Source organism: Oryza glaberrima, chromosome 1 (assembly GCF_000147395.1).
Source record: "Oryza glaberrima chromosome 1, OglaRS2, whole genome shotgun sequence".
Taxonomy (NCBI): Eukaryota; Viridiplantae; Streptophyta; class Magnoliopsida; order Poales; family Poaceae; genus Oryza; species Oryza glaberrima.
Window position 1 is genome coordinate 28,286,499 of NC_068326.1, and position 69,494 is coordinate 28,355,992.

Here is a 69,494-nt window from a genome sequence, read left to right on the forward strand (position 1 = left end):
ATTCTACACGCTCGCTAGTTCTCCAACCAGCACGTAGCAATCTCTCGCACCGCCAACTTTCATTGGTGTTCGAGAGATAATTCTACACGCTCGCTGGTTCTCGAACCAGTACGTAGCAATCTCTCGCACCGCAAACTTCCATTGGTGTCCGAGAGATAACTCTACTCGCTCGCTGGTTCTCGAACCAGTACGTAGCAATCTCTCGCACCGCAAACTTCCATTGGTGTCCGAGAGATAACTCTACTCGCTTGCTGGTTCTCGAACCAGTACGTAGTAATCTCTCGCACCGCAACTTCCATTGGTGTTCGAGAGATAATTCTACTCGCTCGCTGGTTCCCAAACCAGTACGTAGCAATCTCTCGCACCGCAAACTCCCATTGGTGTTCGAGAGATAATTCTACTCGCTCGCTGGTTCCCGAACCAGTACGTAGTAATCTCTCGCACCGCAACTTCCATTGGTGTTCGAGAGATAATTCTACTCGCTCGCTGGTTCCCGAACCGGTACGTAGTAATCTCTCGCACTGCAACTTCCATTGGTGTTCGAGAGATAATTCTACTCGCTCGTTGGTTCTCGAACCAGTACGTAGTATTCTCTCGCACCGCAACTTCCATTGGTGTTCGAGAGATAATTCTACTCGCTCGCTGGTTCTCGAATTAGTAGAACGTAGCAATCTCTCACACCTTAACTTCAAATGATCGAGGTATGACTACATCAATAACGCAGCGGTCTTCGTACCATGACTTCAGATGGTTGAGGAACAGCTAGGACTGGTCTTCGACCGGCAGCGTAGCGGTCCTCGTACCACGACTCCAAATGATCGGGAGACACCTACTCACTGGTTCTCAACCAGTTAATCGTAGTGATCTCTTGTACATTTACTTCTAGTGTTCGAGTTACGACTACTACCTGGTTCTCGACCAGCGGTGTAGCGATTCTTCCACTATTTCCACTTCAAGTGGTCGAGTTTAGACTACACCTGGTTCTCGACTAGCGGTGTAGCGATCCTCCTACTACCTTTACTTCTAGTGGTCGAGTTTAGACTACTACCTGGTTCTCGACCAGCGGTGTAGCGATTCTCCCACTATTTCTACTTCAAGTGGTCGAGTTGCGACTACCACCTGGTCCTCGACCAGAAGTGTAGCGATTCTCCCATTACCTCTACTCCAACAAAGTTGGTATCAGGTACACACTATCGCCAAGTGTTTTACCCGGAGATCCCTTACCACGACGACACCTAGCGTTGAAACCTATCCTACTATCCCTTTACGCCGTCTTGACAAGGCCTCCGAGGAACCTAAGGGAACTTTGGCTGAGGACGCCCAGAGCCGATAAGGCCTTGTCGGATCCTGTAGAGACGAAAGACCATATAAGACCTGGTCGTGTAAGAGTTCTCGCCATGCGTATTAACCAAGCCGTGTAATCGGAAATGGACTTTCCAACTTCATGGCTGAGGGCTAGGATCAGTGCTTGTTCAACCGAGGCAGGTCAAAGGTCTAAGAGCCTTATCTCCCGAGAACGATTCTCCGAAGACAAGGCTAAAGGCTAGGGAGAGTGTATAATTCAACAAACTGACTGATCGAAGTTGGTAAAAGAGTAGACGCTCATATAGAAAACATTGGTCTGTAAATTTAATTCATTTTCAATTTTCCATACATATTATAACATGTTACCCTTTGAGCGTTCGCTCGGGGGCTATTTCTATTTGATATTCTTTTCTGAGTATTGATTTCAGGAAAATTCTATTCGACATTGTGGAAGACTCCACGTCTCTATGGTTCTACACCAAGATCGACTAAGGCGAGTACGGCAAATGTTGACAAGGCTCCGTCGCAGACTCTACGCCTTCTCGATCGCTCGAGAACGGTTGCTGGATTTCGACAAGGAATACAGAATGAAGAGATGGTGTACCCGCGGAGATAAAATTTCTTGACTTCAATCTAAATTCTCGATTACAGCAAGACGGGAGACTTAGTCGTATGCTCTGTACTTTCTTGGTTGACGTCGGAGATTGACTCAGACAAACCCTTTAGGTGCCCGCACGAGGCTGATAAAGGAAGTCTAACGTTATCTCTGAACTCACCGAGAACGGTCACTTGAGCTCGATAATAGTTACTCCATGGTCAGCGGTCGAGAATATGAATTCGTTCATTTGCATTGAAGTCGGGGGCTACTGTCAGGGTTATGGATACCACGTACCTAATTGTAGTCGACTACATCTCGGCAGGACCCACCACATACCATGTCTTATACGGAAACTGACTTCAGATATGGAGGGAGTTTCGGATAAGGAAAGATAACCAGAGTTCTACATGGAAACGACAAGGACTGCTCGGATTGTATCCATATTGGTTTCTCTAGTTCTACTTGGACAAGGGGACACCTATGGATATAAATACAAGGCCCCCTAGGAGGAGAGGGGAGAGAACATAGACACGGACAATCAACACACGACCACCTCAATCAACACCCAACACAATCGACATAGAAGCCATAACATAGAAGCCTACATACGCCAAGACACGTCGCCGGATATCGACTTCAGGGATAAGCACGGCTAGTACCCTACGGTGTCTCCGGATCCTGTCAGGAGAGACGAAAGCGCTATCTCTGATCTCGCCGGGCACGGATTCGAGGTGGAAGGCTACCCTGTTGTCGACTACGAGTCAGATCGTCAGACCGCCATGTCGACAACAGTTAGATAGGCTATCCCAAATATTGTACTGGTGTGATTATCATGAATAAGATGTAGGGTTATTACTTGACCATTCAGGGGCCCGAACCTGTATAAAAATCCCTGTCTCCGTCTCTTTTACCTCAGTCTCGCGTATACCCTAGCACCGATGATCCCCATACCATGTAAATACCAGAACCGCGACATCAGACGTCGACATAAGCCACTATAAGCTTATGTAAGAAGAGAAAAAACAAAAAAGAAACGTGTTGACTCTCATGCAAGAGCTAGCTCTACACATACGTACTCCAAAACAAATATATTAAATGCACAAGTGATAATTTTTAGTAAGATTATTTAACTATGAAGGCTTCCCCTACGGTGCTTTTCCTTAAAAAAAGAAAAACTAAAACCAATCTTATAATTAATTATTATATATGTTGGCTTTAATATGGACTAATAGTTAGGAGTGAGCTCTACTATCAAACTTACTCTTAAAAGCAAGTACAATAGCAAATCTATAAGTCCGCTATAAGTACATGTGGAGAAGAGAAAAGAGAAGAGAAGTGTGCTACAAATTTATAGCCATATGTAGTATGTATGGACTTCAAGACGCTGTGTGTCTAAGAGGTAAGACCATATATTAATAGTGTAGTATATATATATTTATAGATAACTATTATACGAATTGACTATTAAATTAGTTATATATGATTTGTAATTAGTAGTTGACTATATTAAACTTGCTCTAACTATACACACACACTTCTAAACCACTCCTCATAATTTAATAAGTGGCATCCTAGTGTTTTTCTTGGTTCTTAATCTTTGAGAGAAAACACTACTACTTTCATATTAAAATATAGCAATCTAATATTAAATAAGGCATATATATAAATTTATATTATTAAAATATATCATATCCGATTAGATTACTACTTCAGTGTAGTAAATCTCGGCCGAATCGATCGCTAAATTGGCTGTCTAGTACACTTAATTAGTTATTTACTATCATGCAATCATCCACTTATTGTCCAATTTAACCGATTATTACTTGTTGTAATTAAGCCTAATTGGGCATTGATTCAAATGGTAAGTTCTCCTCTGTTTCATATTGTAAAACTTTCTAGCATTGCTCATATTAATATTAATATAGAAGTTAATGAATCTAGACACATATATATGTTTAGATTCATTAACATTTATATAAATGTGGGCAATACTAGAAAGTTTTACATTATAAAACGGGGAAAGTAGCCTGCAATATGACAATCAACCCTTCTATAGCATATAAGTTACTAACAAAATTATAGTTCTACGAGTATAATCACAAGGGTAATCACAAGAGTATATTTTATTATTTTGATAATAGTGTGTTAAATATCTCTAGAATCACAACAAGTTACTCCCTCTATTCCATAATATAAGACGTGGTTAAAGTTGACACGGTCTCCAAAACTAATCTTTAGCTTATTTTTTTCATATACTATAAGGTCTATAGCAACAAAATTATAGCTATATGAAAGTAAATTTAAATCTCAATCTAATGATATAATTTTTAACAAAGAAAATTCATTTTATATTATACTAAGTGTTGGTCAAATGTTTTAAATGTTGAATTTTGAAATAATGAGCGTTTTACGTTATGGAATGAAGAGAGTATTATTAAGATATTAATACTAACGTGAATGTCAAATATCCGTATAATTCCGACTACCTTCCGTAATCCGATTAATTGTTAGACTGTACTCCATCCGTTCGAACTCCGTTTTCTATCTTTTACTACAACATTGACTGACTAGTAGTATCGTGTGCCATGTCGAAAGCGAAAGATTTACTGTGCAAGTGACGAACAAAAGCACCACAAAAATCCAAGCTCACCATTAAAACCACCCAAAATCCGAAAACATTTTTAGCATTTTTAACTTCTATATGAATTAATCCACCTACGTAGCCACGACCATCAGTCCAATAGTTCACCCTCTCCCAAAGTGCAAACCCCGATGTTTACCCTCGTCATCGTACGCAGTAAATTACTCCCTCTTCCGGCGCGCTACAGGATGGCATCGGCAGCTCCCGGGCGCAAACAAACCCCAACTTGCCTTTCCGTTCCGCCGCTCGGTCTGCTCCAGCCAGCGAACCGCGAATACAATAGCCGGCGCCCCGCGCGTACACGGCCCCGAGGCCGAGGCGCGGTGGCTCGGCGACCGCGCGCTGCACACTCAGCGCTCGCGCAGCAGCATTTCCACTCACTTTTCCGGTTTCCATCGCCCGCACCGCGGGGCGAGACGGGGCGGCGAGCCCAGTGGTGGTGACCTGGTGGGCGTGGAGCCACTAGCGACAACCCATGCAACGAGAAATACGAGTAGTTTTTTTTTTTTGTGTTCCTTTGAAGTTTTTCTCCCTCCTCTCCTCAACTCAACTCAACTCCCGATACTGTACGCTGCCTGCTGTACTGCTCGCTCTCCTCAGTCCAGCTATCTCCCATAGACTTCGCACCAACCCCTCGCACGCACCACCAAAGAAAACAACGTTTTTTTTTTCTTCTCAGGAAAAGAGAGAGAGAGAGAGGAAAATTATACTACTACTCCTGCTCTACTGTCCAGCCACGGACACCAAGGCAGGAGAGGGGAAGGGGGATGAGCAGCTCGGCGTGGTGAGGTGAGCCGAGAGGTGGGGCGGTGGCTGCTGCATTGCATTGGGCGGGAGAGATCGATCGATCGCTCGCCGGCGCTGGGGCTGGGATCTCGCGGCGCTCGAGGGCGCTGAGGAGGAGCTCTGTGGCTGCTGCGGCTTCTTGGTCAGGCGCCGGCGTTGTGCCCATTGGGCTGGGGTCAAGCTCGCCGTGATCTGGGGATTTGGATCTCCGAGGCGCGTTGCCCGTTCGCTGTCGGGAGCCGCCGGGGCGGGTGGTGGGTGGAAGGCTCCATTGCGGCAGTTCGGTGGGCGGCTGCTGATTGGGGGCAGCCGGGCGGGAGATCTGGCCGTCGGCGGGGAGCTGCAGATCCCCTGCCTACTGCGCGTCCACGCTTCGCTGCCGTGGAGATTCTTGAGGAGGTTGGTGGTGGGGATGGGGATGGTCGGAGCCTACGCGGATCCCTTCCTGCCTCCGAAGATGGCCTTGTCGGCGTACGCCGCGCCGATGGGGGAGTATGGCCAGCCGCAGCCGCAGCCGCAGCCGGCGCCGCGCCCGCCGGCCTGCCCGTACTCGTCTTCCTCCTCCTCGCCGCCGCCGGTCTCCGCGTCGTACCATTCTTGGCCTCCGGCGACGTCAGCTTCGCCGGTGAGTAGCCCACCTCCGGTCTCCTCTCCGCCAGAGTCGTTTCCGTCATCGCCGCCGCCGGCATTGTCGCCGCCGCCGCCGGACGCTCCTCCCCCATCGCTCCCGCCGTCTCCGCCGCCGTCCCCACCCCCGTCGCCGCCCCAAGTGGAGGTGCAAGCGCCGCCGCCGCCGATGACAACTGACCAGCCGCGCGTCCAGCCCCGCGTGTACCCATCACCCCCGCCGCCGTCTCTCCCCCCACCTCCGCCTCAGACCTTCTCGCCGCCATCGCCACCTCCATTTCACCCACCGTCGTCGTCGCCCGCTCCAGCTCCAGTGCCTGCTGCTGTAGTCTATCCGCCTCCTCCCCCACCAAGAATCGCCTCTCCACCGCCGCCGCGTAATCACATCAAGCCACATTACGTGCCGCGGTCATCTGCGAGGTCGCATTCGAATTCGACCCGCGCATCAAGTGGCGCCGGCAAGAACATCGAGATATCGAGGGAGGCAGCCACCACAATTGTAGCACTTGCCGGGCTTGCCATGCTCAGCTTTGTCGGCGCTACAATTTGGTTCGTCAAGAAGAAGCGCCGGCGGATAGAGCCTCCTGCATCACTGCCGACACAGCAGCCAGCTCCGCCGCCACCGCCAAACTACTTTCCCTCTTCCGGTGGATCCTCGCTAACGTCAGGTACAAAACTTGAGCATCGAAGTGTTTTAGTGTACAACTATATGTGTGGATCCTAATTTTATCCATCGAACTTGATGCCAATTGTTTGTACTGTCAGATGCATTTTTCATATCACCTGGATATCATCCGGTCAGGTTGTTCAGTGCGGGGAGCCATGGGTATCCATATTCACCAGCTGATTCTGCCATTGGGTACTCTAGGATGCTATTCACCCCAGAAAATTTGGCAGAATTCACAAATGGCTTTGCAGAGCAAAACCTTTTGGGAGAAGGTGGATTTGGGTGTGTTTACAAGGGCATCTTGCCAGACAATCGCCTTGTGGCTGTCAAGAAGCTCAAAATTGGGAATGGGCAAGGAGAACGTGAGTTCAAGGCCGAAGTTGATACTATCAGCAGAGTACATCATAGACATTTGGTTTCACTAGTAGGCTACTGCATAGCAGATGGCCAGCGGATGCTTGTTTATGATTTTGTTCCAAACAATACGCTTTATTACCATCTCCATGGTAAGAATCTTTTATCAGTTCTAGTAACCTTGATTTTTTTAAAATTTATTTCTAGCTTCACTGAGGCTGAGTTTTCTTAACTGATCACTAAACATGCCCATGAAATTGCAGTAAGTGAAGCGGCAGTTCTTGATTGGCGAACAAGGGTTAAGATTGCGGCCGGAGCAGCCCGTGGAATTGCTTATCTGCATGAAGACTGTAATACTACTTTCCTTTGTTAAACTAATCCATTTCCCTCAAATAGGATTGTTTTCTTAGTATTGCCCTGCTTTGTTCATCAGGTCATCCTCGGATTATACATAGAGATATTAAATCATCCAATATTTTATTGGATGACAACTTCGAAGCTCAGGTATGCTATTACTTGGTGTATGACCTCCATCGCCAGACACTTTAATGTGATTCTATATTCTTTTTTTTTCTTCTAATTTCCCCTCTCCAACAATGCCAGGTTTCTGATTTTGGACTTGCAAGGCTAGCAGCTGACTCCAATACGCATGTCACGACACGTGTCATGGGTACATTTGGGTATGTGAACTTGCGAGTATAGCGAAAGTCTCGCAGTTCTCCGGAATTTTATGGCTAATATCTGATCTAAAAATATAATTTTGATTAACAAATGTAGTATGCCCTCTGCAGGTATTTGGCTCCAGAGTATGCGTTGTCTGGCAAGTTGACTGCAAAATCTGATGTATATTCTTTTGGAGTCGTTCTTTTGGAGCTTATTACAGGAAGAAAACCTGTTGATGCTTCCCAGCCACTGGGAGATGAGAGCCTTGTTGAGTGGGTGAGTTTAAAAAAATATTCTGAACATTCTATTTGACTCAGTTTAGGTCCTAGTTATGCATATATTCAGATTTTTAGCATGTGTTTGTTTGATTGAGATTTTCTAAAAATGTCAGGATTGAGTGTTCCACCTGCATTAATTTTAATGAGATTAAAATGTAAATATATAAACAAGACATTCCCTATAGGTCTATATAATCTGCTTAATGATTTGGTTGCTGATTTTCTGTTCCACAGTGCTGATCACTATACCTGTTGAGGTGAAATACCCAGATTTGTAGGTTCTGGTATATGCAACTTCGTAAGCCCTGGTGGCATGTAATTAGTTTGCCTTTTCTCTTAAAAGCCAATCAACCTTTCAATTCTTTTATTTACAATGTTGCCAATATACTTCTAGCAGCTGTAATCTGTTAGTCCTTTCGTTGGCCCCACTTTCGTAATATGTTGTCTGAGGAAATGATATGGAGAGAGCCAAGTTAGCTAAAAGTTCCAGGGGTTGGAGCTTTTACAAAAGTAGGCAGCCTGATTATTCTTCCAGAGTGGCACACAAAAAGCAGAGACTTATTTAATGCAGTGTTACAACCATAAGCTGTGATGAGTCATGAAAGAAGCTAGAGAACTTCGGCAAGGACTTGAGCGATTTGAAGGACAGAGAGAAAGACACCAATTATCATGTACCTATTTAGATAGTTGCATAGCAATCATAAAGGAATTGATGCAGTGCACAAGTGACACCTAAGTATAGGACATTCCTTCTGGTTATTATCTGGTCTGAAGGGTTTCATGATAGCTTTTTGCGTTGTATAATGCGAACATAAAATATGCTGGTCCATCTAATATGAACAATAACACAAATAGTAATGTCATTACCGTACCCGTGTGAACCTATATGGACTTCTAATTTTCATCATGAGTTTGAAGCATTTGGACTGGGATTAATTTACCAGTGTTGTGATCTTAAAGCAAACCTAATTCATGTTGAAAATTTTCAGGCTCGGCCCCTTCTCCTCAAGGCAATTGAACATCGAGAATTTGGTGACCTCCCTGATCCAAGGATGGAAAACAGGTTTGATGAAAATGAGATGTATCATATGATAGGAGCTGCAGCTGCATGCATTCGTCATTCTGCAGCAATGAGACCGCGGATGGGGCAGGTAATGAACACACCCAAATTCATTTATGAACTAGTGACACCCAAAGACCAAAATGTGATGTTTCCTTTGCATCTCTCAGGTGGTTAGAGCACTAGATAGTTTAGCAGACTCTAACTTGAACAATGGCCTTCAACCTGGCCGCAGTGAAGTATTCTTAGAACCACAGTCCGAAGAAATTAGATTGTTCCAGCTGAGAGAATTCGGCAGCCGAGATTGTAGTGACGAGATGAGCCAAGCTAGCTGGAGAAGCCGAAGAGATTTGTAAACATGTTCAGCACAAGATCATTAACAATTTTTTGGCCATTCTTTACATGTAATTATCTCTTTTACATGATTTTTTCCCCTCTGAGGCAATTCATGTTTCTCCATGGAATAAAATTTTGCATTCTTTGAGGAGATAAGTAAATCATTCCTTCCTTTTCCCTTTTCAGTGAAGAGTATACAGATGTTTGATTCTTGGCATTCGCCGATAAACAACTGTATTGTTTTCGCTTCTTTTTGAGCAGGCCAGATTGCTGTCCGTGCACTGCAAGTCTCTGCGGGGATAAGGCTGTAAAGCTTATCAGTGGTTGCTTACATTCTATCCTCATGCCTTGTTTTGAGCACAAGTACAATCATTAGCGCCACATTTCCGCAATGTTCGAATTGCTCTGCATCTTATTACAGTGTTCGCTTGCCGTAAGAGCAGGTACAATAACAGGCTATTAGCTAGCTATAAATATATTTTAATGAGATAAAAGATGAGAGAGAAGAGCAGCAGGCTACAGATCTGTAGCTAGCTGTAGCACGGACTTCAAGACGCAATATGTGTATGACAGGTGGGATCATATATTAGTAGTATAGTAAGCAACTATTGTATAAATTAGCTATTAGATCGGCTATAAATGAATTGGAGCTAGTAGTGGGCTATACTGTTAAACTTCCTCTAACGGTGGTTGCCGCGTCACTGGCGACGCAAACACCTGCTGCTTAATACGTAGATCATTGAGATTCGCGTGGATCTCGCCTCTGTGTCGACCGATCGGCCGTTGATATGATATATAGCGGCGACCACATGATGGGGGAGAAAACCCAGTGGGCGGATGGCAATGTCGCACCAAGAAATACGCGCACGAGCTGGTTGGCCTGGATTGATGGCGAGGCGAGCGCGGATGGACGTCGTCACGTCGATCTGTCGGTTGCCGTCGCCGTCTCCCTTTAATTTGCCTCCCCTTCTTTGCTTCGCCATGCCTGTTGCTGGCCGTGTTTGCTGGGCCAAATCGAGATCGAAAGTTGGAAACCAGGGCCGCAGTATATTGTTGGCCCAAGCCCAGCAAACCAGAGAAATACGGATCATACGGTTGCGTGTCCTGTACATGCGTCGGCAATATGTGAAATCCTTGGGGGATAATAGTATTATTATTATCTCTCGGCAGACCTACGATCTTACGTAGCTTACCTTAAATAATTGTTCGTGCTTCTGGCGTAAAGTATTGGTGTGCAATAATAATCCGACTGCAGCTTGATCTGCTCGTATCTTTTAATAGCCGGCCGTCGCCGTGGCGACCATCGTCATCGCTAGGTCCCTAAAATTAACAGCTTGGCAGCATGATAAATTGATAATAGTTTACTCGTTGATTAATCCAATTCGTAATACATGGAGGAGTAAAGCAGTTCGCTTCCGCGGCCCGCTGCGCTGCCAGGAACACCATCGAGATCGCGAGACAGCTCCCGAACGCAAAGCACCCACCCGCGGGCGATCGGGACGTGTCGCGCAGCATGCAAGCCGCCGCACCCGAGCCCTTCCACGTGCCCCAAGCTTCCGTCCCGGTACGTCCGTGTCCGCCCGGGACAACCGACACAGGACCGGACCCAACTCGAATACGGACTCGTGTCACTTCTTGCTTATAAAAGGCAACGCATCGCCGCGCGCTCGCTCATCAAACAACATATAGCCGCGTCTCCTCATCTAATCCAACGCCGCCGTGATCATCGATGGCATACGAGACGTCGTCTGACCACCAGCTTGCGGCGGCGGCGGAGTTTCTAGCCGCGCTGCAGGTGCACCTCGCCGGCGCCGAGGCGTCGTCGCCGACGTGGGGGGGCCGGTGCGCGTACGACGAGGACTTCATGATGTACGAGTTCAAGGTCCGGCGGTGCCCTCGCTCGCGGGCGCACGAGTGGACGTCGTGCCCGTACGCCCACCCGGGCGAGGCCGCGCGGCGCCGCGACCCGAGCCACGTCACCTACACCGGCGAGCCGTGCCCGGACTTCCGCGTCGCCGCCCGCGCCGCATGCCCGCGCGGCTCCGGGTGCCCGTTCGCGCACGGGACCTTCGAGACGTGGCTGCACCCGTCGCGCTACCGCACGCGGCCGTGCCGCTCCGGCATGCTGTGCGCTCGCCCGGTATGCTTCTTCGCCCACAACGACAAGGAGCTGCGGATCGTGGGCGACGACGCTGCCGCCGCCACGCCCTCGCCGAGGTCCCCGTTCACGACGTCGGAGGACTCACCTCCGCCGTCTCCGATGGACATGAAGCAGATTGTCCTTGCAATGCAACAGATGGATGCGAGGAAGGCGACGCGATCGGTCGCTCCAAAAACGGACATGCTACAGCAGGAGCTGGAAGAGGACGCTCCGGAACTGGGATGGGTGTCTGACCTGTTGATGTGAAACTTGCATTTTGAGATGTACAAATTATTTATATAATTTATTTTTCAACAGAAATGTATTCTGTATTCTATATTCTGTAACGTAATTTCAAGTATATATATAGGCTTGGTCCTCGTGTAAGAGAACTACATGATGTAGACTTTTTATTCGAAATCTGTGTATCTTTGTGCCTATATATTTTCGCTCAAGTAAGAGCTTCGTATGTATCTCCAATTGAATTTTCTGAAATAATAATGAGCTTTTCGTTGTATGGTGTGGGTTGCAGGGGCAAATACCATTACCAGTAAAATTAAATGAGCACACGCATTTTGAGTACTACTATTTCAATCATTTTGAGTACTATAATACTCCCGTCGTAAATCTTCCGTCGTAAAGGAAGTCGTTTAGAATTGTGACACGGTCTTTAAAATACAACTTTAACAATTGTGACACGGTCTTTAAAATACAACTTTAACTTCTTGTTTCTATAAAAATATTTATTTAAAAGTGATATATGTATATTTTTATAAAAAATATTAATATTTTTTAAGATAAATCTATTCATATAAGTTTTACATTTTCAAACTCATCAACTTGAGAGTTATTCATGATTTACATTTTCAAGGTTTGACTTAAACATTATCCTAAACGATTTTCTTTACGAGTATGGAGTAAACGACTTACTTTACGAATACGGTTTCTTTACGAGTATGGAGTAAACGATTTACTTTACGAATACGGAGGGAGTATTTCAATAACAAAATTACATTCGATGAGAATAGTATCATTTAATGGTATTAGAATTTACTTTTCTATTTATGATTTTGTTGGCTTTGTTGCTACTGATATTATACATCCTTTGTCCCATAATTTAAGGATATTATACTTCCTTTTGTCCCATAATTAAGGGATTTTGATGTCTATAATATAAGACGTCTCATAATATAAGAAATTTTGATAATATCATAGTGCTATGAATATGAATTTGGACAGGCTTCCTACTTAGGTTGATGTGGAGCCTGTCCACATTCGTATTCAGATTGATGTGGAGTTAGATTTATAGTACTGTAATATATTATTACGAGACGGATGGAGTAATAACTAATAAATAAAAAATTAAAAGTCAAAAACTGTTTTAAAAACTATGCCAGTTTGCCCGCGCTTCATCATATCGTAGGATGTAGACCATTTTATATAAATGGAAAAAATACCCGTGCGTTACAAAAGGTTATTTTTAATCTTTTTATTATTATACGGTTTAACTAAGGTAAAATTCACCGTGGGAATTCGCTTGGACTTATTTCTTTTACAAAATCATGAGCTGCAATTAGGAGTCTAATCGTTTTAAGTTAGCATGGGAGTTTATTTTTTAAAAAAAGAGATTTCTTATATAACTCCTCCTGTATTTCCAAAAGCGAACGAACTTAAAAACCAACTTAAACATGGATATGTATCTTCAAAAGCGGGTGAATTTAAAAACCGACTCAAACACGGATGACGAAAAGTACCGACAAAAACATTTTTAATTTTTATAATAATAGAGATTTGGTGAAGATTGCAAATATGTGGCACATAAAAGTCACGCCAACCTTTCATCCTTCGATTTTCTGTCTTTGATTGGGTTCCATATTTAGATGGTGTGATTTTGTTCAGCTTATATGCTCACTGCCGGTTGGACCGCTCGTCAGATGTTGATCTGATCGTTAAGATATAGTTCTCTCCTAAATAATATCTTCTAGCCTCAACCCCTCTTCTATGTATACCCACAATGTTGCCCCTAGCCATGAATCCAACTAGAAGTATGACTTCTAAATCCTAATCATAAAAGAAACCTACCAAATCAGGGAAACAACATCCCATATAACTCTACACTCCAATCTTTCTATACTTGGATTTCGACACCACATTTAACTCATCTTTTCATATGGACACAACACCACATTTAACTCATCTTTTCATATGGACACAACACCACATGTATGCCATAAGGAAACCTTTATCTCCACGTGCATTGTTATTTAGCTTGAGTATCCTTGACCGTCTTAACCTTAACTTCTCTTAAACCTAATCCCGACCCATCACCGGCTATACTCCTATGTCCTCAAGAAACACCTGACATGAACAACAAAGAAATTCCATATCTAAGTACAAGCTCGTACCAATTTAACTCATATCAGCACAAATAATATCACATACGAATAGAAACCATCTAGAGCCATAAACATGAAACAATTTAGAAATTCCACGAAAACAATCCGAAATCGACTCCTTCTCGGAGTTTGCCAATCTGACCATCGGGCTACCCCGGTTAGACCGCATGAATACCTACGGTCTGACCAGTACCCACTACCCGGTCTAACCGGCTCCCATTGCCAACAAACTGTTCACCAACATTAAATACTATACACCGTGTTTTCAATAAACATTTACCTTTGACAATCATGCCAATAAACTTCTACTATTGCCAACAATTCAATAAAGTTCATATTCATGAATGTTCATCATCAAGATTAATCATCACATGATTATACAGGAACATTCATGAATAACTATGGGCCATTTTTTCCGTCTCCCTCGTGCCACTATTGTACTGATAGCTGCCACTTGTATATGTCTCTTCCACCGTGGCTAATATTTCACTCAAACAGATACGACTTCTGCTATTTTTGGTCTTTTGATAGAGGACCGGCTAGTGCACCTCATTGCAAAGCTCCAAAACTCTCCGAGCAGAAGTTTGATCATAATCGCATCGAAACCTCTTGTCGACTATAGCATCAATATTACCTCGATCGAAGTTTGGCCTCACGCCCTCATAACTTCAGTCATGTGAGTTTTGTCCAATCTTCGTAAAAAAAAACACAACGAAGCTCTACACATCGCTCTTCTTATCCAGTTAGCCATTTGTAATCCTAGGCACCGTAAGGTACATATGAGCTAAAAGCCTAAAAAGGAATTTTGAGTGCTGCCATAATATTCACACATTTCACTAAGAATCGACAGCTCAACTTCAATGAATACAAAAGAAGTGTTTTGACTACAAGTACTGCATGCAAATATTATCACCGGTCTACCATTATCTATAAAAAAAAATTATCACCGGTCTACCTTCGGCCTAGAGATGCTGTGCTGTGAAATTCCCGGCGCCTGAACCGGAGCAAAAAGTGTTGGGCCTCAATGCGGCTGTAGCGCGCATTGTATGGGCCTCTGGGGTTATGGCTATATGGGCCGTCGTTGCGCTGACAGGAGGAGTGCCAGTGGTATCGAGCCGGAAGCAGGAAGCTGCTATCGATACATCAAAAGCACAAAGTCTATCCCGCATGGGTTACGCCTAGGGTTACGGCTTACGCCTCGCCGCCTCCTCCCCGGGAAAGCAGATTCTAGGGCTCACTCTTCCCCTCCCAGAAAGCGAAGATCTATAGCTTGTCTCCCCGTCGGCCGCCGCCGGCCCGCCGGATTTCCGTGGCCGTGGGGCGGAGGGGCGAGCCGCGGGCGTAGCAAGCCGGCGAGCCAGACTGGCGGGAGGGGGGGCAGGGGGGACGGAGCCGTGGGCGCGCTGCCGGCGAACCCAAATTTTGCTAGAGCTAGACGCGTAGTCCTCAAGGGCGCGTCTCGGCACGGGTGCAGGTACCGTCCTCTAATGTCATCTTCCCGTAGATTCTCACTCTCAAGTCTCTGTTCATTGGCTGTCACTGGAAAATCGTAGTTTAAAAATGGAAGCCACTGTGTGTTTTGGTTTGTGACATGGGTATGTAGATCATTAGATGTTTAGATCAATATAGCAAGTTCATCGATGTAGGTTCGTCTGGAACGCTCGAATTGAAATGATTGTTGTCAAATTGATGTGAATTTTCTCTTTTCCAAGCGAGTCATAAAGAGGAATAGCCATGTTTTCTTTTTTTTCCCCTTTTCTCTTTTTTTTGGCGATCAGGTTAGTGGAGAGACCCCTCTGCATTTCTTAAAACTTCGGACCTGCTACTAAAATGATCACACACATTGCATACTTCAGGGCTTAAGCCTTGTCTAACTTCTCAACACATGTTTATGTTTTTTTTACTGTCAACGTCTGTGCTGTTTCCTCTGACTGGTCTTATGAATTTTTCAAAACAGGAACAGTACAAGACCATGTCTTCAAGGAGAGGAGGTGGTGGCCGCCGTGGTCGTGGCCGTGGCCGTGGGAGAAGTGCTTTGGCAGAAAATGATATGGACTTTCATGAAACCTCTGCACCTTCTTCCCCGAGCACTACTTCTGATAAAGAGGACAATATTGAGTTCACTTCGCAGCAACCTTGTCTTGTAAGCCCAGCAGCAGAGCATGTATCCAACACGTTACTCAACCGTAAGATCAACCACCGATCGGATGCAATCTTCGGTGATCAGGTTAATCCAAGAGCAATTAAGTTTTGTCATAGTTGCATAAGTAAACAAGTTATTGTAGGCAGAATAAACTTCGCAGTGCCACTGAGGTCATGTTTTTTGCAGGCTGTGGAGCAGTTGAAGTTGCGACATCACAAACCTTTAAAATTTCATGAGAGATACCGTCCTTATTTGAGGGATGCTGGCCTTCTTGGGCTCTCACAAATTTGCCAGAAGATGCCTCAATTGGACAAGGCATTGATCACTGCCCTTGTTGAGCGTTGGAGACCAGAAACTCATAGTTTTCACTTGGCTTCTGGGGAGATGGCAGTTACACTACAAGATGTAGCAATGTTGTTAGCTCTTCCTATTGATGGCCGTCCAGTTTGTTCTACCACTGATCATGATTATGCGCAGATGGTCATTGATTGTCTAGGTCATGATCCAAGAGGACCATCAATGCCTGGAAAATCTTTTCTGCACTACAAATGGCTGAAGAAGCATTTCTATGAATTACCAGAAGGAGCAGATGATCAGACTGTGGAGAGGCACGTTCGAGCATATATCCTGAGCCTTTTATGTGGGGTGCTATTTCCAGATGGAACAGGACGGATGAGTCTGATATATCTTCCGCTGATTGCTGATCTTTCTCGTGTTGGGACATACAGCTGGGGATCTGCAGTGCTGGCCTTCCTATACCGTTCTCTTTGTTCTGTTGCTTCCTCCCACAATATCAAGAACATTGGTGGTTCATTGCTTCTCTTGCAGCTTTGGAGCTGGGAGCGCTCCCATGTTGGCAGACCATTGGTCCGGTCTCCCCTGTGCCCAGAGACAGACATTCCACAGGATTTGCCCCCTGTTGGCTTTCGTTGGGTAGGTGCGCGCACACAAAGTGAGAATGCTACACGCTGTCTTAAGCAGTACAGGGATGAACTGAACCTGCAGCGAGCTGATCAGGTGAAGTGGGAGCCCTACTTGCACATTGAGTCTTCAAGCTTGCCATTGCTTTGTACAAAAGATGCAGATTTGTGGCTTACACAAGCTCCACTAATAAATTTTCCTATAGTCGAGATGTATTTGCCTGAGCGAGTGATGCGGCAATTTGGGCTTCGCCAATCCATTCCACCACCTTTTCGACCTACCCTACAGGCGCTGCATCGTATTAGTCGACGTGGCAGAGAACGTGAGAACTGGGAAGAGACACATCATGAGTACATTCAGGAATGGGAAGCCCGCCGGCAGCGCATATTTCCAGAGTCAGAGCAGTATGACCCATCGTCTTATGAGGAGTACCTGCATTGGTACTCAGGAGTTACACGGCGGTATCTTGTACCATCAATCAGTGATGATGTGGAAGCAGGACCTTCATTACAGCCTGATGATTCCATTGATCTGCAGTATCAAGCCAAGGCTCCTATGATCCGCAAAGCAGTAAGCCTATATTATCTATTCAGTTCCTATGCAGTTTCTGTAGTTGATTGGGCCTAAATTTGTGTCAGATATAAGTTGTCTTTGCGAGACTTCAAATAGTTTTTACAATCACTCCATGCATAATTTAACTAATATATTTAACTCGAAGGGTCTGCTGATTGTTGTAGGTTGATAAACTGCACGGTATGGTAAAGAAGGCCAAGATGGCCATGACATCCACAGCTGATACAACCACACAAGCCTTGGTCTTTGAGTTTCTGCATGGCTTTCAGGATGTTCTCCATGACCTTGGCGAGATCAAGGAAAATGGTGGTTCCGCTACTAGTCCACATGTTGAATCAGCTGCCGCTCAAGACATGCCTCTACTTTTGCTAGAAGCTGAACAGAACATTGTTCATGCCGATCAAGAAGCTCAGCATCAGGAAGAGGAAGAGCTTCACATGGTGGATGATGCAACAATGACCCTCGAGCCTATGGATAAGGAGGATAATGGTTTCAACAATGTCATCTGCCCATGTCCTTCACTGGAGTTGGAGGAACACAGTCACTCAGCTACACCAGCCATCGATGAGTGTGATACAGCCACTCCTGCTCCAGGCTCTGCAATCCCACAGCAAAGCACTAGTGTTGATCAAGATGGACATCTGGAAAATCCTAACGAAATGGGCCAGATTGAACTAATGGTGGAACCTATGTATGTGGATCACAATGATTCCAACAATGTGCTCTCATCCAGCACGTCAGCTCAGGCGCTGTTGGAGAATTGTGAAGTAGCAGAGGCAGTCAATGAAAATGTCGATCCAGCCACCCAAGTTACTGGCTCATCTACCCCAGAACAGGGCACGGATGTCATAGTAGATGCTGAACAAGAAAACCCAGCCACAACAGAGGGCAACTAACTTCAATGCCGTCCCCTCGTCTGCAAAGGTGACAGGCGATTCTGATTTCTCCCCTTATGGACCAATTCGTGCCACCTATGTATAGTGCTTAGATGCCGTTGTCCGAAGGTTCAGCATATTGCTGACATATTGCCCTGGTTGTTTGACCATGATGGGCTCCACTGGAAATTTTAGCCGTAATTACTGATGTAGCTTACATATCTCTTGCTTTCCAAAGTCATTACACTTATCATTATCAACATTTTTGGTTTTTTTTTTGTTTTTGAACATGCATTCGATTTCCAATGGGAACTTAACGCTGCCAATGCATATACTATGTTCTTATACAAAGAACAAGAAAAAGAAAAGGTTGGAGGTAGGTAATGGCGTAACTAGTTGGGCCACGCACGGCGAAACTACTATATGATGCCAATGCCATGATGGTCAATATTGCTTTCATATTAAAGTTTTTTTTACATTTTGAGTTGATTTTTTAAAAGTCAAGATGAAAGGGGAGACCACAGTTGAAAGTTTCATATGATTTGAGTTGGAAGTTTTATGATTTAAGTTGAAAATTTCATATTAAATAAGTGCTATGAAAGGGAAAAGAAGTGTGGCTGTGTGCTAGGCGAGGCGCTAGCAATCTCGTGGGGGAAGCGAAGAGAGGCCCAAACCGCTGGTTGCCTGCTTGGCCCATGGGTTTGAGAAGACCATGGGCTCGAGCGGCCCAAGACCATGGACTTGAGGAAGGAGTCGTAGTCGTCGTATCTTGATGACACGTGCGACCGGCCCGCGCGCTCGTCGTTATTCCGCGGCGCCATCTTCCTCTCTCCTCCGCCCTACGCGTCGCCCCGCCTCGCCTGGCCTTCCCCGCGCATCCTGCACGGAGCCCTAGGAGGCTAGGAGAGGAAGAAGAACACGCGCGCGGGGGGATAGTGGATAGCCGAAGCAACTCGATCGATCTGTGGCCGCGATCGTAGCTCTCTTCTTGGTCCGATCTCGTCTCTCCCGGCATGGATTTCAGGAAGGTGCTCGACCAGACCGTCCGGGAGATGTAAGAATCAGAATTTTTATTTCTCCTTCTCCGCCCCTTTTCTCCTCCTGGTGTATTCCTATCTTGTAAAGATATTTTTCTTCTTGTACTTTCAGAAGGAGGGAGGTAAATCTTAAGGTGCTCAAGGTGCCGGAAATCGAGCAGAAGGTCAAAATTTCTGTCGATTTTGCCGTCAAGAGTCAAAATTTGGAATTTTGGGTGGTCAGATGGTTTGCTATTTACCTGGATTTTGTGATTGGCGATTGAAGTTTTTTCCCCGATCTCGTATGCAGGTTCTTGATGCCACCAGCGACGAGCCGTGGGGGCCGCATGGTTCCGATTTGGCAGATATCGCCAGGGCCACCAAGAGCTAGTGAGTAGCTCAAAGCTAAAAAAAAAATTCAGAACTTATTTCCATTTGTTTATGAGAATCTAGCGTGTTTCAGTTTACGACTTGGGGGCGTTGCACATTTTGATTGTTCGCATAATCCCATTGCTTTCTTGTTTCTTTTCCAGCGGTGATAGCGAAATTATAATGAATGTGTTATGGCAACGCCTGGGGAACACTCTTGCGAATTGGCGTCACGTGTATAAGGTAATAAGATAGGATTGATTGTGCAGTGATGTGCTGTTTGGATTGATTCCTTAATAACAGGATGTTTCTATCATTACAGGCGTTGGCTGTGATCGAGTACCTTCTAGCTAATGGCACCGAACGTGCAGCTGATGGCATTGTTGACAATAGCTCACGAATTGCAGTATGGGTTCTTCGCTAGTTTTTCTAGACATTGATATTTCATTGTTTATAGTACTTGTCGTCTGATGCTGATTTCTTTTGGGAAGAAACTCACAAGATTTGAGTATTTGGAGCCTAATGGAAAAGATGTTGGGCTCAATGTGCGTAAGAAGGCTGAAGCTGTTCTAGCAATTTTGGATGACAGGGAGAAGCTTCAAGAGGTCAGAGAGAAGGCTGCCGTTACTAGAGACAAGTAAGACATTCTGTAGCCCATTAGCGACATTATTGCATTTCTTGTACATTTGATGCTTACTTCTTTTCATGAACCATTGGTCTAGGTATTTTGGCTTATCATCAACTGGAATAACGCACAAATCGAGCGCAGCATCATTTGGCAGTGGCAGCTACTCATCTGGTAGCCACTATGGGAGCACAGGAGGTTCAAGGGAGGTGGGATCATTCAAGGATATACACACAGGCACAGAATGGAAAAGGAACAAGAAGGAAACAGTGTCAAACTACAGCAGCAATAGAGAAGGGTCTAAAGAAATTACTAACAGTGCAACCAGTTATAAGTCAAAAAAGAGTGAAAGGCATGGTAGAAGGTACCTCCCAGTTCTACTCCGTCTTTTTCAGGTTTTACCATTAACAATAGATAGTAGTGGTGCCTTGAAATTATCAAGTTATTGAGCAATGACTTTGGAATCCAATCTTAAGTTACTAAATCTGATACTTTTACTGTGTGCATGAAAGAAATCAAAATTCCTTAACATTACACTCGAAGTTATCTGCAAATATTAGCACCACATCTGAAGCCCCAAGCTCAAAGAAAGGGGAAAATGAGGATGATGATGATTTCAACCCACGAGGATTTTCTACATCTAGTAAGTATTTATCTGCAGTATCTTAAATATTCATTTGCATTTATGATTACAATGGTTTACCTTTTTGTTGCACACGTAAAGTTCTAAGGATTTATTCTTGTTTGACCATAGTCATCATGTTGCCATCTGGAAATTCACTTGGCTGTATGTTTGGAACTCAGCTGGAACAGGTACCACAAGATCTAATCACCTGGATCTCTTTGGTCCAAGCTTGATGGATGACCTTGTTGATTCTACTACATCCACTTCAACAGCAACGCCAAATGTTAGCACACCTGCTGTGCCAGAGGTTGATTTATTTGCAGATGCAGCTTTCCAATCAGCCAATGCTCCATTGGAGGCAGCAACGGTTTCTCACACTCAGGTTTATACTTTACTAATAGCCTTTTTTTTACCATGATTCATTTTTCATATCCCTAAATGTCTGTGAGAACTACTTACTCAAATATGTTACCAAGAAAGTGGAAAAATACCCCCCTTAAGATTCATAATTTACATGAACTATATTGTTGAAACTTGAAACTTCATTCATTATATGTTTCCGTCCATGTATTTTCAAATAAAATACTTGGGGAATTCGAAATACATGAGTTCATTATTCTACAACTCATTATTTATTTTCAAATTTCAATGTAGGACAAAATTGATTTGTTTGCTGGCAGACTGTCTTCTGCTGATTCATTTACTTCAGACACAGAGTTCTCAGTACGCGGTAGTCCTAACAAGTCATCGGAGAAAAAAATGTCTTCCGTTGTGCATCCTTCTACTTCTGCTTTTGATCCCTTCAAACAATCTTTTGCCACCTCATTTCCTTCAGATTCAGAGTTCTCAGTTCATGATCCGACAAGCAAATCTTCTCAAGGAAAAACTCCCACACCAGAACATTCAAGTACAGCAGCTTTTGATCCTTTTGCTGCAATTCCACTGAAGAGTTTTGATGGATCCGAATCTTTTGGAACATTTTCTTCGAACACAGCCTCAAACATTACTGAACTGCCACGGGATTCTTCTGGGGGTCCCAAAAGTTCTGACCATCCTTTGGAGGATGCCAATTTTGATGCCTTCACTTCACACTTGGGATCTTCCACAACAAGTGCAACTGAGTCCATGAACAAGCCCATCAAAAAGCTTGGGCAGGACTCGATGTCAGCATCAAAATCAGTTGCAAAGAAAGAAACTTTTCAGGTCAAATCTGGCATATGGGCTGACTCTTTGAGCCGAGGATTGATTGATTTGAATATAACTTCGTGTAAGTATTTTTGCACTTTTTCCTGTCATGCATGTAGTTCAAGTTCGGTAGATGCAAAGTAGCAAACATAAATTGTAATATGTATGTCCGAATTTGCAAGGTTCAATTCATTTTAGATAATGGATAGAAATTCGGCCTCTATAAAAGTAAAAGATTCCTAGTGAACTGTATATTAGATTATTAGTATCCTTACAATAAAACACAAGCATAAGAATAGGAAGGGTCATCAAGCACAACTCAAAAGGCTAATTATCCTAGGTGCTAAAAAGGAAGACGCATCATAGCTCATACCGTATTGTTGTAATATGCAGCACAAAAGAAGGTCGATCTCTCCGATGTTGGGATTGTCGGACCGCTGAGCGGCGGATCTGAGGATAAAGGCCCGTGGTACATGGGGGCGACGATGGGCACAGCACCAGGCCTTGTCAGTTCTAGTTTTCCATCTAAAACAGAAACATCCAGTGGAAGCGGTCATTTTCAGCACCAACAGTTTGGAAGCTTTAAGTGATTTTTATCCAGGATATGTCTTTTGTTCTATGGTTCTTGCAGAGTACTTCTTGGAGCATTCGTACAGCTCCATGCCTATAAGAGTAAACGTGTATATAGCTACCAAACTCTGTGCGATGATCAGGAGACGTGTTGCCAACTAACCAGCATCTTCTCTGCCCTTGAGGCATTAATATTTTTTTACTTATGGCGAAATGGATATGTTTTGTGTACATGAGTAAAGAACCAATGCCATGGTAGCAACTGTAAAAAGGGTTGTTCATCAATTATGTGTGATACACGCTCATATGAATTTTGAAAAATGAATAACGCAAAGCATTCTGGATGCTGGCAGTGGCAAATGTTTTTTTTAGCGAAACAGTACTTGGTGTGCCCTTTTCATTGATACAGCGGGAAAAAAAAACTGTACCAAAGCCAAAACTTTACAGAAAGAAAAATACTAGGGATGATCTGTGTTTGGCTACTGCCAAGACCCAAGATTTGCCCGCCTTCCTAATTTTCGCCGCTAGGGACCGTGCTAAGAGTTCTTTACGTTGAAACACTCTGTGAAAGAGCATGTAGCCTAGTGGTTGCAGTGACTTGAGTAGCATCCGAAGGTTCTAAGTTCAAATCGTTCTTAACTTAAAAAAAAAAAAAAGGCACCCCAAGGTCCTGAGTTCAAATCTACATAACTAAGTTCCTATTTTTTAAAAAAAAACTGAATATATCCGGTTGGATATAGAAGTCGGGTAAAAAAAAACTTCTAAAAAAAATGTTGAAACACTCTGATTCCTTTCTTTCCATATCTCCTAAGCAACACCATATCTCCTAAACAACACGGACGGTGGAGACTCTTTTCTTAGTCATCTCTAAGGTACTGGCCAACGTTGTCATATCTTTCTTTCCATATCTCTTAAGCAACATAGTGGAGACTCTTTTCCTAGTCATCTCTGAGGTACTAGCCAACATTGTCCACCAAGTATGGATCAAATATTTCCATATCTCCTAAGCAACACGGAGGAGACTTTTTTCCTAGGCATCTCTGAGGTACTGGCTAACGTTGTCCACCAAGTATGGATCAAAGTAACGGAGTTCCAACTTATTGGCTTGATAAGTGTTGGTTTCTCGCCCTTCATGGCATGGCCTTGGCTCTCTCTCTCTCTCTTCTTTTTTTTGGGGGAGGGGGGAGGGGGGCTAGCCTTCGCCTGCTGGAGAAGGGTTTTATATGTTTTAGCTGTTTAATGTAAGATATATTTGAACAATATGCCACTGTAATTGATCAGGCTATACTTGGTCGGTTGGTCCTAACACAAATTTTATTGCGATTAGTCTCAAATGAATTGTCAAATCAAACCAACCATCCTTAACATAATAGGATTGCATCAAAGCAGAGAAAATCATTGTGCACAATGCATGTCACAACCTAGTCGAAGTTTGATTCCCCAATCCCAACCATCTTAACATGAAAGAATTGCATCAAATTAGAGTAAATCAAATCAAATCAATCATGCCCTATTCTCATAACATAGTGGGGGTCGAAGTTTCCCCCAACACCCAACCATCCTTAACATGTACTCGTAGTAAATCAATCTTGTGGGGTCGGAGTTCAATTCCCTGAACCCCCAACCCATCGTCAAATACCATAGGCAATTGCAAATTTACCACGAATCGTTATTACAAAACTGCCACTAGAAAATTACAAAAATATCACTAGAATTATCATTCGAGTGGTATCCTTGCAATATTAAAAAAACAGGTGACAAATTTGCAAATGCCCATACCGTATTTGTGCCGCGACACCCACCACATCATGGCAGCACGCTTCCGCTTCGATCCGCCACGCTCCCGGTGAGCGAGCGCGCGTGCCGTGCCGGCGGACGGGTTCTCCTCGCGCTGTCGCGCAGCCGCTTCGCCGGAGTAGGAGGAGGTGGTGGGGACGGGAAGGTAGTCATCACGGCGTGGGGTGGGGTGCCAGTGTGACTCTGAGGCTTGATTGATTTTCAGACTTTCAGTTAGCCGCGCTCTTGGCTGGCGAGGTTCGGAGATTAATTCTACTACCCCCTGCACCATCATGAAAAGTAGAAATTCTATACTGTCATCTTGTCCAGCGACGAGTGACCTTCATATCCTGCAGCCTTGATCAGGCTGGTCGCTGGCGACCTGATCGAGCACTACACATGTATGCTGGGGAGGGGAAAGGAAAAGTGAAAGCGAAGGACGACACACGCTGGTCGTTGGCGCTGTTACGCGGGATAGCGCTTCCACGAATCGATCGTTCTACTCGGTACTCACCTCTAGCGAGAAGGCAAGAGCAATTCTCCGAGTTTCACTGCGATATATTCGTCTAGAATGCCGTGTTCATGATTCGTTCTGGTATTCCGCCAGACATGTGTTCAAAGAGTAACATAGCTGCAACCAAACCAGTGGAAAAAGGCTTAGGATTACAAAACACGGATTGCATCAAAGAATGATTATATATTAGTACTCTGTAATATCACAATTACACTATCACAGCCCTCACTTATTTCATGGAGTGCAAACAAATCAATCAAAGAAAATCAACTGTGCATGCATCAATGCCACCTTCACTTCCAAAACCGTTTCCGCCTCTCCTTGCCCTTCTCCTTGTGCTCATCGCCCTCATCCCGCGCCTTGCCGTGCGCCGGCGGCCGCGCGTCCACGGTTGCCTTCGCCTTCTTGTCCCGCGAGAACGACCGGAACGCGAGCAGCCTCGACGACCAGGAGGGAGCCACGTCCCGCTTCACGCCCCCGGCCGTCGATGTCGTCCTTGGCTTCTCCCTCTGTGGGCTGCCGTGATCGTCCGCGCTCTGCGTGTCGGACCCCTCCGAGTCGTGCACCGGCGGCGGCGGCGGCGTCGTGCACCCGTCGACGTCATCGGGCGCCTCCCCCGCCGTCTCGGCGACGGCGTCCGCGGTTGGGTGCGGCCGCGTCCCACTCCCCGCCGGCGTTTCTGCGGGAGAGTACAGCTTATTATGCTTCTCCACGGCCGTCGGTGCTCCGTTCGCCACAGCGGCCTCTACCACCTCCTCCGGGGCTTCGTCCTCTCGGCTCGGCTGCTCGCCAGCGTTCACGTCGTAGAAGGACATGGACACTGCTGCTGGTGTTAGCGCCGGATTCGACACGACGCCGGCGGCGAGGGCAGCCGGCGAAGTAGGCGCGGTGGCGAACGGCTCTTGGACGACGGCGTCGCTGGAGCCTTCTCCTGGTCGCACGCATGCATGGAAAAGAGTAACAGCGTGAGCGATCGAGGAAATGAGAAAGATAGAGCATGTGAGGGCCAAACTACTGCATATCAACTGCGCAGAAGTAAGAATCGTGACGCTTCTTCGGCTGAAGAAGCAACGGCGCGAGGAGAAGCATGGACGGCGGCTGGAAAAAAGAGAGATCGCGCGCGCGGTGGCCGGCGACGGTGACCACAAGGCCCTCGTGTAGTCGTGAACTCGTGATCTCGCGCCGCGCGCGAGGAGGCATCCGTGGTTTCTATGGGAGGCGGGAGCAGATTTCCGTCAACGGCCAAAGTTTGACGTGCCAGGCTCATGGTTGGATCATCAACAATTTTCCGATGAACAAATGCAACAGCTGGGAAGTAGTTGCCGAGTTGGCCACGAGCCCACGACCATCTTCAATTAAACGGCCATTTGAAAAAAAACATGGCAAGCTTCTCTTCTATTCTTATCTTTGTTTACTTTCCTTTTTTAAGGAAAACAAACTTAGCTTCAGAGAAAAAGTAATGGTTGCAGAACACAAAATCAAGAAGTTCTCTTACCGAAATAATAGGCAGAACTCTTGCAAAGTGCGCAGTGCTGCACACATGTTCTCTGATACAAAAATATGAGGTGGTGTTTTTTATTACGTAGACGATCAAGATCCTTTTCGCGTGTACCCATTCCAACGCATCGGAGATGAACCGCGAAAACAAAAATTGAGTAGGATCGGTTCATGGCCTCAGCCGAATAGCGTAGCTACTGTACAGGTAAAGAATCTCAAAGGCATGCTATTTCTCACCATTTGCCGGCTTCTTTGCATTCTCTCCGTGCTCCTTGGTGTTAACTGGCACAGGCGATTTGCTGGCTAGCTTATCAGCCTCTCTTGCGGCATCGATGTCCTTCTGGCTCAGGAAGCTGGGCTGGTTGGTCGAGGACAATAGCCTTGCCCACATCCTGTCGGTTATCTTAACCTTGTTTCTTGTTGATGTTACCCTCTGTTTGTCAGAACACAAAAATTGATGTCATGCGAACTGTTAAAGGGTAATATTTAATTCATGATAATTGTTGAGGGTAATATGTTTGAATCTGGGAACCGGAGAAAATTAAGGTAATACAAAAATTTGTACTCACGTGAAATGGAATGTATGCATGCCTGCCATTGACCATTCCAACTGTGAAGCTATATCCAGCCATTGCCCCATGAATGGCACTGTGCGCCAGCAGTGTGCAGTAGACATTGTCTGATGCATTGCTTGGAATTGCACGGATCATGTAGGTTGGATCTGCCATTAGAAATAACAGGCTGTTATTGCAACATTCCATAGGGAGATACTCAGATACATATAAAAAGTAGTACTTCAAACTAGCACTCCGCATGTGCATCGAGAATTGAACATAAAAACAAGATCTTTACCTATATACTTAATAGTCATCTCCATCTTTTTGTTCTTGCAGTAATCCTAGAAGGAATTCATGCAAAAAAAAAATCTCAGAGAAATCTTCAAGGAAACTTGTAATTAATTAATTGGTTATGATATCCTCGAAATCCATAAGATACTAAAAATAGCAACTACAAACATAATGGGTCACTGAGATACTAACACTGTACAAAATCAATGTATGGCTCAACACCGAGGCAGCTGACCCACTGAGCACAGAGCCATGTAAGCTTTACATACGCATGCACCTAATCTATCATGAATTACAGAACATACATACAAGAGATGAATGCAATCCGTGAACAGGACCACACTCACATAAAGATACAGCTGGCTAAATATGTTAACTGTGATTGAACATCGAACTGACAAAACGTAAACCTCAACCTACACTTACTTCTATTGATTAACAGGTGAGCATATAAAAAGCATCGTTTTTAACAGGCGAGCATATAAAAAGTATGGCTTTTATAGTTAAAATTGTTTAATGTAATGCTGCTCTTAGGTATGAATTTCTACCTTTCCTATGGTATATTTCCAAACCCAAAAGCAAATACCACATGCATTGGTGTTCAGCAAGCATTCTTGCAGTTTTAGTGGAAATTTAAAAGATGAATGCATAAAGCGCATGTGAAGCAAAACTATCAACAAAATGCAAAATCGAACTGGACCAGTCCCATGCAAACTCAAGTAAATAGACAGTGCATACCTTAATCTTGTGAGTCAGCCAAAGACCAACATCAAGAAGTAGCTTATTTCCAGATGCATCTATTTGATCTGCTGCAGCTATACTTTTGGCAATAAGATCCTGTCCTGCTCCCTCAGCTACAACAATAACCATGTGGTTGTTCTCTTTCAACCTCTTCTCTATGTACTCAAACAGTCCACCCTCCCCTTCCAAATAAAATGGTGACTCAGGAATTAAGCAGCAGTCCTACAGAAGACACAGAAACCCAATGAATAGGAGGTACCATTCGTGGAGAAGAAGAATGCTAGGTGGTCCAATGCATTACTGCACCCAGAACATGAATACACAGAATATTTGACTCGAAGAAACTAAAGAACGACATAGATATAAAGCATTAACTTACCACGTCTCTGCTTGCAAGAGTAGCATACATTGCAATAAACCCTGCAAGGTACCATAGAAAAGGAATAAGGACAGTATAATGAAATAACTAAAACAAAAAAGTTAGAAATTCATCATGGATTCACATGAGGAATATGTGAATTCCATTCTGTAGGCAGAAAATAAACATTTCATGAACAGTTCTCTTGAATTAGAGTATATAAGCAAAATATAGTTCTCTTAGTTTTACGTGCATATTTATCCAATTAAAGCATTAAAGAAACAAGGGAGCAGAGAAATGTAAGAATGCAGCTGCAGCAAAGACGTATATGGGGCTGATATAGAAAACTAACCACTATAGCGACCCATCAGTTTAACTAAGCCTATTCCATTCTCAGCACTTGAAGCCTCAACATGAGCTGCATCAATGGCACGCTGGGCCAGCACTATCAAAACCAAAGGACTTGTCTATAACCTGAGTTTTAATGTACAGAAAAAATCAGTACTTCTTTAATAGAAAAATTGTGCAGTATCAAAAGAGTTGTAATGCTTTTTTGCAGGCAAAAATAAACGCTTGTAATCATAAATTACCGCTATATCATTATCAATTGTCTTGGGAACACCAGCAACAGCAACTTTTAGACCACGTCTACGAATTTCCTGCCAATTGAAAAAGGGAAAAATCAAATTAAAAATCAGTTCTGAAAAACAAAACTCCAACAATATTTTCCCTCAGTTTCTAATGATATGCACACTGCACATACAACAATTTTTAAGCCAAATGCACACCACTCAACAAATTCCTGCTGCCAGAGTGCACATGAACAGATGAAGAAGTTTGACAATGTCTGGAGGTCTCTACAAGATATGGAAGTTACTCATGATAGTGATTACCTTATATATTTCATATGCTCCCTTCTGAGTTCCATCCCCTCCAATGATGTATACCTAGACAAAGTACACAGGCATATTTTACCCAAAATTCAAAATAAGGATTATTATACTAAGAAAAATAGTTACAACACCTACCTGATTAATACCACGATCTTGAATGTTGTCAACAATTTTTTTGGTGTCATGACCACCCCGTGATGTTCCTAGAACTGTGCCACCTCTTTTGTGGATATCATTGACACTTTTAGGTGTCATGGGAAGATAATTACTCGAATAGAATCCCTTGTATCCATTCTACAGAATTACTTATAGCATGTTAGAAATAAGAGGAAAGGTGCAGTTAAAAAATTGGCATCACCAATGTGCATGCTACAGTCTTTTACTCTCATGGCAAAACTACTAGCTGGCACAAATTTCACATTAGTCGTTTGCACAAAAATATAATACAATTCACAGATCGCACTTGCAACTATTTGAGTATAATACAATTGAAATCATTTCCTCATTATAGGTCAGCAGAACACGCCATTCAAAATTCCTACTAAGTGATATTCCACATAATACATTTTGGTATTTAGGTCAGCTGGAAATATTTCAAACCTGTATGCCGAAGATATCATTGACATTGTACATGTGGGACAAGCCGCACACCAACTCTCTAATGACCGTATTTAGCCCAGGGCAAAGGCCTCCGCAGGTTACAATGCATGCTTTGACATCTTCTGACTCGAAGTACACCTGATAAGATTTGAGAATTTGTGTCAGCCTAAATGTGGGTAATGCATGCCCCTAAATGATAATAGGCATATATCCAAGGCATCCTACCCTCTGACGAGGCCCAGCACGACGGAAGTGAACTCCTCTGGGACTGTCCTTCTGAACAACCACCTGTGATGGCAAAACATCAGGGTGAGTATCATTCAGAATTACGTCTACATATCAAAACATCAGTGGAGACTTTTTTTTTCACCTTTTCAGGTACAGTATCATCTGCATTGACAAAATACTGCCTGGTAAATGTACAAAGAGAACATTTAGCTTAAAACATTTCACAATAAATATGACGAGGTTGACCAAAGGGGATAGCAAAGTCAAACCGAAAGAGAAGCCTTACTTGACGGTCGAATAGGCTGGATGATCTTGCAGTGGATTTGGAAAAGTCTGCCAGGGACAGTAAACGAGAAAATTATTAGCTTAACCCCCATGACATCACCTTGAAAACAACATTTCAGAATATAATTGAAGGCAAACAAATGAGTTGTTGCGTATTCCACGTTCAAAGGATGCACATGTAGCTGATTTATAGGAGCCAGGGAAGGCAGCCAGCCAGCCAATTAACAGAAGTTACTTCCAAAGTGAAGCTATGCTCTATTCTATTTCTACCAGATCAAACCTCCATCCAGATACCTACAAGCACAAGTAATTAAGAGATCCACGCCACAACCTCAATTGCAGGTACGAATCGCCAAAGCTGTACTTGTCCTACACTAATGCGACTTTTTCTGTTTGATAAATATCCAGCTAATGAACTGAGAACAACCGAAATGGATCTCATTCCAGAACCCATCCCCGGCATGACACGCCAAAAACACCAAAAATAAAGGAACCATCCAAATAAAGCTCCACCTCACACAAATGGCAGAACTAAATCTAAAGCTTTCACGAGATCCGCGTCTCCAAAAGAACCATCAAAATCACAAGCAGCACTGCATACTGCAATTTTTTCACCGCAGGCGTCGAATCTGGCAGCGGAACAACCAAAGCGAGACAAGGATGAGTGGGAAGAGGAGGGGTGTCGGCGCTCACGGGGAGATCGGAGAGGTAGTCCGTGAAGTGCGGGACGTCATCGAGGAGGTAGCCGTAGTCGCCCTCCTCGAGCTTGGCGTAGGCGGCGTCGTCGTCGGGGAGGCTCATGGCGGAGGCGTTCCGGAGGGCGCGGAGGTTTGGGTACGAGTCGCGGGAGATCCGCACGCACGTGGCCGAGAATGGCAGCGCCTTCGCCACCGGCGGCCCCTGCTGATGCTGGTACCCTGGCGCCGCCGGCGAGTCGTGGTCCTCCTCCACCGCCACGCCCAGCGCCGCCTCCTCCTCCTTCGGCAGAATGATGTGAGACGCCATCAGTAGCTTTCCGAGCTCGCGTTGGTGTTTGGTAGTGCGCGAATGCGATTCGCCAAAAAAAAGAAATGGTTTTCTCTTACCGGACGAAACCGACGAGGTGGCCGGTGGGGAGCGGTTTAAATATTTCTCGGCGAAGAGAGGAGAGAAGCGAAGCGAAGCGTGGAGAAGGGGAAAGAAGAGCGGTTTCTGGTATGGTGGTTTCTGCTGCCAGCCGGCCGCCGAGAGATTAACGATGAGATGGCTGGGTTATGACTTATGAGGCGCTTATTCGTGTCAGGTTTAGGACACAGAGTAGCAACCTGTGAATAGTGGGTGGCTAATTTGAGCTCAGGAGGATATTCTCACATCGAAATTGACAGGTGTTCGTCATGGTTAATTGTGGGATTTTGAGTTTTGACCATATAATATGACCAAAATGAGTCATTTGATCTCTATCACGTTCTCTAGATTCAACACTTAAAATAAAAGGAGCCCAAATTTGTACACATTGTTGTTCCTCCAATAAAAAAAAATTGTCTACGCTGTTCGAAAGCAAACAATCGCGTATGCATTGTCGTGTGGTTAAAAGGGTCATGGTGGATCAGCTCATCCAAATATATTTGTCTACATAGAAGGCAATGAGATGAGACGGTCAGCAAATCAGCGCTCATCTGTCCAAGGGAACAACGTGACGGTCGCCCACGCCACGGTTCTTCATTCGCATTGGTGATTCGCACGCGCGTGTCATGGCAACACTGTTCTCGGATGCAAAGCGTGTGCGCGTCCTCGCGGAATCGCTGCTCCTCGGGCCACCGGGCGTTTTCCCAACTCGAACTCCCAACCTAGTGTCGACAGGTGTGAGATGCCGCGCCCATCGCGAGCACTTGGCGGCGCTGGAGTGGAGCTCACGAGCGGGGCGCGTGGATTGGTCATTGGTGGCTGCGCCCCTCTCGCCTCGGCGCATCTCGCCATATGAGCGCCCACCGACTGGCTGGTTACCGCAGCACCTCACTGTCTTTCAGAAAAGCTCAAAACTTGCGTTTTACTATTAGCCCATAGTACGTGTGATTTCACACGTTTGGACCTATGAATCGCAGTAGGTTTTGAGGTGCATCCTTGGGCCTCGACGGTTTGGCGCATCATGGATGGGGTAAACGGGGCAACACAGGCTCGTGTAGAGTTCAGAGTTCAGACCAGCCAAGTCCATTTCACGCGCTCCGTTCAGGAAAAGCAAAGGACCGTCGAGAAGCAGAGGAATAGGGTGCCAAGCCCAGCATCTGGAATCAAGACTTCAGGTGTAGTAGAAGATGAGTCGCAAGAATAGAACGCGGAAGCATATCCTTCTAGACATCGGTAAAGAGAGCGAATATAATAGATCCTAGATACTAACAGAGTATTATACTAACAGTCCGTCCGTCTTATTCAAATCCAGGTAGCGTTGCCCACAGATAACAAGAAAGGCTAAAAGGGTCTGCTCCCGTAAGGGCAATTTTTATAGTAGAGATAACTACCACATCTAATTTCATGCATGACATATATAATTAATTTAAGAGGTGATATGTATAATAGGGGCCTATTTGGAAGATTAGCCCAGGGCTAATTTTGAGAGCTAATGTTTAGTCATGAATTGCTAGGCTAAGCATTAGCCTAGGGTGACATGTTTGGATCCATGGGCTAATTCAAGACTAAAAGGTGGAGAGAGAAGAAAGAGAGGAGAGAGAAGGAGAGAGAGAGCTGCTTTTTATGGTCCCTACACAAAATTACCCTATTAGCACCTCTTGGAGGGGCTAATGTTTTGAGGGGGCCTAATTCACTTTAGCCAAAAATTCGCCCACCTGTTTGTATCCTTGAAGGCTAATTCAGGGCTAAAAGATGAGGGCTAATGTTTAGCCCATGGAACCAAACAGGGCCTAGGTTGCCTCTACCACACAATCTCCAATATTTCTAACACTCTCACATGTTTATTAAAGTTTGTATAGGGGCTGCCCCTTGCATGAGAGGTGACTATTTCTGTCTCATCCTTTTTCTCTCCTCCACCTCACTATTTAGTCGTATATGGCATCTTAAGGCTTGTGCTTAAATACCTATAGTACTTGCCCTAAGCAAGCGACGGCTTGCTGCCCAATGCGCCGTCGTCACGTCGCAAACTCAAGGCAAGGAGAGGACCATATATTGGACGTTTCAAAAAAACTTGGGGGAACCAGAATAAAGGCTCATTTCGGTGATTCATTGATTAAGTACTCCTACTTCTGATTCAACGAATGGACATATTGACAAATTCAATACTGCTAAGAAAAGAAGGGAATCACTGCAGCGGAAATATACAATTTGTGCGGCATAGCGCATACTCTCTCCATTCCATAAAAACAAAGTATTATGTTATATAACACATCTTAGTATTATAAAAGAAAAAGTACGAATTACACCCCTGAACTTTTACGACAGTATGAATTGCACCCCCGAACCATAAAACCAGACATATTAAATCTCAAAATATTGAAACCGGACGAATTACCCCTGACTCAGTCCGGAACGGTTTTGGTCCTACGTGGCATACACGTTGCGTCGACGTGGAAATCTAATCAGCAAAAAAAATAAAATAAAATAATATAGGGCTTACATGTCATATTAACCTCTTGTTCTCTGTCACTTCTCTGACGTTGGTGTTAGGCGTCAATGGGCGAGCAGCTGCGGGCACAGCTTGGTGGCTCTGGCCGACGGTGGGCGCGGATGGGAGGGGGAATCGTGGGGACGCCCCCGATCTGTCGCTGCGGCCGCCGCCGCCGCTCCCCGCACCCGCCCGGGGAATGTGGTGGCCTCGTCGAGCTCCACGATGAGGTTCTTGATGTCGGCGATGCGGTGGCGCTCGAGCTCTAGCGTAGTCGTGTCGTGGTGTTGCCATGTTCGCCTCAACAAATTCGCGGTGAGGAGCTACAAATTTCGATGAAAATTTGTAGAACACGCTAAAAATCAGATGACTTAATGAATTTTCATAAAAAATGCACATGCGCACATACAAAAATGAGATTACCAGTGGTAGCTCTGGTGTCACTTTCCGGAGGATGCGCTGAGCCATGGCAGCGGCCATGGGGTGCACGATCGCCGACCGGTCAAACACCGGCGCCGGGGCAGATGGCCGGCCGAGGGCCGGCGCAGACCACGCGTCCATGAACCGCCAGAAGCTCTGGCCGTCCGGCACGGCGTGTTGCACGGCAACGCCGCCCCCGTCCCCGCCGCCGACGAACCGCGTCACCTGCACGGCGAGCAATGGCGCGGGGAGCTCGGGGGCCTCCAGGCTGGGCACGAGCCGCAAGAACGCCGGGACATCGTGCCTCTCGGCGGCTGACAGCGCCCGCGCGTCGCTGTCGCCCCGTCCCCAACGGCAGATGGCGAGCAGTCAACGACGACGTCGCCGGTAGAGGGGACGTACGTGAGCTTCCCGACGAGGGGGAAGAAGACCCCGACGGCGTCAGCGACCGCCGCCGTTGCCCCTGCCGCTTTGCCCACCTGTCCTAGAGGGCTCCGTCGCCGCTGCCGCTTCCCCCGCCCGCCCTGCAGGGCGCCGCCGCCGCCACCGCCGCTGCCCCCGCCCGACCTGGAGGGCGCCGTCACCGCCACCGCTTCCCCCGCCCGCCCTGGAAGCCGTCGCTTCCCCCATCCGCCCTGGAGGGCGCGGTCGCCGCCCTGGACGCCGCCGCTTCCCCCGCCCGCCCTGGAGAGCGCCACTGCCGCCGTCGCTTTCTGTCTGCGCTGCACGAGACGAAGAGAGGGGAAAGTGGAAGACGGGAAGAGCATGACGTGTGGGACCACCTAATTTTAGAATATTCATTTTATTGAGATGTTGCTGACTGGATTTATTTCATTGCCACATGGACGTCATATACGACTAAAACCACCTTGTACAGCACCGAGGGGGGTTATTTATCCGGTTTAGAAAATTAAGGGTGTTAAATGACTGGTTTTATTATTGAGGGGGGTAATCCAGTCGACCGTCATAGTTTAGGGGGGTAATTCGTATTTTTTTCCTATTATAAATCTAAACAAGAATATGTTTAAATTCATAATACAGCCTCTATACATATATTCGTAGTACTAAATGTGTTACATTCTATATTAAATTTATTTTTTTTAGACAGATGGAGTACCCCGTACCAATGCAGCCATCGAATGGAACCGTAGAAGCGTACACACTGTCAGCTATTGAAACCCGCGCAGCCAACATATACCAGCAAACACACCAAAGTATAAAGTCACATCTTAATACAAACTACTCTAGATCACAGAGAAAATTACACGAGGATACGGAAGAATGGCTCATGTATGCTCTAGAAGACTAGAAGGTCAGATGCGAAACGAGGGAAGAGATTTCAAGTAAAAAGGAAAAGAACTGTATTTCAGGCTTCAGCCTTGGAGAAAATGCGACAATAATACGTAATGGCATTGGGGAACTCAGTTAAAATATTGAAGAACGGCTCACCATGAATGGAAAAATCATCAAGACGATTTCAGCATGCATAGACTTAAAGTCACGACACATACGCAACAGCTCAGCTGTGCTAAGCTCAGCACGACAAAAAAAAAAAAAACAAAACAAAAAACAACAACACCACCGCGGAACTAAAAAAAGTTCCAGCCTGACGCAAAATTATGGATCAATATAATAAAGGAAAAGAATAAAAAGGACAGTCCGCATCATCGCCGTTTGAGTAACTATTATTTGCTTAAAATTAAAATATCTAAGAAAAATAAGTCTAGACAATTTATTATTGTGAATTCCAGCGGTTAGGGCCAAGGACCAGTAGAGTTACACGTCTGCAACTTTAGAAGTCGGGGGCAAGCCATGCGATAGGCTTGCTTACATTGAGAAAAACTTCTGGCTAACAGATTCATAGCTCGGGACATGAATAACTGCAAGAAAGCATTCTAGTGAATCACAAGTCCAAAATTATTAGTTTATAAAAGGTAGTACTGCCTCCATCTTTATATGTATAACGCTGACTAGTTCAAATTTGAACTAGCCAACGTCATATAAAAAAAACTGGAGGGAGTATTACATAATCCTCACAAGGAAATACTTTGATGAAGATTAAGTTAGAACATACCGTCACCCCATGATGCCAGTGTAAGGGGTGATGAAATGATCTTCTTGGCAGTAGAAGAAATGTCATTCAAGGTGATTGCTTCAAGATCTTTCAAGAAATGCTCAATGGGTTTCCTGCGATCCCAACAAAGCTGAATAGTTAGAGATTCACAACTAAGGGTAAAAAGCTGAACGATGGTCTATTGCCATAATAGTGATGACCACTGACTAGCTAACAGAAAATTGTTGGCAATCCTCATTCCGCAATAGTTGATGCAACTACGGTTATATAGACATCCAGCGGTCTATTTGTATTGCCCAGCCCCATGCCATTCAATGGGATATAAAACATACATTACTATTGTAGTAATTATAGAAGATCGACATTGAGAGGGGCTAAGGAGAGGAATCATCTTGTTCAATTGCTCGGAGTGCTATACATTGGCAGGATGTCATTACATCAGCAAGGCGGTGCACAGGCGGCTATACAGATTAGTTTATTCAAACTGGATTTTCCGAGTTCCAAATAAACAGACATACTCCCTCTTCATAGTAGTATATAGAGAAATGTCAATAGTAATGCATGTTAAAACTAGAATGAACTTAGCATGTATGTTCACAACAAAAAACGAACACTCTACACAAAAAGCAAACTGTTGTAGTTCATTCACAGTTGAAGGATCAAAGCTCTATGCTTGTGTAAATACTGAAGGTGACATCTCAATAGACAACATATATTTGTAGGTTTCACTATGATTTTAATGACATGCTAAAGTTCCTGTTCTTAAAATTGTCAGGACACAGCATGATTGCACAATCATAGCTCATAAATGATAGTGAATGCATGGCTAGTGCACATAAAGGTTTAAGAACCATGTGAGGTGACTTTTGTTGCTATGTTACCAATGCTGGTGCAACCATACCTTTCCCCATACGTCAAAATCTGCCTCCCTATGTCTTCAGATGCTACGACCTGCAGTGAAGAAAACAAAGTGTCAAGGATACAACAGGAAACAAAAGATAAGCACAAAGGATTCAAGTAGTGGTTAGAAATGCATACTCTGGATTCCAAGTTCATCAAAACTGCAGACTTGGTTGCCTGTTTAGCTCGATCAAGCTGTTCTTGTGTAACTACACAAAAAATACAGCCATGAGGAAAATATATATGGGCATGGTCCTTATAAATATCCAATATGTCAAATAAGAAGCAAACCTTTTCCAGGAGTTGCAACCTCAAGAAGCTCTCCTGCTGCCAAATCCACAGCCTTGGAAGCAAAATTTGGGCTCTGATTGCAAGACATAAAGCTGTGTCAATTATATATCATGAAAGGAGTAGCAAAAAGTGTTACTGACAAGTGATTCTATCATTTAATAGCACAATGAACACAACAAAATGAAAAGAAAGAAATGGATGCAAATTGATGTCTCTACAAGGCTTTAGTCAATCTTCTCACTCCCTTTGCACAGTTTCATTTCCAAGGAAAACTAGAAAGAGGAAAAAAATGGTACAAATTGTTGTACAATATAGTGATAGGAGATATGGAGTGAAGGTAGAATGCATAACAAACATCTCAAAACAAATGAGTAGAGCAGGCGATGTGCCCATTTGCCATATACCCTGCTAAACAGAGAAGTATGCAAACAATACTTCTCACAGTTCCAGATGGAAGCTTTCCACACATCCCACAAAAGTATTGGTTGCTTCTAGCTTCTATTATATCCGTAATAAAGGCACTAAAATTCTCCCTCTTCACCTACTTAAGGAACTTTTGACCTCTCTATTTTGGTTACAAAGGTCACTGGCTGCTTTGCCCGGTTTCATCACAGGCCTCATGCAATCAAGTTATTCCATGCGTAAGATGGTGTGTAAATCCCAGAAGCAGAAAGGATAAAAGAGACCAGGTTGGTTGTGCACACAAATCAACTACCAAATACAATGGAGTGCCTATGTTGAGCTTCCCAGGGTCACAGGACCCCAGATAGATTATTCAATCCTAACTAAATTATGTCCTAAACTATTAAATCAGTCAATAATTAAGTAATAATGTATTGGACCCCCGGCAATTTTTGTTCTGGGTTCACCACTGACCAGATATACACATAATGGACATTATAATAACTACTAGAGTAGGCTATTCCATTTGGTATAAAAAGACAGACACTAAACTACATTTACTTCTTGAATTTGGCAAAAAAAAAAAAAAGCAGGATCATCCATGTCTGATAAGGGGCTCACAGTTGTTGCATGAATTCCAAAAAGACCAGAATGGTTGTAGATACTGTTGAATGCAGAGAATGACTCGATCTGATGGTAGTTGTTTAATATCCGGAGATCTGTAAATAAAGCATCATGCTAATGTTAAGAAATTGGCACAAGAAGTCAACTTAATTTTTTGAAACATTGACAAGAATGTGGAATTCAACATACACAATCGAGAATGCATGCCCTTCCCAGGACCACCAGCAGAGAAAGAACCACCTCCTCCCATGAGCATCTGCAAAATAACAAGACCATCCATATTGTGTATAAAGAAATGGTGAACATATAAGGCAGTCTACTAGACAGTAAACTACATAAAAGGTATACCATAGTTGAGTTTTGTCTCTGAATAATGGTTAAATTTGATGTTTGCCAACAATACCTGAAGAACAGTAACAATGATGGCAGTTTTCTCTTCAAACCATCCACCTGGTACTTCAAAAGCAAGAGCAATATGTGTCTTCTGTTCATGAAAAGGAAGCCAGGATTATAAGTACATATACACATCCTCATCAACAAACAGCGTAAAGCAGCAAAAGCTCACATCAGAGTCCGCTTGACAACGATAGTCTCCTCCCACATAAACTGATTTTGGCTCTTCTGGACGCTTCACACTGGGAAGATCCGACAGAAGTGGCTCAGCAATTGAAACTAGCTCATCATGTTCAACTCCAGATGCCGCAAGGACCATCCTAGGTGCTGTGTAATTTTCCTGAATTCATCAATGCAAGCATATGTCAAAGCACGCACTTTCTAACAAAAAAACAATATAAATGGCAAGTTGATGAATCTTACAGCAATGAATTCCTCAAGGATACTACTGTCCAACCTATGAATAGCGGACTGAGGTGCCATTAGGGGCTTCGCCAGTGCCCCAGAATAGCCAGCAGAATGGAGTGCCTCTAGAAGTAAACCTTGAGGATTATCAGAAACTTCAGCTATTTCAGCCTTGATCTTCTCCAGCTGTAGGGGGAACAAGACATCATTATTATAATGCCAACATATACAGAATATCAAAAATGCTAATTTCGGAATGACAGAATACCTGCTCTTTAATCTCCCAGTTAAAAAAGGCTGGGTTCCTCACACTATCAATAAGCACTTCAACCATCTCAGGTACATAGGCCTTGAATGCATCATAGGTATAGCACATTTGTTCACGAGAGGCTGATGCAGAGACATTCCCTCCAATGGCTTCTACTTCACGTACTAGCCGCAAATGACTCCTGTTTGTAGTGCTCTTGAACGCCATTCTCTCCAACAGATGTGATGCTCCAGATGAAGCAGGTGTTTCATATATTGAACCACAGTCAATATACAGTCCCACAGATGCTGCTGGACTCTGCAGATAAGTCCTAAAAAATTTACTTTTCATGCTGATGCAGAAAAAAGAGAACCTATTAAAACACCTGAAGGCATATAGTGATACCATCATACCACTGACGTTTCTGAAGCAATCTTGATGCCATTCGGGAGAGTGGTGACTTTTGTCTTAGACGGTTCAACAAAGTCTGGCAGTGGTGGAGGAAGGGTAATACCCGGGAGAGGGACATCAAGAGGAGGCAATTGGCTTGACTTCTCCCCAAGAAGCCAGCTAAACAAACCACCTGAAGACTGCTTCACAACACTTGTACTAGCAAACCTACTAGAACTGTATCTCTGCAACCACATAAGCAAAAGAGATGCGTCTTTATGATACATGATATGGTTTTATGGAAATAAAGGAAAACAAATAATGTGGCAGAAACAACATGAGGTGAAATTACTTAGAAGTAAGAAGGTACTCAAACTGAAAAACTTGCACATGAAAAAAATTCTATACAAATTACAGAAAATACTGGAGGCAGTGGTCACTGAAAAACCAAACTAGCAAGATCATATTGCGAAAAGAAATCTCCGAGAAGTAAACTTTGCAGCTTAACTTATACTGTCATACATCACCCTTTCCCTTTGGAATCAAATTGCAGTATAATAGTTACATTAAAATAGTTGTTTTAAACATTCAGGTGAACCTTACCCAAAAAAACTCAAAATATCGTATTAACATTATCAATCTGAAAAGATGATATAAGCACTATGTGTATTGAGTTAGCGATAACTCATCAACCCAACACTTCTAGACAGATCAGACAAGCAAAGAAAACAGCTTAAAAAGTCAAAATAATATAATGCAATAGGCAAAAGAAAATGTGGCGTCCGTGCATTCAACATAGCATCCCGCACCGTCACGAAAAATGTTGGTTAAAGGATTTACAGGACTTCAGCTGAGTTATCTGAATAAATTTAACAGGAAAACGGTAAGTGCTAGAGAGAATCAGTGACCGCTAAATGTATCGGGATGCAGGTTTCTTCTCATCGTGGGACAACAAACAATCTATCTCCCGTTTCAACATCTGACTAAGTAAACAAGGATTAGCCACAATCACCATCAATTCCTACACGGAACGCCCCCCGCGTCGGGCGAATCGGATGGGGGGTTTTGCAGCGGGAAGGATCGGGATGGGAGGGTGCGGTACCTTGAGAGAGCGCAGGTGGCTCCCGGCGATGCGGTACATCTCTGCCGTGCGCGTCGCGGAGGCTTGGAGGAGGCGACCGGCGGAGATGAGGGGAGCCGCCGCCGGGGAGGTGGGAGACGCGGGTGCGACCGTCCGGTGCGGCGCGGAGGTTGAGCTCGGCCGGGTGGAGACGTGGAGTGGTCGGATCCGAACTGTGCGTAGGTTTTGTGGGAATGGGAAGGCTCTGGTTTTGTGGGCTTGGTCATGGCGGGCTTCCATAGAATCATAGGCCGAAGGAATAAGTTCATCCGAGGTCCCTTAATTTTACGACGAATCCGATTTTCGTCCTTAAACCCCAAAACCAGATACAACCGGTCCCCAAACTGTCAAAACCGGTGCCCTTAGCGGTTTTGAAGGCGGTTTTAGCTGATGTGGCACCATTTGACTAGGTCTCCGTCCCACGTGGCATTGATATGGCGATGACGTGGCAATTATATCTCGGAAAAATAATAAAAATTATGGGCCCACATATTAACCACACAAAAAAATCTAAAAATGATGGGGCCCACATGTTAGCTAAAAAATAATATGGTGAGGCCCGTGGGCCCCACATGTCATCTCCCTCTCCCCACTCGGCTCTCCCTCTTCTTGCTCATCACGCCGCAGCATGCCGACGACGACGACAGCGGCCGAAGCATACCGACGGAGCGGCGGCTGCGGCAGGCCGCGGGCGAAGGAGCCCACGAGGAGCGGAGGGGCGGGCGGAGTGGCGGCGGCGGCGGTGCCCAGAGGAGGAGGAGGTCGCCCCCGAGTTTCGCCACCTAGATTAGGATGACAACGAGGTCGGCCTCTTCGCCGTTTTTGATGGCCACTCCGACACCGATGTCGCCAACTACATTCGGCCCCACAAGTCATCTCCCTCTCCCCACATGTCCTCCTGTGCGGCCGCCGTCCTTCGCCCCAGTCCACGCCGCCTCCTCTCGCCCTCCCATGGCATCACCCACCCCTTGTCGAAACTTAAACAATTAAATGTACCAGAAATCTTGGTTTACCTGGCCCCTGTAATTCCTGAGGTTGATCTTGACGTCGGATTCGAGCAACAGAGAAACAATTTGAACATGCAAGCAACAGAAAATGTGAATGCAGTATTGCAGTTCTTTTACCCATCTATACAGAAACACTGATACTTCAGCTAGTTTGGCAAACAAATGGCATCACCTCATGGTGACCCTGCGCGGCGGTGTAGTGCAGCGGCGAGTTGCGGCCGCCGAAAGTGGAGTACCAGGCGAGCCGCGGGTTGTACTCGAGCAGCGCGCGCGCCTCCTGCAGGTCGCCGTCCCTGGCCGCCGAGACGAGCCGCTCGCCGGAAGCCGAGCACCCAAAGGAGTTGCCCACAAGGTTGAGGAACCCCATGGATGCTCAAAGCTGAGGATCTCCTCACGGCACAGCGCCCTTTCTTGCATGCACAGGAAGGACTCGAATCGAAGACTTCACCCTGAAATTTCCCAATCCACCAGGCCGGGTTGACGAGGTTGTAGGTGCGGGACGTCAGCGTTGTGGTGGCCATCTGGAAGCTGAACCACCGGCCGGAGTCCACCGTCGAGACGTCGGACTTGTCGCACTCCGGTATCGTGTTCGGGTGCTCAAGGCGGCGGCCGCGGGTCGGGCTCGCCGGCGCGGAGACCGCGAAGAAGGGGTGCCGGAAGGGGTCGACGTTCTAGTCCGGCTTCCTGATCTTGGGTGCCTGCGACGCCGTCGGCGACGAGAGCGGCGGCGTGACAGGCGCGCTGCTGGAGACGCGGAGCGGCGGGAGGTTGGGGAGCCCCTGGAGGAACGGGAGGAGGCAGGAGGCGCTCCGCCCACGCCCTGCCGCTGTCGCCACTCCGCTCGCCCCTCCGCTCCTCGTGGGCCCCTTCGCCCGCGGCCTGCTGCAGCTGCTGCTCCGTCGGCATGCTTCGGCTGCCGTCGGCGGCGGCGGCATGCTGCGGCGTGACGAGGAAGAAGAGAGAGAGCCGAGTGGGGAGAGGGAGATGACATGTGGGGCCCACCATATTTATTTAGCTGGCATGTGGGCCCCACCTTTTTTAAGATTTTTTTTTGTGTGGCTGACATGTGGGCCTATGTTTTTTATTATTTTTCTGATATATAATTGCCACGTCATCGCCACGTCAATGTCACGTGGGACAGAAACTAGTCAAACCAGCCACGTAGACGTCACGTCAGCCAAAATCGCTTTTAAAACCGCCGAGGGATCTCGTTTGCACCGGTTTTGACAGTTCATGAATTGGTTGTATCTGGTTTTGGGGTTCGGATTCGGTGTAAATTGAGGGACGTTGGATGAACTTATTCCTAGGCCGAAAGGTTGGGAAATGGGCCCACTGGATAGACTCGTACCAGGCCTTTAAGAGTTAAGGGATGGCTTTGTTAGATAAGTTCCTTCAGGTCTTTTAATTTGTCACCAAGTCTAAAATTCATGCCTGAACTGAAATATCAGATATAACTCATCCCCCAACTCATAATGCAATGTCAACTTTGGTCTCTTAGCAGTATAGTGATCGATTTTGGCTTACGTGGCGAGTGGGACCCACATGGCCCCCACATGTTAGCAGCCACACGTGAACTGAAAGATTTGAGTCAGCAAAAATAGCACATTCGTCGACCTCCACACGCACCCTGAGTCCCCCTGCTTTACCGTGACCGACATGCCTTGAGTGCATTCCCTTAGAGCAAGGCTAGTAATACAGCCGACCTGTAAGCTAGAAGGTTCTGTGTAGTCTTCTCTTAGCTTACCCATATAATAGTTAGCTCTTTACAATTAATACAGGGCCCACTTATCTCTCTCATAGAGTTTCTTGGTTCTTGTGTCCAAGTCGGCTGTAAGTTTACAGCCCGCTTCTCCTCTCTCTCCTCTCTTCTCTCCTCCACCTCAGCATTTAGCCAGTTTGTAGCTTACTATTATACTTGCTCTTAGTCGCTTCTCCCTCGACGGGATCTAGATTTGGGTCATCACCCTCGAGTACTAGTCGTCGCCCAGCTCGTCAACGCTGACTCCAACTAGTTGCATTGGTTATCGCTGTGGTCGATGCGAATCTCTCAATCTACATCAGTGCTCCGCCTGCCTTGTCGCCGACCAAGGGAGTAGGCCCCTCCTCGTGCCTCCCGTGGCGCAATCGCCGACTCTACCCGTTGGGGTCCTCCTTCAGCCTTTGCTATGGCCGTTACCGTCGGTCGGGTCCTGCTCCTGCTTCCTTCAATGCCTGCAACCGCCGGTGTCGAGGTCCCCAACGCCGCCAACATGTCGCCGCCCTACGGTTGCTTCCTTGTTGTCGTATGTGGGTAGCCCTGTGCTGGTATCTACTCTCTTTGTTTTGTCTTTTCTCTTCCCAATGAACTTGTGCATGGTAGCCAAGGGAGGAAGGAGAGAAAATTGGTGCTAATAGATTTGAGTCAACTGTTGTGGACTGTAGAGGATGTGCTATTTTTGTTGCCCCGCCTCAATGTTCTTCACCGCAAAGACACCTCAGCCATCACTCGCAGACCAACGCACCTTCATCGACCCGATGTGTGCACGTGTACTAGGCGAGGGCCCGTAGGCCCGCACCCTGGGCGTGGAGCTCGTCCATCTCCTTCCTCCCGGTGTTGTAGCATTGGCGTCGGCAACGCCGCGGACAATGATAAGCCCCACCACGGCAAATGAGAAGCAACAAGACACGACGTTGCACTCCACCACCTCCCTCCAGACACCTTGCAGATCTCACTCCACCCTGTACATGGGTCTCACTTCAATTTATATTTTTAACCGAATACTCACTAACGTGTGGGTCCCATGGTTTTATTTGACTTTGTCAACACCACGTAGATGCCACATTAGTTGAAACTGTTGTTCAAAACATATTGGGATCTTACTTGAACTGGTTTTGAGAGTTGAGAGGTGCGTCATATTTTGTATTGTCGATCAGGAATGAATTTCAAACTAGGCAATAAATTGAGTGACCTAAAGTGAACTTATTCCGGCTTTTGTTGACTAGTACAAAACCGCACATCCACTTCAGCCCATTCCTCTGTTACATGATGCTATGGTGTTATGTGAAACTAATGCTTTTTCCCCTTTTTTTTTCCTTGAGAAACACACGGAAATCTAGACGTTCACTATGCGCGCGCTCACCCTATCAATGCACATATGCACTTCACATCCTATTAATACCTTCGGATGACTAGACCGACATATCCCTTCTTTTTATAAAGTTAAGGCCAAAAGCTCAAACCTCATGCTTCCACATTATCATCAAATTGTGAACCGTTGGATAAATGCATTAGATCGCTTCTCAGACGTTGGATGGAATGCAGCATAGAGTCCAACACATTAGTCACCGAGTGAGTCTCTTCATCTCCTCAGCGCCAAATGTAGCCCACATGAACAAATTGGTCCATCTCCACACACATCTACATATATCCAGCCCGTCAATCCGTATAAAAGAGCTTTATGGCTGAACGCCCCTTCAGTTGACATGTGCTACCTAAATTATCTACAAATTTTGGATAGAGCTGCTAAAAAGAATTTCTCCAAGAAAGCTATTTGTTTCTTCTGTTTCTTCTTGAGATTGTACCTCCTATCTAACAAATTGATGTTAACCAAGTCTCACAGCAACGCACGGGGCATCCTCTGGTTTTATAATTGATGAAGTCATCGTGAGTGTTTCATTGTGTATGGGTATTCCACCTACCATGCTACCACCAAATAAATAGTCGTAAATCCGAACTCCCGTGTTAATTCCAAGAAGTTAAGCTACACACACTTCGCAGCGAATGTGTTTTTCCCGGTTAAAAAAAAGAGATGTATCTTTTTCTTCAAAAGTACGTGGAATGGACACGCACTGAGTTTATGGCAGCTTCGTTTTAGGTAATTTTAGTCTTGTCACACTCCTGTATAATAAAGTATTTGCCTCTTTTTATCCTTTTTGTGAGTTGTAGGCTCGTGAAGCACGTTCTTTTTATCAAGGTGGAGTACACGTAAGATGTTGAAGTGGAATCCGCAAACTGAATATGACATGTGTAGAATATGTGCTTAATTTATCCCCTAGCAAGAGCCTCATGATTTATCCTACAATGAATCAGCTGATGTCAAAATTCAAATTTAAAACATAATTTTAAGTTAATTTTAGAGTATTTTCAATGTAGTTTTTTTGTCAATATTTATTCATAAATTATTTTTTATAGCTAATAAGTCGTTTTGATATATAATCAGCTCTTGACAAACCGATGAGGATACAAATGTGTACTATTTGAAAAGAATACATTAAGGCCTTGTTTAGGTTTCAACTTTTTTCTTCAAACTTTCAACTTTTTCGTCACATCGAACTTTTCTACACACACAAACTTTAAATTTTTCATCACGTCGTTCCAATTTCTTCAAACTTCTAATTTTAGCGTGGAACTAAACACAACCTAAATAGAACGCGTCTTTATATAAAAGGGCAAGAGAAACAGATTTATGGCTGTTTTGTTTCTCCACCCTACTAACATATTGGGAACTTAGGTCTTGGGTAAGTTCTCGCGCTATCAATGGACAATGTTTTTAGATAATAGAATATAACATTAATGGACTATTGATTTGGCGGCTATTAACATTCATACAAACACCCAACGAAATACAAGTTACATGCTTGGGTGGGAAAATTTTGGTATTTCAACTTGGGCTACATTCTATACCGCTTTACAATCCGTTAAATGGTGCCGCAAAAATCATAAATATAGAAGTTTCTTTCTAAATTAATTAAATGTATTTTTAAAATTTATAAATAATTAATATTTAATTAATCATACATAAAATGCTTGTTTCTTTTAATGTGTCACCGAAATTTTCAGTCGAAACGCACTTCCGCCGTGTTTAGTTCCAAAGTTATTTTTCAAACTTCCAACTTTTCCATCACATCAAAACTTTCCTACACACAAACTTCCAACTTTTCCGTCACATCATCCAATTTTAACCAAACTTACAATTTTAGGGTGAACTAAACACAGCCTTCCAAACGAAACTTTAATTTACAAATGGTTAGTATCTGTCCTTTACATGCTCCAACATGTGCTGAGTGTTATTTCTCTGAAACACGACTTTACAAGAAAACAATCGTATAGTCTTCTGCATTCGTCTCATGAAGCTGGAAGCCTGGAAGTCTATACGAAAAGGAGAGCCACTACGCACAAGCCACAAGTGACAAGCCTGCGTGCAAGACAAGGTCGTGAATCGTCAAGCGCAAGACGATAATGCGAAGAAGGTCATGGAGCACGAGCGGGCGTGATGTCACTCGGTGTGAACCCTGAAGTATGGAGCCATGGAGTATGTGAACTCGTCGAGTATGGATGGATCGATTGCGATCGCTGTCATTACCGAGAGCATATTACCGCAACTCTCCCGCGAGCAAAAAAAATTGATCCGGATCTTTCCCGTTTGGGTTGGCACCAGAGCACCACCACCACCACTGCCTTGCCCATGTCAGCCCCAATCGATTGGCTTTTTTTTTCTAATAAGCCAAAACGGCTTATTAGAAAATAAAAATAAATTTGTAGGTAAAACTTTTATATATATATATATATATGTGTTCTTTGTAATTTAAAAGCCAATGCTGAAAAAAATACGTTGAAAATATCTTAAAATCAAACTCAAAATTAAATTTGAAAATTTAAAATTTGGTTTATTTTTCGGTTTATTGGACCATCCGATGGAAGCCTCAATTCAGCATCAGTGATATTTTTCTCAGCAAAACCTATCAGGGTTCAGGGATTCAGGGGAGCAGTGTGCCAGTGTCGCTGTTCCAAAACAATCATGCAAGCAGCAAAATATGAGGTGAGGTGGTGAGTGCCAACCACGCGAGAGCAGAGCACTGCAGCCGCGTCACGGCGGCTCGCGTGGTGGCGGAACAATCCATCCATCGACTCCCACGCGGCCACACCGTCAGTCAAACCCCGTGCAAGTGCCGTGGCCCCACACCCCGCCCAATCCCAGGCTCCCAGCGCCTGGCGCCCACGGATACCGTCACCCTTCCCGAGGACCTCAGCCGCCGCGGGCCCACGGGGCATCCACCAACGGGATGCTTCCAACGGACACCGCCCAGGTGGGCCCCCAGCTGCAGGAGCCTCCCTTTCAGCCGGGCCCACGTGAACACCAGCCCGCTTGTCGGCCAGCGCGAGCCCTGACGCCGAGACGACGCCGAGACCGCGGGGGTCCCACGGGGCGCGTGCGAGGTGGCAGGTCGTGCGCCTGACGCCACTGGCGACGCCAGCTCGCCGCGGTCCGATCCAATCATGCGGCCTCGTAGCCGCGGCCGTCTTCTTTATCGGGAGCCTATACCGTATAGCGCTGATGCTGGCCTTCCGATCGGCATCTGACGGATAGAACTGTTTTTTTCCGGTTACAGTGGCCGATTCGCCTGGATTGGGAATATACGGCCGGGATTAGAGCGAGTGGATTTTATTAGAGTGTGTTTAGATGGAGGGTTTTGGGTGGATAGGATATGGCGGCCCTATTTTTTTTTGGTGTTTGGTTGGTGGGCAAAAATGGAATAGGGCGGCCCGGAGGAGAATATTCCCCTTAGAAGTAGCCGCCTGAGCGCCCGGGCGAGGGCGGACGAGCGAGCAAGATGGTCGCTCGACTCGTGTCACCCGTCACCACGCGACCGCAATGACTCGAGCGAGCAGTGGCGAACCCAAAACAAAAGTTTCCAGGAGTCCAATACATACTAATTATCTAATTATTGACTAATATATTAATTAATATAGTGTAATTTACATAGGATTTGAATAATCTACCCGGTGTCCTGTGACACCGGGTAGTATAACCTAGGCACGCCCCTGCGAGCAAGGCAGCAAGCACGCAGGCAGCAAGAGAGGCGAGCTCGGAGGCCGGTGCGGGACGGGAGTGCAACGGCTAGCACGGGACACAAGCGGTGGCAGCGGGAAGAGGGTGCGGTGGCGAGACTGGAGGCCGAAGGCGACGACAGCAAGAAGATGGGGCGGTGGCAAGTGGGAAGAGGCGGCGGTATGGAAGTAGATGACGATGACCGGATCTGGAAGCGGCAACCATTGCAGTTTCCTAGGCTCCTCCTCGCCGGGATCTGGAGGCGGCGGATCCGGTGAGACGGCCGGCATCGTCATCGTTGTCACCGCCTAATGAGGAGACGGGGTGGCGGCCGGCGAGAGGAGCGAAGAGACGAGACAGCGGCTGGCGAGCAAGAAGATGGGGCGGCGGCTGGCGAGAAGAGCAAGCCGACGACCAACGAGAAGAGGACTATTTTTTTATTTTTTTTATTTTCCCCCTTTTATTTGTTTATGATTTTTTTTATTTCTCTAGATTTTTTTAATATATAGATTGATAATTTTGTGGGTTTGGTGATTTTGAGGGGGTATACTCACCCCCTCTAATGAAGGGGTGATTGCAGCCATTCATCCATCCTACTCCCTCTAACCAAACAAAAAATTGGATCACCAAATCCACCTTCATCCCTAGAACCAAATAAAAAACTGGATCAACATACTCACTCCACCAAACAAAAAACTGGATCGTCAAATCCAGCAAATTATGGACCGCCATATCCCATCTAACCTTAATCGTAAACCAAACGCACCCTTAGAAGATGTGAGTGGCTGAGTGGCAGTCGTGAGGCCTTGTTCGGTTTGAAGGGGATTGAAAAATATTTGAGGGGATTGTGGAAGAATAATTCCACACCACAATAGAGCCTTGTTCGGTTTAGATAGGATTAAAGAGGGTTGGAGGGGATTGAGGAGGAATAATTCCACACCATAATAGGTGTGGAATAAATTCTCTCCAATCCCTCCCTCATAAAAATTAATCGAATAAGGCCTCGAGGAAATGAGAAAAAAAATCCAAAAGATTTGTGGTTTTATGCGGTTTAGTATATCATTTACACCCCTGGAAAGCATTGATGGGCGGAGTTGGTGATTAGGCCTTTTTACGTTCACAACCTAGAACTTGTCCATAATGATGGTCCTTTGCTGTCGATTTGCAATGTACTCAGCTTTCTAATTGCACTCTCAAAATGGACTTGCCACCCTTTTTCCCTCCCTTATTTCGTCTAACATTCTCTCAGGTGTAGCTATCCTGACAACTTTTGGTTAGTACTAGCAGTTGCCATGTCAATGATTTATGTACAATGATATCATAGTGGTATGGTTATTGAAAAACGTGTCAATAAATTGGTTGGACAAAACGACGGAAGATTAAAACTTACCGTGAGTACTAAACCCTAAACGCTAAACCCTAAACCCCCGTCTTACTAAATATAAGGGATTTCTATATTTTGCTTGCACTGTTTGACAACTCGTCTTATTAAAAAAATCTGTGCAAATATAAAAACCGAAAAGTTGTGCTTAAAATACTTTGGATAATAAAGTAAATAAAAAAACTAATAATTCCATAACTTTTTGAATAAGATGAATGGTCAAACAGTGAAAGCAAAATGTCAAAATCCCTTATATTAGAGAACGGAGTGAGTATTTCTTAAAATAGTATAGTAGTCCAGCTGTACACACATCCTAGACTTTGTCTTGATATGTCGTTTCTCGGTGTTTATCTAGTCTAACATCATTGAGAAAAAAAATAGAATAATGATGAAATTTTCTCCAGTATTAATAATTCTTAACCTCTCCACTTATCAACCACAAAAGGGATCATGTTTCTTTATTTTATCAACCGTGAAATCTTCATTCTTTGCCACTTCGGTATGCAAAAACATGAGTTGGTTGTTGAGCTCCGGTTGAGAAGAATCAGCATGACATCATGATTCGTCCCTTTGCAAATATCCCATCCTCTCCCTCCGTCCCTCTTTCTCTCTCTCATTTTAAGGGTATGTTTGGATAATGGAAAATGAAAGGTAGGATTAGGATTGGGAAATAAATGAAGCGTTCACTGGTGGAGAAACCATCTTTGGTCGGTTGGCCAAAATCCACAATAGTCCCGGTTGCAATAAAAACAGGGACTAAAAATGATTTTTTAGTCCCGGTTAAAAACACCACAATCGGGACTAAAAATCATCTTTACTCCTGGTTCATCACGTGTCAGTTGGTGACACCAACCGGGATTAAAGATCATCTTTATAGTCCCGGTTGATAATACTAACCGGGACTAAAAATTATATTGATCTTTAGTCCCGGTTAATATTACCAACCGAGACTAAAATTTAATACGTAGTATATAATCTCTATCCCTTATCCTCTCCTACACTTCACAGATCCGTTCCCCTTCCTCTTCACAGATCTAACTCCTCCTCCCCCTTCTCCCCTTCCTCCTCCCCTCCTCGCTTCCCATCCACCCCTTCTCCTCCCCTCCTCACTTCCCATCCGACCCGGTGGCCGGCGGGGCCGCGGCGGGCGGTGGCGGTGCCGCGCCCGGCGGCAGCCTTGTCCTCTCAACTGCCGGCCAGTCTCTTTTCTTTTTTTTTCTTTTTTTTACAATTTGTGATTGATTGAGATGTGTAATTTTGTGATTCATTGCATGGATATGAGATGTATAATCTGTGATGTATTTGATTTGTGTGTATTTTTTAGGATTTGTGATGTATTTGATTTGAGTGTATTTTTTTAGGATTTGTGATGTATTTGATTTATGTTTATAAGTAACTTAAGATTTAGGATGTTACTTTGAATTGGGGATTTGGGGATTGATTTAGGGATATACATGGCACTAGATTCGGGAGAAAATATAGAGATTAAATCTGGCAAAAGAAAAAAAAAAGCGCTACTCTCTCTTTAGTCCCGATTGGTGTTATCAACCGGGACTAAAGATTCCTCTCTTTTTTTCCGGTTGATAACACCAACCGGGACTAAAGATCGATCTTTAGTCCCGGGTATTTGAATCGGGACTAAAGATAGTGATCTTTAGTCCTGGATTCATACTCCCGGTTGAAAAACTGGGACTATATGGGGATTACCAACTGGGAGTAAAAATGCTTTCTCCACCAGTGGTTAGGATTAAATAGAAAAGGGAGAATAAATGGTTGGAATTTAAAGATGTCTTTTGTGGGTAGGAAATTATTTCCCTAACTCATTAGCCAAACAAAGCCTAAATATTACATCTGGTTTTTAATGAAAGTCGTCTTTAACTTTTGACACATTTTTTATCATTTGACTTACTTAATTTTTTTTATGATTATCATTTATTTTTACTGTGATTGTTTTATCACTAAAAGTGCTTAAAGTATAATTTATATCTTATGTATTTGTACAAAGTTTTTAATAAAACTAATGGCTGACTAACAACGATGGCATATGAGGAGAAAATGGATTGTTCGGTAGTATATTGTAGAACTAAATTTGTTAGTGGCATATTGTAGAACCCACACAATTGTTAATGGCATAGAATGGATTGACTCAACTTAATAAGATATCCTTAACAACCCCTGGAAGAGCTGTCTACTACCATGTTCGGCACCTTTGTATATTCTTTTATTTTTAACAAATTAATAAGTATTTTTGTGACTCGATGTTATTCCGTTACAATTAAAACATGTCATTGAGTATTGACTGTGTATCCCACTAAACGGATCTGAATCAGCTGCAGTCATAGTATTGACTGTAACTTAAATAATTTGCAGCTGCTGTATTGGATTGAAACTAAACGGTACTACATATTAGCTTGGCAATGTAGCAAAAACTGTTATAGTATAAAATATTGTTTTATATACTACTGTTTGAGTAGTGGAGCGGTAAATATGAGCTTTTGATCATTAAACTGAACGGTTACAATACATGCAGTCCTATGGTGCAGTCGTGTCTGCATCGGATCTCAATCCCCACTAAACAACTACTCCCTCCGTCCTATAATATAAGGGATTTTGAGTTTTTGTTTGTATTATTTAACCACTCGTCTTATTCAAAAAATTTGTGCAAATATAAAAAACGAAAAGTTGTGTTTAAAGTACTTTAGATAATAAAGTAAGTCATAGAAAAAATAAATAATAATTCTAAAATTTTTTAAATAAGAAGAGTGATCAAACAATACAAGTAAAAACTCAAAATCCCTTATATTATAGGATGGAGGGAGTACCTCTTGGAGTATGGAGAAGGAGAACATTAGACGCATCAGTTAAACATTTCAAGTATACTGAGCATGGACCTCTAAAAAACTCTTCATTCCCTCCGTACCATTATGTTTGGGTTCTGTTGTGCTCCCTTTTCTTCTCCTAACGCAAGTGGGACACGAAAATCTTTTACATGTACTCTAGAAAATGAACCTCTTAATTCAATAGCATGAACAAAACGCTGCGCGTTGAGGAATTGTTGTTGCACCTACCAAACCATCCAACCATCAAAGAGCACAATTATGCAGCTGTTGAAGGGCCTGACGCGAAAGAGCACACACACCACGTTTCCTCCACCAATAAATTCCATCTCTCATTCTCTCACCAACAAAAAACCACGAACCAGCGAGACCAGACCGTCTCCCCTGGCCCTCTCTCCGATTCAGCAAAATTGCCACCTGTTTCCGCATCCGCCTCTACCGAGGTTTTAGACACCGCGGCGCAGGCGCTCTTCCCATTTCTCGCGTCCCGCGAGGCAGCCGCAACTCGCCATCACCACCTCCCGATCCGCGCGCTTTCTCTCCCGCGCCCCCCGCGGATCTGCCGGCTCTGGAAGGGCGAGAGGGCGCTGGAGTCGTCTCGGCGGCGCTAGGGTTGAAGCTGGTGGGGGGAGGAGGAGGGGCATGAGGATTAGCGAGCTGGGAGAGTGTGACGGGGTGCGGTCGGAAGGGGAGGAGGAGCAGCAGGTGGTGGTGGAGGAGGCCAGCGTCCGCGGCGGCGTGGTGGTAGCGCGGCTGAGCGCGAAGCGTGCGCTCGTCGGCGCCGGCGCCAGGGTGCTGTTCTACCCGACGCTGCTCTACAACGTGCTGCGCAACCGGTTCGAGGCGGAGTTCCGGTGGTGGGACCGAGTCGACCAGGTGGGTTTGCCCCCTCTTTCCTTGCGTCTGAATTCGACTCGCGTGATTAAACTCTCTACAAGCCTCGCGCGATTATAGGCTTCGCTTTTGGTTTACTCGTGACTGTTAGGGTGGCTGTTGACTTATCTCTGTGGGATTTGTTCACTTGGGGGTTGGTTTTGTTATGCTTGGATATTACGGGGAGAGTTTCATTGCTTAACTCTGGCGCAGTAACACTCTAGGTTAATGCAGGGCTGCCTTTTTTTTCCCCCTGAAGTAATACCCTTCGCTTCCCCGTGAGCAGTGATTGTGTTCCTGTGGTTGTTCCATTAAGGCTCCATTTTGTCTAAGAAATTTGAGTAATTATCTTCAAGTGCGTACGTTATTTCGGCCTGTTCTTTGGTAAATTACTAGTGTAGACTGCAGTAAGTCTCATATGATGTTTAGTTTGGCATGTGGAGGGATTTGTGGACATGGCTTTAGTTGCCGTTCTTTGTTACACTGTTGTTTTACATAATTTAGTACTCTTAATTGAGTCTGTGCTATAAAGATCTCATCGACTAATTTGTCCAATCTCCACCCGCAGTATATTTTGCTAGGTGCTGTTCCTTTCCCAAGTGATGTTCCACGTTTGAAGCAACTTGGAGTTCAGGGAGTTGTAACATTGAATGAGGCTTATGAGACCCTGGTCCCAACATCTTTATACCAGGTAAAATCTCTTATCACTTGATTTCCTAGCTTAGTACATGATTTCATTTGTGTTGTGAACCTTGATTCGCTACTCAATCAGAAGGAAAGACTTGGTCTTCATTATTTACTCGTTGTGAGAGTGTATGATGTAGTCTTTTGTTGTCAGACATCTTCTCGTTGAGTTTAAAGCATAATTTTATTCATTTGATTCATTCAGGGGATTTCAATCACTTTATTTTGTGTTTGCAATCAACAATGCAAGATCCTCCTGACGAGTAACAAGTCCTACTTTTGCAGGCCCATGGGATTGACCACCTTATTATTCCCACAAGAGACTACCTGTTTGCACCAGCCCTCCAGGATATTTGTCAAGCCATAGATTTTATCCACCGTAAGTTCATGCCCTTTGTGGAACATATCAGCATATAGTCCTAAAGGTGGCCAATGTTAATGGCTTCATGCCCTTTGTTGAACATGGTCCTAAGTGTGTCACTTTTACACTTCGATTTTTTTAATGCCTGTATGACTCTGTAGTATGGAATATTTATTTTTTCTCGAACACTAGTATGAAATATTGTTCTTCCGCATGTAAACAATGACATAGGTTTAGGTAACAAAACTACTACCGGTAGTCAGATTAAGGGAAGTCAAGCTAGTTGCAGTCAACTCTGATTTTGTGGAGCAGGGGTGATAGCTGCGTTCAACTAATGGATATGGAATTTGGTTTGTGATCATGGCCAATTAGTTGTTGGTGTAGTAGGTGTTCAAATTTAAGTTGCAGCGACATGTTCTAATTCACATCCCATCTCCAAGTTCCAACCATGGGATGAGAAGGATCTGTTAGCTGTCAGTGCAATATAATACTACCATACACCATGATTATTAAGTGAAATTATTAATATATCTGCTGGCAGAAAAGGATACCTGCTTTTACACACTTTCTGCATTGTAGCCATTTATGCAGACAATTTTTGCTGACCTCAACTGGATATTAACTTTGGCTCTTTTTTTCAGGGAATGCATCAGAAGGTGGCATTACTTATGTTCACTGTAAAGCTGGAAGAGGGCGTAGCACGACTATTGTTTTGTGTTATCTGGTAGGATAAACAATAATTAAAGCAACTCAATATTGTATATCTTTCGCTCCATTTTGCTGATGACAGATTACTTGTCTTGCAGATTAAATATCGGAGCATGAGTCCAGAAGCAGCATTAGATCATGTCCGATCCATTAGGCCTAGAGTACTTTTGGCACCATCGCAGTGGCAGGTGTGGGGACGTCTTTTGTTATTGCATTTTGTCCAAGTGAGAGCTATTACTCTACAGTCCTACAAATGCTAAGCTGCTTCATGCAACGACATGATTGTGCAGGCTGTCAACGTTTTTAGTACCCTCACCACCGGGCGTCTTCCAATACAGAGTAAAAACCTGGGCCATTTTCTAGAAGCCGGGGATGACTGCATCACCAACTCAGAAATTGATGATTACTACTCCATGGAGCTTGATTACGAAGATAGTGGTTTACCCCTTTGTCAAGTAATGTTACCCAGGCCAACGAGCCCTACAGTGTGTACTGACGCAGTACTCATAACAGAAGCGGACCTCGAGGGATATGATACTTATGCCGATACCAGGAAGGACGTTGTGTCGTTGGAAGTGATAGTCAGCCGGAAGCCCATCATGAGAAGACTATCATGTCTCTTTGGATCTCTGAAACTTACCAACAATTGTGAGCCAACCCCAAGCCGGTTTGCTGAGGTTCGGGCCTGCTAGGTAAACCAGCAGGCTTTTATGCAGTTTTCAATGCTGTGAATCAAGGGTACATAGTAGTAGATAATAATAGGCAGTTAGCCTGTTAGACATGGTAGAAACAGTGATGTTTCTACTTTCTCTTATCGCGGCAATGCCACCGGGAAGAAAATGTGTGCATAGTGAGTTTGGAGAGTGTAGAGATGTGGATGTGCGGATTGTCCTTGTTTTTTAACCCTGAAAACGTGAGATTTCACTTAATGGTTGTTTCTCCGATCGGAATAAAAAGATGTCCATGTTCCATGTCACTATTTGTCTGCTGCTACTCCGTAGTACCTTTTTTTTCTAGGGGGGCAATGTTCCCTGCTATTTGGCACATCACAGTCTTGGCACTTGTCAAAGTCTTGCGCCTGTGCTTCCGAGGACGACTGCTCTCCGGTAGGTACCGCTCTTGTCCGCATTGTTCTCGTCATGTTTTCTTGTGGCTGGATGCTGGATACTGCGCTGCTTTGCTGGTTGTGTGATCTTTAGTTAGGTTTCTATGGATAATGGAGCATGTTGGTAGGTAGAGAATTTGGTTAGAAGTGGCAGACAAACTATATAACTAACTGAATTTTCCGGCACAATTGTGCGGCTGCGGCGGCTCAACGTGTACTATGTTTGCAATTCCTTTGCTTATTGTTAAAGATTGAAATATATATATATATATATATCTATCTTAACTAATTAAAAGATTCATATTTTTCCAATCGTCACATTATCCGAGCCAATCCGTTTTTGTCCGTCACATCGATGTGAATTTCCCCGCTTCCCTGTCTCAATGCCCGTATGAGAAGCTAACCGAATCGAAAACATAAACACACAAATTACAACCAAAATTCCCTCAAGATAACCCAATCTTGTAAACATCCCCCCCCCCCCCTTCGATCCCCATCTACGATTACAGATTACGAAGAATCACACATCCACAGTTGCCCAAATCCCCCATCCACATTTATAAGTTAGGAAAAAAAATTCCACATCCACAGGTCAAAGATGAGAAGCACCTTAGAAATCAAGAAGAGGAAATTTACATTGATTCAATTATCCGTCAACGTCATCAACAACAGCAGAACCAAATCACGGATCAAAATTCTTCTGCCATATTAGACATTCAACAAAATAACAGGAGAACCAAACTGACTCACCGCCAACACCATCATCAATCTCCCTCTCAGCCGTGGTCACCTTCGATCCACACCTACCATGCGGCCATCAAGGAGAAGGGGGAGGCCGCCGCTGCTCGTCGGAGGATGAGGCCGTCACCACCACCACTGCTAGCTCTAGGCTGAGGCCGTCGCCGCCGCCACTGCTGCGCTGTGGATCGGGCGGCCTTTGGCTTCAAGGCGGTTGGATCCAGTGTCCGCCGGCCTCTAGGCGGCCGAATCCAACGGGATTCAGCACACTGCACACTGGATTCAGCACACTCTCCTTCCTCCCGCCGCGGGATTCGTTGGCCACGAGTCCAAAGGCGTCAGATCCGGCGGCAAGCAAATGAATCGGGGCGGCGAGCTGAGAGGAATGACGAGCGGCGATGAGGACGAGGAAAGAGGATGAAGGAACGGTGCTCCTTTTTTGTTTTTTTTTTTTCACTAACTGCACATGCGGATAATTATCGGGGGCGGCGAGGAAACAACGCTCCTTTTCTGTTTTTTTTTTCTTTTTTTCTTCTCCTACCGCTCAGGCGCTCACACGCAAGCTTCCCAGTTCCCACTTTTCTAAGACAATGCATTTTTTGTTACTCACTCATGCGTGTCTTGATCATTAAGATCAGATTAGCCTAACTGTAGATTACTGCTACTGCTTGACACACACATATACTAGCTGTGATGCATTAGCTAGGTTTGACACACACATACTGTATATGTGGTTTTTTTTTCACATCTTTTGGGAACAATGATTTACACATTAGTAAAAAATCATATTTTGCATGTTTAAGAGTACACCAAATTAATTGAATCAGATGTTAATATGATATTTTATAGATAACCTCACCTAACTAAATAAAGAGAGGTGATCATCCATAAAATCATCTAAACAAAATCTCTTCTAAACCGTATCTCTCGTGTAAGCAACCAAACATATGCATGTGTATCTCCTCGGGCATGTCAAACTTAGCCTGGATGAGAGATGGGCTAGGCTAAGGAGATGCGAGCAACCAAATACACAGGGAGGACAGGCAGCTTTTGTTGATGCATGCCGATGCTTCTTTCATTCAAGGATGTTCTGCCCGAGTACTGATACACGAACTTTTATCCCTTCCTACTTAAAAAAAGGATTTTTCCGATCGTCACACCCCTTTTCATTCGTCGCCTACACGGACCATGTTGAATCGTTCGATTGAATCATCTAACGGTTTAACTCGCTTCGGTAAGGACCCCTGACAGTTAGAAGGGAATTATCCGCCTTGCCATTCACTTAACGCACCTGCTCTTCCCTTGTCCCTTCTCTGGTTCTCCCTTCTCTCAATCAGTGATGGGTTGGTACCAGCGCCTACGTCCTCTCCCTCAACTGCCTATATGTCATCTACGCGTGACACAATCACTTTGTACGCGTGCCTAGGTATAATTTTAGAAAAAGGAGATCGCACACTTTACCACGCGGGAGTTGAAAAAGAGCAAGTATTTCAGTATGCAATAGTGGTTTTTATCTATCCTAATTGTCATTGAAATTTCTTATCAATATGTAGCCTAATAAAATATTTTATATGCCTTTTACCCGTAGCGAAGCACGGGCATTTTGCGCCCACGCACGCGCGTATATATATATATATATATATATATATATATATATATATATATATATATATATATATATATATATATATATATATATATATATATATATATATATATTCCATACAACTGTGGCAGCTACAATAAATATAATATATATGCAGTCAATCTGCATTCTACACCGTTATAATAATCTAGATCCTTCATGGTTACTGATGTAGGTTTCTTTCTCTCCCTGTTTTTTTTTTGGGAGATATCTGTTTTGTGTTAATGCGGTGATTTCAAATCATTTTGACCTTGTGTTGTAAACAAGATGGAGCGTCCTTGCGATTCCGGTATTTGTATAGTATAGGTATCGTTGGTACCAGGATATATACGAGACTTAGGTAAAAGAGACAGAGACGAGGATTTTTATACATGTTCGGGCCCCTGAATTGTCAGGTAATAATCCTACATCCTGTTGGCCGAAGCCGGTCGTTGCTCTTATTCATCATAATCACACCAGTACAATATTTGGGGTAGCCTATCTATCTGTTGTCGACATAGTGGACTGAAATATCGTCACTTAGTCGACAACAGGATAGTCTTCCTCCTCGAATCCGTGCCCGACGAGATTAGAGACAGCGCTAGATCCCTACAGCTGGCCTCTGTAGGTACCGGATAGGGTCAGTCCAAGTATATCTCTGATGTCGATATCCGGCGGCGTGTTTTGGCGTATGTTGGCTTGTATGTTGTGGCTTTTGTTGTTCCGTGTATGTTGATTGTGTCCCCTCTCCTCCTAGGGGGCCTTGTATTTATACCCATAGGTGTTCCCTTGTCTAAGTAGAAGTAGGGAAACCAATATGAATACAGTCCGAGTAGTCCTTGTCGTTTCCATGTAAAACTCTATTCATCATTCCTTATGCGGAACTCTTTCTATATTTGAAAGTTGTTTCCGTATAAGATATGGTATGTGGTGGTTACTGCCGAGATTTAATTAACTACTGTTAAGTATGTGGTATCCATAACCCTGAAAATTATAAAATGTTAATGAATCCTAAAGCAAGTTAACCAAATGGAACCTTTGGCACACATAACTTTCAAAAGTTTACTCGGAGCTGACCTTTAAACTGAGTTCTTTCGTACTTGTATACAGATCGCACCCTTCTAATCTAATACTAACTAATTTCATGTAATCATGTTAGGGTTTGGGTTAGGGTTGGGGCGATGCCCAGGCGACTGGGTGACAGCTTCCTTCCTCCCTCCTTGGCGATGGAGTTTGATGGAGACTTTCTCCGATGTGCTTATGGAGTCTGCAGGTTTTACGCCTGCTTTTGGCAAGATCCTTGCCGGATGGGATTATGGTGGATCATCTAGCCCTACAATAGGCTTTCGATGCTGCCGGGTATCTCAAATGAAATTTCCAAGACCTGAAGTTGTTGGTATTCGGCCTAGAGCCCATGCTCCCTGTGGCAAATTCCATAGCGTACCAGACATACTTCGGATGGGTTCACATCGTCTGCCGTTTTGGCTGACGGCAAACATTGCCGTTGCCTTCATCCCTGCCACACATCCTTCTGTCAACAGCTGCATATAGTGGTCCCACCATTTATGATTAATTAGGGATTACTAATCAGCAGAATCACTTATTTCTCTTCCCAAAAAATCAGCAAATAGAATCTCAGCGGCAAAACGCGCGGGAACAAAAGCAGAGCAGAGGGAAAGCTCCTGCTTTTTGGCGCCAAGAATATGGATCGACACCAAATGTCTATTCACCCAGGAACAGCAGAACCAGAACAACAAAATCTTTTATCAGATGGATGTGAGTTGTATTATGAAGGATTTCATAGTAGCTTCATTTCGCTGCTAGTTTTTGGATGAAAAATACTCTATCTGGGACATAGTAGTAGTGCAGCAATGCTATTTTTGTGAAATGAATACTTAAATATTTTATAAGATATATACTATTGTTCAGGTATTTGAATAGCTTCTTAGTATAACAGAAGCTTGCTTTGCTGTAGTATTTTGCTCTGCTCTGCTATGCTTCTGTCACTCGATCTATTTCTTGGCGCCAAAAAGCATGAGCTTTCCCTCTGCTCTATTTTTGTTCTCGCGCGCTTCGCCCCTGAGATTCTATTTGCTGATTTTCTTTGAAAGAGAAATAAGTGATTCTGCTGATTAGTAGTCCCTAATTAATCACAAATGGTAGAACCACTGCATGCATCCGTTGATAAAAAGATGTGTGGCAGGGATGAATGTAACGGCAATGTTTGCCGTCAGCCAAAACGGCAGACGATGTGAACCCACTTCGGATCGGTTAGCGTCTGGTTTTCTGGAGATCTGATCTACAGAAGTTTCCTTGGAATGTTTACGGGGGAGAAAAGGACTCGGTTGAAAAAAATCCTTTATAAGGATCGATTTGCTAAGGTTTTGATAGCGTTGCAGAAGATCCAATCCAGGGAGAGGGAGATGCCCGAGTTAGCCTACATTGTCAGAGAGGTTGCAGACTTGCTTTCTGGAAAAAGGGAGATTTTGCTTTGGAAAATTCATTGTAGCCAAAATCTTGTTAGTCATACGCTAGCCATTAAGGGCCGCTGTGAGTCCCTTTCTAGATTTTGTTTAGAAAATGATTATTCTTTTATTTCTCATCTTGTAAGCGAGGTTTATTATCCTGAGTAATATATTCCTTTTCCTCGCAAAAAAGAAAAACTAATTTCCAGGTTTAGATACTATTCAAAGAAATGTTCTTCTCCGAATCATAAATATTTAATTTTTAGTACTATATCTGAACAAACTTTTGAAACTTTAACAATCAGTAATTTTTTAAATATATAGTTTAAAACAGAAAAGCTATATGAGTAAATCGCATTGGCGGTACATGAACTTATCAGGTATGTGTAATCTAGTGCACTAACTTATAAAACAATTATTTGAGTAAAGTGCATTAGCGGTCCTTAAACTTGTAGGGTTGTGTCATATAGGTCCCTAAACTCTCAAAATGCATATCCAGGTCCTAGAACTTGTCAAAGTGTATCATTTAGGTCCCAAATCGATACATCCCCTCTAGGATCCTACGTGGCGCTGATGTGGCATGCCACATGGATGTGACGTGTCCTTTTTCTTTTTTTTCTTCTTTTATTTTTCTTTTTCGTTTTCTTCTCATTCTTCTTTTTTTCCTTTCTTTTGCTCGGGTCACAGAGAAAGGAGACGAAAGGGAAAAAGAAAATGGAAAAATTTTAAATGGGTCCTATTTGTCAGTCAAAATGATGCCACGGCATGTCTATGTGGTATGCCACATCAACGCCACATAGGATGCTGAAGGGGTTGTGGTGATTTGGGACCTAGATGACACACTATGACAAGTTCTAGGACTTGGATATGCATTTTGAGAGTTTAGGGACCTAGATGACACACCCCTACAAGTTTAAGGACTGCCCGTACACTTTACTCCAATTATTTTGTTGTACGATCTTACCTAGGGCGCGCGAACCAAGATTAGAAGGACATTATTACATGGCTAATCTTATAGATTTATAGGTGTTGATTTGGTTACTATGCAAATATATACTCACTCCGTCTCATAATATAAAAGATTTTGGTGGATGTGACATATCTTAGTACAATAAAACTGGACAGATAGTCTGTTCAGATTTATTATATCACGTCCATCCAAAATCCCTTATATTATGAGACAAAGGGAGTATCTAAAAAGTTTGCCTTTTAGGTCCTGTTCGTTTCTTCTACCATCATAGGATTAAATTTTGGATACTCGTGGCGCGCTTTTCAAACTGCTAAATGGTACGTTTCGTGCGAAAACTTTCTATATGAAAGTTACTCTAAAATATCAGATTAATCCATTTTCTAAGTTTGTAATAATTAAAAATCAATTAATCACACGTTATTACCACCTCGTTATACGTGAAACACTTAATCTTTATCTTCATCTTTATCTTCTGGAGATTCAAACACCACCTTAGACATGCATATATTCAGTAAAAAGACAAAATGAGGCGTAGTGATTATATAGAACTAGACAAAGATATGAAAAACCGAGCTATGATACATGGGTTAGAAACATATGAAATTCATAGTTTCAACGATGAAGGAAAGTAGAGATGTTTATAATTATAGCTTGTCTTATGCATACTCACTGCATGTGTGTACGTCACATCCTAATTAACATCAACTTGATAAAATTAACATTACCAAGCTATTTTGGTCCTTGTTCACACGAATTAGACAATTTCGTGTATCAAAGCGAGCGTTCTATAAGTTAGGTTAATGTACTAAATTACATTCACATAACAAGGTTATGTATCACCACTACAATTTACTCAAACTATATCATAATACCATCAACTCATTTTTATAAACCTGTCTTACTATAAAATCAGTGCCCAAAGTATCAAAATTTGACCATAATTTATCCTAAATGTATTAAATATCTACGATCGATTGGAGAATACATATACCATGGCAAAAGGTTTGAGATTCAGATAGACAAAGAGGCAATTGCAAATTTACCACTACTTTGAATCGTTATTGCAAAACTGCCATTAGAAAATTCAAAAATAGCACTAGAACTATCATTCGAGTGGCATCCTTACAATATTGAAAAAATCGGTGGCAAATTTGCAAATGCCCCATAGACAAAAGATACTCAACATATTCTAGGGAATATACGCTGAAGCTCGAAATCCCGTTAAGGTTTTGAACCAAACACTCCATCCTACAGAAACGAAATTTGCATGCTCATGCGGAGCAAACAAATACTGCATGATTTTTTGCGTAAGCCTCCAAAACTCGTACTGCAGTTCTCCAAATAAATGGGCAACTCACTGATCACTACTGACGATATAAAAGAGCCCGAAAATCTGCGAATCGGAGAAGAGATCCCGCACGGACACGGTGGGCCGGAGCAAAACACAGACCGTTGGATACGAAATGGACGGCCCGAACGAGACCCAGGATATAATACGCAGCGCAGAAGAAAATCAAACGGACCAACACGAAAACCCTCCTCCTCCGCCCAACCCCATTCCTTCTCACCCACTCTCTTCTCCCGCCGCCGCCGCCGGAGGAGGCGGCTCCTCGTCGTCGGCCTCGACGACCATGGCACGGATCGTGTCGCGCGCCCTCCCGTTCGCCTCGCGCTCGCCGCAGCTCGGCGCGGCGCTGATACGCTCGGCGCCGATGCGCTGCCCGCCCCTCCCCGCCGCGGCGCCCACCGCCTCGCTGCTCTCCTGGCGCGGGTTCACGCCCTCCTCAGAGCCCTCGCGCTCGGCGCCGCCGCCACCGCCGCTGCCGATGCCGCCCTTCGCGGGGTTCCTCGCCGGCATCCGAAGCTTCCGCAGGGGTAGGCGCGGCCAGTCGGCGGCGAGGCGTGCGCAGCCCCAGGACCCCATCCCTTCACCCCCTCCCGCGCCGAAGGAGAGCGAGATCGAGCTCTACGCGCGAATCGGCATCGACGATGACACGCCCGAAGACCCCGAAGTGCTGGTACGTACGCTACTCGTGGAACTTCTGTGCCAATAATATGTGGCTGTTTTAGATGAAGTCACCGGAATCACAGATTGAAATGTTCACAAGCTATAGCGCGGCATTCTCTGGTTTACTGGATGATTTATGCTCAATCGTTGTTGTACTATTTCTAATCAATGTAGAAAGTCCTGACTTTTACTCTTGTGATTTCTGCTCCAGTCCTTGTATGCTAATTTATGGTTAGCATATCGTAACTGTTGTCCCGAATTGGTTGTGTTTGCCATTCGCTAAAGCGAATTGCACCCTTCAGGCAGCTGAGCATACACTTTCTTTGATCTAGAGGTAAACAAGTGGGCAATGTAGTCAGAAATCTTCGTTTCAAAGGAAGAAAGGTAGTCAGAACCTAAGTTAGCAGGTATTTTATTATGACGTGATGCAGTTTTGAAATTGGTTTAGGCTTAGGCATTTGGGTATCGGATTATGTCGTTTTGTTGTTTGATTTTATTCATCAAGTTATAGTGGAATTCCTTGGTTGATTTTGGTTTAGTAGTTTATATCCCTCCGAGCAATCTGTTGCATATTTTGCCAATAAAATGGTGTGCTAGAAATGTTGCATTTTCAATTTGTGACGTTTTTTGTTTACTTATGCTTCTGGTAATGTGAATGCAGAACATTGTAGAAATTCTAAAATTAAATGTTCCGATGGCGATGAAAATTGCACTAGATGGGCTTCTGGATTCCAACTACAAAACACGAGACACTTCAATAAGTGATGTCGGGAGGTATGATAAGGTTGAAGTTTCTGTGTTGCTATGCAATGACAACTTCATCCAGAACCTTAACAAAGAATGGAGAGGTGAAGACAGCTGTATTGAAATGCTCTCAATGTCACAATACATTCCTGATCTTGATGTTCCTATTGTAAGGAAAAAAAAATCCTTTATTTGAATGCTGTTCTTTTAGACATGCCATCTTGTTGTATTTTCTGAATTTATTTTCTCGCAGCTAATGTTAGGTGATATTGTAATCTCAGTTGAGACAGCTGCAAGGCAGGCTGAGGAGCGAGGTCATACACTTCTTGATGAAGTGCGGATACTAGCGGTATGCTCACTTGCTTATTGACTGTCATTAGCCCCCTACCGTTTAGAGGTTTGAATACACGTTATCTTTTTCTTGGTGAATATCCAACTTCCTTTTACCAAATCACTTAATCCTATGTTATTCTACACATACTAAAACACAGATAATATGGTACAAAATTGACTGTTTACTTACTCTGTATTAGGTTCGTGGAATTCTACGTCTTCTGGGTTTTGATCACCAAACAAGTGATGAGTCTGCAGTTGAAATGGAGAAGGAGGAGCAGCTCATTTTGAAGAGTCTAAGGTGGAAAGGGAAAAATCTTGCTAAGAGTGTTCTTGATTCGGGCAAGCGTCATACAGAAACATTGGATGGTGTGCTTTTTTGAGATTTCTGTAGTTATAATCCTTTCCATTATTTTGATCTTGAAAAGGTGCTTTCACACACATATGATGATAATGTAGCTATTGCTGCCTAAGAATGTTTACAGGGCAAGTGACAAGTGGTCTAAAAAGAGCTGGAAGCCTAAGATTTTATAGACCAAAATTCAAATATATCTTCTGTGATATGGATGGTATATCATTTGCTCTTTGCATATATCACTACTCTAGACATGTGTTTATATTTACCAGTGATATTTTTTAATTTAAAAAGGTACACTGCTCAACAGTAAAAGTCAAGTTACAGCAAGGAATGCAGAAGCTCTGAGGGAAGCAAGGTCAAGGGGAGTAAACATAGTTATTGCCACAGGGAAGGTACTACAAGTTCTTCATTTCTGTAATAACTTAACTGTCCCTTGCCAGCCCAGGCCAGATCTTCTGGATCACCCTGTTTCCACCATTGCTGCATCCTTTTCCAAGCCAAGCCAGATTCAAGTCTCAATTATAAAACTTGCATTACGCTAATCTTGGTAGAATATGTTAATAAAAATCCTCTATGAGGACACTTGATGTTTATTGTTTTCATTTTATGAGCTGAAAGGAAAATTTTACTACAAGTAGACAATCAAGAATACCCTCTGTTCTGCCAGCCTATTTACGTTTGGCCCTGTCATATTTCAGTAACTCAAAATGCTGATAATTGTTTCTCATACATGTTCATTTTGGAAATAGGCACGGCCGGCTGTCATTGATGCTCTCAATATGGTTGACTTGTCTGGAAGAACTGGAATTGTCTCAGAATCATCTCCTGGCATATTTCTTCAGGTTGGTGGAAAGTATTCATGGACAACACACAATATTTCAAGAAATAACTTTAGGATACAGTGGTGAAAATGCGGCATCTTTACACTTCCTGGTAGCATATAATCTAATAGGTTGCAAATATGCTAATGGAGATCCTTGTATCATATTTTTGACTGAAGAGTGCATGCCACTTGCATTGTGACCTTTATGGCACCGTACTTAAATCTGTGTAAAATGAACAAAATTATTGAATGTTTTTTCTTTTACTCTTAATTTACGCCCTTTTTTCTTGAATTGAGTTAAAGCGTGAAATTTGGTTAAGTGACAGGGCAATCATTCTTACCCCCCTGCATTTTAATATCTGTTGAATGCATGTTGCTTGCAATACATCCATTTGGTGCCCTAAATAAACTTTTGATGAAATGAAATATAGTTGAAGGTTTATTTCCTTTTGCATTTTAATTCTTTGCCTTTTTCTTGTATTTGTTGAGTGAAGTGCAAATGTTTGTCATGAGATAAGTCAATTATTCTTACCTCCCTGGTTTCAAAAGCTGGCTATACTGTGTTCATAGAACAGAAAGGCCGCTGCTGATGTTGCCTGTGCAGCCTTGCTAATTCGAAGCTTACATTCTACATTTTATGGAAAAGAACAAAAAAAAGCTTGACAGCATCCTTTGATCAGGCCCTAGTGGTCTGTGCTTCTGCTCAGTCCTATAATGTGCTACCCTAAGTCAATGTTACCTTGTATGCAGTATATTAATATGCGCTATGCCTTTATTTTCCGAGCTCAGTCAATATTACCTTGTAACATCCTTTGATCAGGCCCTGGTGGTCTGTGCTTCTGCTCAGTCCTATAATGTGCTACCCTAAGTCAATGTTACCTTGTATTCTGTAATATTAATATGTGCTATGCCTTTATTTTCCGAGCTCACTGTTTCAAGACTACCGCGTTGTTCCTATCCAGTAGATAAGTGAAACAGTTTATTGTTCATGTGTGCATGATTCCCATTCTCATCAGATTGATGCTTTCATCTGTAGGGCCTCTTGGTTTATGGTTTGCAAGGAAGAGAAATTTATAAAAGGAATTTAGATCAAGAAGTATGCAGAGAGGTAAGCTACATTTTTCTTCCTTATAGGCATTGAGACCATAAATGTGCATACAAGAATAATTTAGATCCAAAAGGCTACACTTTCAGGGTTTGCCTACTTAATGATATATCACCTGGGATGTATCTCTCCAGCTAATGGACTAATTTAGATGCCCTCTTATGTCCATTTAATATATAGATGTTAGCTGGACAATGTAGAGTCTATCTTTCTACTCCATCGGTTCCAACATATAAGAATTTCTGCATGTTTTCCAAAATGAATCTGGAGGGAGGGATGCCCGGATACATTTTGAAAAACTCGCAGAAATGCTTATATTTTGGAATGGAGGTAGTAATAGATAATTTTATTATCTTAGTATCCATCATTACCAATTTAAGTTAGCGCTTGCACTGTGTAGTGACACTATTGGCTTATTGCAGGCATTGTTATATTCTTTGGAGCAGAAGGTACCATTAGTAGCATTTAGCCAGGACCGATGCTTCTCTATGTATGATGATCCTTTGGTTGATTCTCTCCATTATGTGTATCATGAACCTAAGGTGTTTGCTGGTCCTTGGTCAAGTAAATTTTAGCTGTCATATTCCTATTAATTTGACTGTAGTTGTGACTCTTGTTGCAGGCTGAAATAGTCTCGTCTATTGATCAGCTTTTAGGAACAGCTGAGATACAGGTGCTGTGCTCTCTTAACAATTTTTAGAACACTTTCATGATTAGTTCAGCATGAATCATTTTAATGTTCCTTTGCTTAAATACTAAGAGCATCCGTCTAGATGACATTCTGGTTGGTGATTCATTTTCTCAAAATTTGTTCCAAGTGGTTGGTTCATAAAATAAGAAACTACTGGTTTAGTTACTATAAAAATACGGGCTTTCTTTTGGACAGGGTGGGGGAGGGGGTGTCCTAGTCCTACCATGTATTTTACTTAACCATAAAATCAATTAGGTTAATATATCTTATACAATTGGAACCCTTTAAATGCAGTTATTACTCTTCTCATAAAACCACATCGTCTCGATTGGTTCTAGCCTTTGGATGATTGATCTAAGGTGCAGACTACACAGAGCAATAAAGCGAGTCTTCTAGCTACAAACTATAAATCCACCTTGCATCTCATGTCTATTGTTTCGTCATGCACGTTTCTGGCAGCAATGTTGTATATTACAATCTCAACCATTTGGATAATCAAAGATTAATGTTCATTGAAGC

At 44.0% G+C, this 69,494-nt stretch overlaps 7 protein-coding genes and 1 pseudogene across 8 annotated transcripts in view; 5 read left to right on the top strand and 3 right to left on the bottom strand.

The window, feature by feature from the left end:
• Window positions 1–5,081: 5,081 nt before the first annotated feature.
• LOC127759976 (proline-rich receptor-like protein kinase PERK8) lies at window positions 5,082–9,496 on the top strand. Its single transcript, XM_052284185.1, has 8 exons — window positions 5,082–6,625; window positions 6,723–7,130; window positions 7,242–7,328; window positions 7,412–7,482; window positions 7,582–7,658; window positions 7,770–7,917; window positions 8,909–9,070; window positions 9,150–9,496. The coding sequence occupies exons 1-8, from the start codon at window positions 5,743–5,745 to the stop codon at window positions 9,333–9,335; spliced, it is 2,022 nt and encodes a 673-aa protein (XP_052140145.1). The 5' UTR covers window positions 5,082–5,742; the 3' UTR covers window positions 9,336–9,496.
• A 1,548-nt stretch (window positions 9,497–11,044) lies between these two features.
• On the top strand, window positions 11,045–11,811 carry LOC127762222 (zinc finger CCCH domain-containing protein 10). Its single transcript, XM_052286683.1, has one exon. It carries the CDS (start codon window positions 11,045–11,047, stop codon window positions 11,720–11,722), a length of 678 nt encoding a protein of 225 aa, XP_052142643.1. The 3' UTR covers window positions 11,723–11,811.
• A 7,361-nt stretch (window positions 11,812–19,172) lies between these two features.
• LOC127761063 (clathrin interactor EPSIN 1-like) lies at window positions 19,173–23,124 on the top strand. Of its 2 annotated transcripts, XM_052285276.1 has the most exons (11): window positions 19,173–19,417; window positions 19,513–19,564; window positions 19,690–19,769; window positions 19,913–19,991; window positions 20,071–20,154; window positions 20,240–20,385; window positions 20,471–20,737; window positions 20,886–21,016; window positions 21,178–21,380; window positions 21,653–22,265; window positions 22,577–23,124. In XM_052285276.1, exons 1-11 carry the CDS (start codon window positions 19,377–19,379, stop codon window positions 22,771–22,773), a joined length of 1,893 nt encoding a protein of 630 aa, XP_052141236.1. In that variant the 5' UTR covers window positions 19,173–19,376; the 3' UTR covers window positions 22,774–23,124. The 2 variants fall into 2 exon arrangements, with proteins under 2 accessions (XP_052141236.1, XP_052141244.1); XM_052285284.1 differs by lacking the exons at window positions 19,173–19,417; window positions 19,513–19,564 and having other exon boundaries at window positions 19,710–19,769; window positions 20,251–20,385.
• Window positions 23,125–25,250: 2,126 nt separating this feature from the next.
• On the bottom strand, window positions 25,251–26,521 carry LOC127752983 (uncharacterized). Its single transcript, XM_052278441.1, has one exon. It carries the CDS (start codon window positions 25,856–25,858, stop codon window positions 25,337–25,339), a length of 522 nt encoding a protein of 173 aa, XP_052134401.1. The 5' UTR covers window positions 25,859–26,521; the 3' UTR covers window positions 25,251–25,336.
• A 121-nt stretch (window positions 26,522–26,642) lies between these two features.
• LOC127752975 (ATP-dependent 6-phosphofructokinase 6-like) lies at window positions 26,643–31,664 on the bottom strand (annotated as a pseudogene).
• Window positions 31,665–33,851: 2,187 nt separating this feature from the next.
• LOC127780015 (mitochondrial-processing peptidase subunit alpha-like) lies at window positions 33,852–41,533 on the bottom strand. The gene is made up of 14 exons (XM_052306978.1): window positions 41,334–41,533; window positions 40,255–40,476; window positions 39,863–40,159; window positions 39,613–39,780; window positions 39,362–39,529; window positions 39,200–39,280; window positions 38,986–39,052; window positions 38,794–38,891; window positions 37,771–37,843; window positions 37,618–37,688; window positions 37,481–37,530; window positions 36,580–36,692; window positions 34,509–36,385; window positions 33,852–34,408 (listed from the first exon to the last, which is right to left on the bottom strand). Exons 1-13 carry the CDS (start codon window positions 41,370–41,372, stop codon window positions 36,333–36,335), a joined length of 1,500 nt encoding a protein of 499 aa, XP_052162938.1. The 5' UTR covers window positions 41,373–41,533; the 3' UTR covers window positions 33,852–34,408; window positions 34,509–36,332.
• A 12,183-nt stretch (window positions 41,534–53,716) lies between these two features.
• LOC127784601 (phosphatidylglycerophosphate phosphatase PTPMT2-like) lies at window positions 53,717–58,160 on the top strand. The gene is made up of 6 exons (XM_052311940.1): window positions 53,717–54,261; window positions 54,827–54,949; window positions 55,228–55,321; window positions 55,945–56,027; window positions 56,110–56,199; window positions 56,302–58,160. Exons 1-6 carry the CDS (start codon window positions 54,028–54,030, stop codon window positions 56,701–56,703), a joined length of 1,026 nt encoding a protein of 341 aa, XP_052167900.1. The 5' UTR covers window positions 53,717–54,027; the 3' UTR covers window positions 56,704–58,160.
• A 6,161-nt stretch (window positions 58,161–64,321) lies between these two features.
• LOC127777905 (endoribonuclease YBEY, chloroplastic-like) overlaps window positions 64,322–69,494 on the top strand; it is a 6,405-nt gene continuing 1,232 nt past the window's right edge. The window contains exons 1-10 of the mRNA XM_052304532.1: window positions 64,322–64,931; window positions 65,583–65,834; window positions 65,919–66,014; window positions 66,199–66,367; window positions 66,484–66,567; window positions 66,648–66,748; window positions 67,106–67,198; window positions 68,216–68,287; window positions 68,707–68,826; window positions 68,907–68,957. Of these exons, the coding sequence (XP_052160492.1) occupies window positions 64,377–64,931; window positions 65,583–65,834; window positions 65,919–66,014; window positions 66,199–66,367; window positions 66,484–66,567; window positions 66,648–66,748; window positions 67,106–67,198; window positions 68,216–68,287; window positions 68,707–68,826; window positions 68,907–68,957 (1,593 nt within the window). The 5' untranslated portion in view covers window positions 64,322–64,376. The remainder of the gene's footprint in view (window positions 64,932–65,582; window positions 65,835–65,918; window positions 66,015–66,198; window positions 66,368–66,483; window positions 66,568–66,647; window positions 66,749–67,105; window positions 67,199–68,215; window positions 68,288–68,706; window positions 68,827–68,906; window positions 68,958–69,494) is intronic.

Bases quoted from the DNA above. Each gene is read 5' to 3' on its own strand.
- LOC127759976 (XM_052284185.1), top strand. From the start codon at position 5,743: ATGGGGATGGTCGGAGCCTACGCGGATCCCTTCCTGCCTCCGAAGATG. The intron at 6,626-6,722 runs GTACAAAACTTG...TTGTACTGTCAG, and splicing joins TGGATCCTCGCTAACGTCAG to ATGCATTTTTCATATCACCT. The intron at 7,131-7,241 runs GTAAGAATCTTT...ATGAAATTGCAG, and splicing joins GCTTTATTACCATCTCCATG to TAAGTGAAGCGGCAGTTCTT.
- LOC127780015 (XM_052306978.1), bottom strand. From the start codon at position 41,372: ATGTACCGCATCGCCGGGAGCCACCTGCGCTCTCTCAAG. The intron at 37,689-37,770 runs GTTTGCTTCTTA...TTTTTTGTGTAG, and splicing joins GGTTGCAACTCCTGGAAAAG to TTACACAAGAACAGCTTGAT. The intron at 36,693-37,480 runs GTATGGTTGCAC...TTGGGATCGCAG, and splicing joins ATTTTGACGTATGGGGAAAG to GAAACCCATTGAGCATTTCT.
- LOC127784601 (XM_052311940.1), top strand. From the start codon at position 54,028: ATGAGGATTAGCGAGCTGGGAGAGTGTGACGGGGTGCGGTCGGAAGGG. The intron at 56,028-56,109 runs GTAGGATAAACA...CTTGTCTTGCAG, and splicing joins CTATTGTTTTGTGTTATCTG to ATTAAATATCGGAGCATGAG. The intron at 56,200-56,301 runs GTGTGGGGACGT...ATGATTGTGCAG, and splicing joins TGGCACCATCGCAGTGGCAG to GCTGTCAACGTTTTTAGTAC.
- LOC127762222 (XM_052286683.1), top strand. From the start codon at position 11,045: ATGGCATACGAGACGTCGTCTGACCACCAGCTTGCGGCGGCGGCGGAG.
- LOC127752983 (XM_052278441.1), bottom strand. From the start codon at position 25,858: ATGTCCTTCTACGACGTGAACGCTGGCGAGCAGCCGAGCCGAGAGGAC.
- LOC127761063 (XM_052285276.1), top strand. From the start codon at position 19,377: ATGGATTTCAGGAAGGTGCTCGACCAGACCGTCCGGGAGAT. The intron at 21,017-21,177 runs GTAAGTATTTAT...TTTGGAACTCAG, and splicing joins ACGAGGATTTTCTACATCTA to CTGGAACAGGTACCACAAGA. The intron at 21,381-21,652 runs GTTTATACTTTA...ATTTCAATGTAG, and splicing joins CAACGGTTTCTCACACTCAG to GACAAAATTGATTTGTTTGC.